Source organism: Zalophus californianus, chromosome 1 (assembly GCF_009762305.2).
Source record: "Zalophus californianus isolate mZalCal1 chromosome 1, mZalCal1.pri.v2, whole genome shotgun sequence".
Lineage (NCBI taxonomy): Eukaryota > Metazoa > Chordata > Mammalia > Carnivora > Otariidae > Zalophus > Zalophus californianus.
The window spans coordinates 56,875,250-56,927,866 of NC_045595.1; the positions used below are offsets into that span (position 1 = coordinate 56,875,250).

Sequence of the window (52,617 nt, forward strand, 5' to 3'; positions counted from 1 at the left end):
TCTGGGCTCCTCTCCCGGGGCCCTCTAGCAAGGGCTCTGTTTACTTCAGTTGCTAGAACCCCTCCACTTGTTCCCAAAGCACTGCTATACCCCAGGGGTTCCCCCACTTCAGTAGCCCCCCTCACACTCTCCACGGGCACGAGTTGTGCCATCTCTGCAAGCCCTGTTCTGACTGATTTGATATTTCATGAGTGCAATTTTCATAACTTATTAGAAAATGACTACATGAATGTTCTAATTTTATAATATACTTTTGTATAATATTTTACTGTTAGGCTTGATTTTTATTAATGTTTTTTTAATATAAAAAATAAATAAACTGAAAATCCATTTCTCTTTTAAAGGGAACTCTTTATCACTAACAGAAATGGAAAATTGATGTCACTCCCTTAGGTAAAATGTAGCTATAGAAGTAAATATAATGCAAATTAAAAAAACAATCTTAGGGGGCCTGGGTGGCTCAGTCATTGGGCGTCTGCCTTCGGCTCAGGTCATGATCCCAGGGTCCTAGAATCGAGCCCCGTATCGGGCTCCCTGCTCGGCGGGAAACCTGCTTCTCCCTCTTTCCCTGCCTGTGTTCCCTCTCTCGCTGTCTCTCTCTGTCAAATAAATAAATAAAGTCTTTAAAAAAAAATCTTAAATTCTAGCTAGAGACCAATGACTGATGGAGACCAAGCCACAGGCCCTCAGCCTCCTGTGAAAGGAAAGGATCAGGAGGTTTAGAAGGTGCTAAAGATGCAGTGGCACCGAAAAGGGACTTTCTCCTTGACCTATTCAGAAGAACCACAGAAATTTTAAAACGATGTCATTCTCCCCCCATAGGATTCTCAGCCCACAGGAGCCACCCCACCTACACCCTGCGTATGCAAGCAGGACAGGGATGATTGCTTCCATTTTACAGATGAGGAAGCCTCAGATTTGGAGGAACAACCAGCAGAGCCACTCAGCTCCAAGGCCTCCCCTTCCTGGAAGCCTTCCGCACCTCCTGGGACCTGGTGAGGGGCCGCCTTGGTTTTCCCACAGACCCCATACTGAGGCCCAGCGAGGCACTGGTGGTCCACGGGGATGCACTGTGGGACCCCCTTCTGTAAACAGAGGTTGACCCACCATTCAGGGCCCAAGTCCCCGGGACCCTGAGGGCCCGCTGCCTCCGGAGACGGCCCCCCAGGGCTGCACGTGGGGGATAAGCCCGGCTATTTTCATCATTTCCTTCCTCCCACTCAAGCAGCGGCCACCACCGACTGCCTCGCAGAGAGCTGCCACCTCAGCCTCAAGCAGGACAGTTCAGGCCACAGAAAGGGGTGCCGGCTGCAGGCCTCACAAGTAAGTGGCCCTCTTATTACCCAGCACCACCTCCCACAGCGCACCGCCACCCAGGGGGGACGGCCAGCCACCAGGCCTACCCCTGTCCCACCTTCAGCTTTCCCCTCCAGAAGATGGGGCTGGGTGGGGGCACTGGCTCTGAGACACTGGCTCCTTGGTTCATTCAACTAATATTCCCAGCCTGCCATGGGCCAGGCCCTGGCGGGGAGAGCCTGTGTTAGGAAGGGGAAGCAATCGTAGGAAAGTCGGCAAACCAGGCAAGAGCCTGGAGCTCATGAGGCCTGGGCTGGAGTCGGTTCTCTGACACAGACCGCTGGGTGACCCTGCACGAGTCACTCTCTGTCTCCGGGCCTCAATTTCCCCAACTCTGAGTATTGGCCTAGATGTGTGTCTTTCCAGAGGGAACCCCTTCTGGGCTGCCTCCTGGTCCCCACCTCAGCACCTTCATTCTGCTGTCTTCCACATCGAGTCTCACCTAAGGGTTCACGGGGCCGCAGGCGAGCTGTGGGAGTCGATGGGAAGAGGTGTGGTCTGTGAAGTCCACACCATTGGCCTGACCCCAGGCTTGGGTGTGGGGGCTGGGAGCAGCTTGGGGGCCAGGGGCCAGGACTAGGAAGCCTCTAGCCAGCATCTGCACCCCTCCCCCCCGAGAAGGGGCTGGACCTCCTGGCCCCTTCCTAAGAGCGTTCTGTGTCCAGGGAGGCTCAGCTAGGCCTGGGTTGGGCACACTTCACTTCCTGCCGTCTTCACTACCCCATTTCACAGAGGAGAAGGCTGAGGCCTGAGAAGGGAGGTGAGTTGTCCTTTGTCCCAGGTCAGTCCCACCGGCCATTGGCAGGGGGTGCGGACTGCCAGGCCCTCCCTCACCTCACGGCCACTCTCCCCACAGCCAGCCTGCCAATGCCTGCCTGGGGGGCCCTGTTGCTGCTCTGGGCTGCCGCAGAGGCCACCAAGGAGTGCCCTGCAGAGTGCACCTGCCAGGCCCTGGAAACCATGGGGCTGTGGGTAGACTGCCGGGGGCGGGGACTCACGGCCCTGCCCGCCCTGCCGGCCCACACCCGCCACCTCCTGCTGGCCAATAACAGCCTTAGCTCCGTGCCCCCTGGCGCCTTCGACCACCTGCCCCAGCTGCAGGTCCTCAACGTGACGCAGAACCCCTGGCACTGCGACTGCAGCCTCACCTACCTGCGTCTCTGGCTGGAGGACCGCATGCCCGAGGCCTTGCTGCACGTCCGCTGCGCCAGCCCCGAGCTCGCCACCGCCCGCCCGCTGGGCCAGCTGACAGGCTTCGAGCTGGGCAGCTGTGGCTGGCGGCTCCGGGCGTCCTGGACCTACCCGGGGCTCTGGTGGGATGTGCTGCTGGTTGTCGTGGCCACGCTGGGCCTGGCTCTCCTGGCTGGCCTGCTGTGCACTGCTACAGAGATCCTCGACTGAGGCCTGGGCTCAGGGCCTGGTCCTTACGGGCCAGGCCCTGAGCCCCTCCCCAGACCCCGCCAGGCCTGGGCACAGCCCGAGCCACCAGTAACTCAAAATAAACTGGCTGCTCAACCATTTTATCCAAGCTCAGATTTTTGGGTTTTTTCCTCTCAGCACCCACGTCTGGCTCTTTCTGCAAAACTGGGTCCGTTTTGTTATAACCAGATACCAACTGGGCCTTCTCTGTCCCCCCGGTTCCTAGTAAAATGGGCTGTCCCACCTCCTCCACACCAGCCTCCCCCAGTCCCCCAAGTCTGTGGACATCCCGAGCCCTTCCTCTTTGCCCGACAGGTCCCAAGACTCCGGGCTTCACGCTTTCCTCTGTCCTGGGCCCTTCTTCCTGCATGTGCCACTCCGGAGGGCCCAGGCAAACTTCACACTAGCGTTCAGCTCCCCTCCCAATTCCGCAGAAAGCGTGCTCTCCCAACACAGCAGTGGGCAGAGCAGGAGACACGGAATACCCTGGGTGGGGGGAGAAGAGCCCTTTCCGTCTCTCTGACAGACATACCTTGAGAGGCACACCACTGTTTCCAAAACGGCCTTTGGCCATGAAGACACCTGCTCACCTGGCCCCATCCTTTCTCATCTTCTCTTACAAGCTCTCTGTCCCTTTCCTCCTCTCTAGCCCTCTTCTTCCGAAACAAAACAACAAATTCTTCCCTTTCTCATGGAAACAACTCCGGGTGCTGACATGAGACACCTGCAAACTGGAGTCCCACTTCCACCCCCAGCAATGGCCACCAAATTCTTCCAACAAGACACTTCTCTCCCTCAGAGGAATTCTGGTGCCAGCTGTTAAACTAATAAACTGTCCTCCACCGCATGAGAGAATACTTCCAGATCTGTTCCTGGCCACCCCAAATCCAGATATAATTACACCGAGGTCCTTCCCTCGAGGAGGTCCGTGCGGTGGACCTGTGGCTCGGAGGGTGCCACAGGAAAGACCAGGTGGGCATAGAGCACCGCTGGAGGACACTGAGCCACAGAGGTGAGGCTGCAGCCGGGGGCCCAAACTCAGGGGAGGGGAGGGGCTGTAGGGAGAGGTGGAGCCTGCGGCAAACCGGAGAGCCCGTGTTCCACCTAATGCTGCCCTGTGGAGGTGGGGACCCAAGCACCCAGTCTTCCCATTCTTCCAGGGGGGTTGGAAATCTACATCTGTGTGTGAAATCTCTGACTCAAGTGTTGGCAACTAAATAAAAAAAAAAAATGTCGCGGAAATATCAACAGCACACATAAAGCGTAGTAATCGGCTGGATGGAGTCCACAGGCTGGGAATGTGTGACTTCTGCAGTCGGAGCCAGCGGCTACAGGGCTGCCTCGCGAGAATGGGAAGAGCTGGCATCTCCTCACTGGGCCCTTCGTATGTGCACGGCCCCGCGTGAAGCACCGGCCGTGGGTCATTCTTCTGTACCCCGTGAGGAAGGCACTGCTCCCCGACACTGGGCGGAGGACACAGGCCCAGGACCCCTGACAGTCACTTCGCAGGCATGATCCCAGACAGCTCCCCCTTCACACTTGGAAAGTGCCCCCTTGAAAGCTTCTGAAACTAGGGTCCTTCAGCCCACCAGTCTCCGTGTGGGGTGCCCCTATATTCTGCTCCTGCTCCTTCCTGAGGCCAACACATGCAGCCACAGGTCTGGGCCCAAGAGCGCTCATAAGCCTTGACTCTGCTGGCCGAGGGGCTGGTCCCGTGAGAAGCTGCCGGGAGCCACATCACTGGGGCGGAGGACGACAGCGCTGCGGGCAGAGGGGAGCGGAGGGACTGCCAGCGGCCGGGCAGGGATCGCCCCCGGTGGATGGCGGATTCAGACGGGAATCCCCAGGGAAACAGGTGCACTGGGAGATTCAATTAGCCTCCTCCATTGTCCCCACGGTCTTTGTCCCAGGCCAGCAAAGTGGCCACCACAGAGCCATGTACCCAGTCCCCACTGCGCCACAGCCACCAAACCAGCAACCACAGACCCCGCCGCCACCACCACCCACCATCCCCCGCTGGCCGCCGCTGTCCCCTGCAGGACCGCAGGTCCCCACCACCCCCGATGGCCAGGAGCACCACCCCCAGCACCGCCACCGTTGGCGCCCACGTGGCCTGCTCGCCGGCCTCACACTCGCCTCCCCTCATCCATCCTCTCCTCTGCAGCCACAGAACAGCAGTCCTGTGAGGCGACCCCGCCCCCCAGCCCCCTACCACCTCTGTCACCACTAGCACCAGACAACCACGGACCTTTGCCCCATTATAAGCAAAATGCCATCTCTGCCACCGCCGTCCCACGGTCTCCGTGACCTCATCCTCATGACCATCTCCTTCACGAGCATTTTCAAAATCAAGCTGCACGTGCAGAATTTGTCGAGGCGACTTGGACCGGTTGCTGTGACCTCCCCCACCTTCCCGGCAGCTGACCCCCTCCACTGGCTGCCGTGGCGGGCCATTCCCCAGCAGGCCTTCTGCCCCACTCCAGGCTCCTGCTGAGCCCAGCTCCCGGTGCCTGCTCGCGGCCCTCTGCTGGCCCTCTGCGCTCCTCTGGCCAGAGGAGCAGAGAGCAAGGTGGGGAAGCACGATGTTCACGGCCCGGCCTAGCAGTGGTAGCGATGGCTTTTGCAAGCAGCCGTCGTCTGGAACCAGGAGCCGGCCCTGCCCTGACCGCGGGGAGCCCTGGCACCCACCACAGCAAGCAGGGGGCCATCTGGCCACCATCGGCCCCGCAAGGTCTAGGTGAAGCTGATGGCGCTGGATTGGAAGGTGGACCCGCTGTCAAGAGGGCATTTGTAAAGGGTGGGCACTCTCGGGGGGCACACGCTGAGTCTTGGCCCTGAGCCACAGCCACACCCAGCCGCTAACACAGTGCCCGTCTCACGTGTTTTGCATATACACTCAGCCACACCTCCTGTGAGTGCATGTGTGCACGCAGTCTCCCAGCCAGGACCCTCACCATCTCCAGCCCCTGCGGATACACGTCAAACCAGATGAGAGCTAATTCCTTGTCAAGCGAAGAATGCACTCCATCTCTTGAAAAGGACCTGAGCCCGTCCTGTGTGTGTGTCCGAGATGGCAGAGAGCAGAACATGGAAGCCTCTGTCCTCACCCAGCTCTGCCCCAGCGAGGGAACAGTGAGTCCGTGGCCTGGGGAATCTTCAGAGAACAGCGTCTGACTCGACAGACACCCCCGGCCTCTGATTGGCAGCTTTCTAAACAGCTTTGGAGATGGAATCCTCATTTTCAATCACTACAGGTAATAAGCAGGGATGACTTATACCGTAAGTATAAGTTCGCTTTGCGAAGTGTCTCAAAATCTTGGGAAAGTCTTATTTTTTAGCTAGATCTCTAGGAAAGTGGGTTAAATTCAGAGAGGAAAGCTAAACTGTATTACCTTCTTAATTTAAAAAATTAAAATACCTCAGGGTTGTCAGGGCAACAACACAGAAGTATCCAGATGGAGTCCCTGATGGCCCCGGGGGTCCTGTTTTTGTTCAGACTGTTACAGGGAATGTAGATAAAATCCTATTCCTTTCTTTTAGGTCTGCGTATCCCTACTAAGCAGGAAACAAGTAAGGTTTACAAAGACATCATGAAATGACAAGTGAGGCTCTGAGGTTCAGCCAACCTGCTGGGTTCTTTATCGAATGCTTCAGGGGGTCGACTGGTGAGTAAAAGCAAAAGCAAGAATACGTGCATTTGATGCTTTCGGTTCTAAAAGAACTCCCTGCACCTGAATCACAACCTGAGTAACTAGTCCTTACTTTGAGTCCAGAAAGTGTGAATTATCTTATAGAGTTTTTTAACCAAGTCTTTGTATATTTATGTAGTATCCTTCAACAAACGCGGATCATTTTATTCTGTAACTGAAGCCACCCATTCATTTTGTCTTTAAAAAGTCTGGAGTGGAGACTCGAGGGAGGGGGGGAATGGGGAGCTTTTTGACAAGTGTCGAGTTTTAGTTTTGCAAGAACTAAGATGAAAAAGTTCTGGAGGTGGATGGTGGTGATGATTGCACAACCACTTAACACTATTCAACTGGACACTTAAAAATGCTTAAGATGGTAAATTTTATGTATATTTTATCACATTTTTTTTAAAAAGTCTAGAGTGATGGTTTTCAAACCTTTTTAGCAGTAAGACCTTTTTTCCCCCCACAAAGCCCTAGACAGTACTTGGTATATGAAATAAAGTGGCTCAATCTGGTTGGACGAGGGCTAACTGCCGCCCTTCCCTCCTTCTCCATCCCTGCCCTTTGTGGGCGATTGAAAAGCTTCAAGACTCTTAAAAAGCCCATTTATGACATACAGATCTAGAGTTTTAGTGGGGTATTAAAATTCAGTTTAAAAAAACAAGTATGACAAAGTGTCACTGAGAATATAAGGTCTGAAAAATGGAAAGAGGTACCCATTTGTGAACAGCAAGATTCAGTCTTCCCTTTATTCTCTAAATTCAGTTTCATCCCAATCAAAATGTTGGCTATAGAACCTAACAAATAAGGGATGAGACCGACACCACCTGAAACTCCTTATCAATCCTCATGAGGGATTTAAGCAGAAAGCCAGATAAAGCCAGGACAGCAGCTTGGAGAGGCGTCGGTGGTGCGTACAGAACCTTCCCCAGACTCTGCTTACACTGGGCATACTGCCCGAGTGGGATAGTCTCCTCTCCCTGCCCCAAGCCCCACTGAAATTACTAGGGGATTGTAAAAAAGGGATAAATCCACAAAGACCAGGTTAGTGGAGGAGACAACAGCAGGAAAGTGATGCCCACAAGCTTATATAAGACGGAGAGTTGGGCAAAGGATCCACAGCTGTCTGAGCAGCTGAGAGAAGCCACCCCCACCCCCCGCCAACCTGCAGAGGGAGCCCAAGGAGGGGCAGCCCCGTTGCCCCACAGAAGCCCCCAGAGGCTCCACGCTCCCTTTATGCAACTGGGATATGACTTTTATTCAGAAAGAAACAAGAATTTTTTAAGGTCTGCAAGATGATAACACTTTACATGATTTTCAATCACAATAACAAAATTCAAATATAACAAACTGCACAAATGAACCCAGCAACACTAATGACACAGTGCTCCTTCAAGCAGCAAGGGCATACTAAAGCCATCATATAGATCCTAAATATATTTCTATTATGCCTAGTTTACAAGCTCTTGTACAAAAGCAATCGGAATAGTTCACATCCAGAAAAAACACACAGAACCTTTAAAATAGAATTTATCCTTTTATTAAGCGACTTTGTAAAAAAAAAAACAGGATATTTAAAAAGTAAGACTTTTTCATAGCACCAACCACTTTGTATTTTAAAAAGTGAACACGCAAACAGGAATTTGCTTTCATTGCTAGGTTGTGCAGATTTTAACAAGATCAGATCATGGGGGAGGCTAGGGGCTGAGAACCAAGCACTGGCTGAAAATTGGGCTCAGAGCACTTGGAACCCACAGGTGTCCTCCCCAACTTCCATCTTGACATGACCACCACTTTGCCCCAACCCTGCAGGAGAGAGGAGATGTGCTTTCAGAGACACCGAGAAGAGAGACTCCAAGCCTGGGACAGTAGGGAGGGCAGTGAGGTTCTGCCATCACCACCCACCCCCAGAAGGAGACAGAAGATCCTTACTGCACAAACAGAAAGGCCTGAGAGAAAAGACCTTCAGGCACAGACATCTGAGGACCCTTCCCTAGTGGAAAGGCCAGATTGGCCCCAATTACCTTATAGGAAGAAGCCCACCCATCATAGGACCCATGCATCCAGCCAGGCTCCCCAGAAGCTTTCAAAATAGGAGACAGTCAGGGGTGACCAGGCTGAGAAAAGCTCCCAGCATGTTCAAAACAAACAACAGGAAAAAAGGAACACTGAGCAAAGAACAGGAGAAAACTTAAAAACTTGTTTTGGAAACAGCAAAACACCCACTGGCTCCTTGGAGTAATGAATGACTCTAGGTCTGGGGCAGAAAATGCACAATATATGCCAGAAAGCAAAGAAGCACTCAAGACCAATGGGTCATGGCAAAGAACTCAGGAGCCTGCTTGAAAGGAGTCTCAGTGTCCAGAGATGGAATAATTGGAGCATTAAAAAGAATGATGGGCTTCAATGGATTAACCCACTATGTTCCTTTGTAGAAGCACACACACACATATTCAGTATGTTTTTATCTTTTTTTAAGATTTTATTTATTTAGGGGCACGTGGGTGGCTCAGTCGTTAAGCGTCTGCCTTCGGCTCAGGTCATGGTCCCAGGGTCCTGGGATCGAGCCCCACATCAGGCTCCCTGCTCGGGGGGGGGAAGCCTGCTTCTCCCTCTCCCACTCCCCCTGCTTGTGGTCCCTCTTTCACTGTGTCTCTCTCTGTCAAGTAAACTTTATTTATTTACTTGACAGAGAGATAGAGAGAGAGCACAAGTAGGCAGAGAGGCAGGCAGAGGGAAGGGAGAAGCAGGCTCCCTGCTGAGCAGGGAGCCTGACGCGGGTCTCGAGCCCAGGACCCTGAGATCATGACCCAAGCCGAAGGCAGCTGCTTAACCGACTGAGCCACCCAGGTGCCCCACATATTCGATATGTTTTAATCCATCGAAGCCATTATACTTTTGTTGGCTCAAATAATCCCAGCTAGTGTATATGGGAGGGATGACTTTAACATGAAGGATGAGCAGAAGGGGTTAGAGGGTGCCATTTTTGCGACCCCCTGATGAAATGACTGATTCAGGCAGTGATGGTTAACAGATGGTAAAAGCATTAGGTGAAAGGCTGATGAAAAACCTTATAAGAAGGCCCAAGGTGGGCACCACCTGACCCCCTCAGATCAATCCCAACACATTAAAAGTGGGACGCCCTGCCACTATGTGCTTCCTGGCGTGAGCAAAAGGTAAAAATCACACCATCCCTATTCTTGCCAAGAATCCAATCGAACCACCAGTTTCTAGGAAGTACAGGGGAGAGAAAAACATGCTAAAGAACACCATCGGGGCATAATCAGCCAAACCCGAAACCTGAGAGGAGATGCTACAGGCAAATGACCCAGTTTCATCAACAAGTAAATGGCATGAAAAAAAATAAAAGAAGGGAATACTATTCTAGATTAAAAGAGACTTAAAGAGAGATACACACCCAAATCTGATAACCATGAACAACAACCAAAAACAAAATTAAAAGACTTTTTTTTTTTGAGCACTTGGTGAATTTGCACATGGACAGATCCAGGATGACTAGGAGGAATTATGATTACTTTTATTAGGTGGGATAATGGCATTAAGGTTCTGCTTGCCTGCTTGCTTTTAGATTCATAGTGACCAATTTGGACGAAATGCCTCCTGTCTGTGACTTGCATTAAAATACTCCAGTTGGAAAGGGGGGAGGGGTAGATGTGGCCAATGTGGCAAGACTATGAGGGTTGTTGAAGGTGGGCAGTGGGTACACAGGGCTGGGCTGCACTCTCTGCCTTTGTGGGTATTTGGAAACTCTCAGAATTAAAGCAAATATCATGTATCACATATGTGATTTTTAAGTAAAAAAAACAAACAAAAAACCCCCCACCAAATAAGTAAGAAAATCCATGACCAATTATCAATCCACCATGCCAAAGTTCTCCCTGAAACTGCTGAACGAGGTTATAAGTGATGAAAACTATGAGTAAAATAATTTCCAAAAACCCTTATCAGATGTATTACTTATTTCCCACATGAGCATGTATCTGTATGTATGTGTGGATGTCTATGGCTCGATAGAGATCTGTAGTTACACACGCTTATGTAATATATATCAACAGGATATATATAAAATATGCTATATATTACTCAAAAAGCAGCATAGTTCCATTTTTAAAGATTTGTAAAAGAGAGAAAAGAAGGAGGAAGTTCTTCATAGCTCCGTTTTAACACAATCACCCTTAACATTTTCATGTCCAGACCCTATTGATATTATGTTAATCATAACACTTCTTGACTTGGGTATTCTGAATCCTTCGATGAATATAGCATCACATTTTTTAATGTTATGTTGTTTTCATGACTCTTCTGAAGTGTACTGTGTCTTTCTATGACAAACGTAGTAGATGTTGATCATAGAAGACCAGAAGTGTAGAAAGGCAAAAGGAAGACCCAGCCCTTCACTGAGAGATTGTCCTTCACCTACAACGCTCAGACATACTGTCTAAAATACTCTGCAGCGAGGAATGGCTGCCTCCCAGTTTCCCCTTGTACAGAAATAAGGCTGTCATGGATATTCCTATGCATCGAGGTTTTATTATTCTTAAGATTCATTCCTTGAGCTAGATCACCATATGGTTTCTGTTATTTTCAGAAATGTCCACTTAGAACCGGGTCCCTTTTGTCGAATGTATACCTGAGTACATAGCAGGCTGTCAGTCCAGCCACAGTCCATCCCACTAAATCCAAAGGATTTCAGGGGGTTAAGGAACAACCGTGGAGCTCAACATCCAGGGCTCAAATCTTCTCTCTGCTGTTCACTGGATGTGCATTTGAGGCGAGGCCTTAAACTACATAGAAACCTTTCAATAAATTTCAGACTCTGCCATCTTAAGAGGCTGTAAACAGTATTCCAATAGAAGTTTCAAGATTCCAGATTCGGAAGGTGGGCAGCCTTCCCCTAACTGTCTACTCACCACCCCCCCCCCGGACAATGGGCCACATTTGGGTGCAGATGTGAATATAGATTTTTTTCTGACTAAAGGGTCTACAGCTTACAGTGGTCAGAGATCCAGAAAAGATCAAGAATCCCTGTCACACACGATAAGCTCAAATGTTACCAGATGGGGTTGGAGTTTGCTGGATGAATGTTGGGTGTTAGGTGGGCCCAGGTGACCCCCCGGGTTCTGACTCTGTCAGAGTCAGAGCCTTGCCAAGGAGCCAGCCACCAGCCCTTTGCCCTTGATGTCCACAGATCGAGTGGGTGCCTCTGCGGAGGATGGAAAACACACTTCAGGGGTAAATGGGCAAGAACCTTCAGGCCTTCTTTTTTAGGAAGAACCTAAAAACTTCTGAGACATGAAGGCCTGCCCAGGGGCCACCTGCGTGGAGTGGGCAGGCTGTGTAGACCAGTGTTCCTCAAACTGTAACATGCACCCAGATCCTTTGGGGATCTTACTCCAATCCAGATTTTGAATCAGGAGCTCTGGGGTGGACACTGAGATCCTGCATTTCTAACCAGCTCCTGGATGACGCTGGGCTGTGAGCAGAAGGCTGGAGCATGCCAGCCCCACTTACCAGCTTTCAGGAGCTAACTCGCCAGCCCCATGACTGCCCTCTCTCCTGGCCTCCTTTGCCAGGTCCATGTCTCCTGATGTCCCCTCAGCTTTGCACACAGACCCTGCAGCTCCCTCGTAGGTGCTGTTGACACGTGCTGATGAGTAAGCAGCTTTGAACTGGGAACCTCTATGTCTGCAGCGTGGTCCCTGGTAACCATACTGAGGCGACGGTCTCCTCGGGATGCCAGGTGCAGAGTCACCGCTGGGGACAGAGGCCCGAAGCACACAGCCCAGGTGTGGGAGGGATGGGACCCGTCCCAGGCTCCCTCTCAGAGCTGAGAGCTGAGGTGGGCGGGCAGCGCTGTCCTCACCAAAGCCCCGAGTGGCCTGGGTCAGAGCACACAGGGATGCCCAGGAAGCACCGGTCGGGGCCAAGCCTGAGCCGACAGCAGAGACGGGACACAGCAGTCTCTGGGGCTGTGTGTGTGTGGGGGGGCTCCACACACTCTGGAGGGCTCCTGGGAGCGTCTGGGGGTCAGCATCAGGACCCGGTGGTTGTCCTTTGGGGCCGGGCCCCAACTCGGACTGTATGTCAACAGGAGGCCCTGCTTGGAGAAGCCCAGGACACAGCGGGGAGCTGGGCTCTTCGGGTGGGTCTGGGGGTCTGCCTGTCAGGGGAGCAGCGGGTCAGGGAACGCAGAGCCCCGTGTGGCTGGGGGTGGCGAGTGTCAGGGGAGAGCGTGGCCAGGCCGTGGACGGCGCTGACGGGCCCCTTGAGGGAGCCTGAGGGCAGCAGGGAGCCGGGCAGAGCCAAGCAAGGGGGTGACCCGGTCAGCGTGTGACCTGCTTTAGGAAGCCGGTTAGCCGGTGTGGAGCCGGATGTGGAGACAGGAGGCAGGAGCAGTTGGAGGCTGGCTGGCGTGGGGAGTGGGGAGTGGCCGCATGGGAAAGGTGACAAGAGGGTGAGGAGAGGAGATGTGACTGGGGTGGGGCCACCCTGCATCCTGGCTTCCCTGAAGGAAGGGCTGGCGCGGTCCCTCCTCAGCCGAGCCCCTGGGTGAATGTGTGCAGGGAGCAGGGGGGAGGCGGGGTTGCAGCTTTGGGAGCCCCTAGGGGAGGGGCAGGGCCAGGCTCAGCTCTGGGACCTAGGCCCCTGGCCTCAGTTTCCCTGTTTTAAAGCCCAGGACTTCGTCCCAGGGTCTCTGGCAGTGCCACGGTGTGTGCAGAGGCAAGAGAGGACCCTCATCACAGCCTCTGTGGGGGCGTGTGCGGGCCCGGCTCAGACCACCCACTTAGGGGTTTTTCTTCCAAGGGGCACATGCAGGCTTGGGGGCTGCCCTGCATTCAAGGACAGCAGGAAATTCAAACCGCAGGCATTTCTTCTCCCTGGAAAAGGTGATTGGAAGGGCCTGGAGCGTGGCCCCTCTGGAAGGCCCAGGCTCCAGGCCTTCATCATTCAGTCAGTGGAATTACCAGGATTCTAACCTCTGGGACAGAGCCAGAAACAGGAGCCCCTGCTCCAGCCCTGCAGTGTACAAAGCCTCTCCCAGCTGGGATCTTGCAGTGGCTTGCCGAGACGGAGGCAGGACAGGAATTAGTGTCCCCTATCCAAGGAAGCCGAGGCTGGTGGAAAACCAAGACCGAGGGCCCAAGGTCACGCAACTAGTCATAGCAGACCTGGGATTTGGATGGAGGTTGGTCTGACCTCCACGATGTCAGTTCGTGTCAGAGCAGGGCGTGGCAGACAGAGTACAGCATGATCCGGCCATGGTAAGCAGCTGTGCCGTGCAATCCTCATCTGGCCCCCATGTCAGCAGAGGCCCCCTTCTGAGAATGACCAGGAACAGACCCCAGAGTACCTGGGTGGGCTACAGATTCGTGCACTTCCTGGTGCCAGGGGCCCAATCAGGCACTACTGCCTATTATGTGCCTAAAACCGTTCTCTGCCCTGGGAATACAGCAGTGAGCAGGACCAGTCTGGCCCTCGTGGGGGCTCTCCTGACTTGGAATAAAAGCTCTAACTTGTTATGGCTTCAAGGCTGGAGCAAGGAACTCCCAACCCCTGAGCCTATTGGCTCATCTGCAAAGAACAAGGATAGTAACACCTTCCCACAGGGTTATAGATGAGAGATCCCAGGCCGGGTGCCCCTGGTCATCAGTGAATCATACTCAACCTGCCTCAACTCAAACCCAACTGAAGGAAGCTAAGGCCCAGAGAAGTGCAGTAACTTGTCCAAGGTCACACGGGTATATCCCTGGCAGAGTGAGGACCCAATCCAAGTTCCTTCCTGCCCCTTAGGCACTGACTGCTTCTCAGATCCCACATTGGTCTGGGGCAGAGAAGTCTTAACAGGGCTCCTGGCAACAGAAGGGCAGTGGGCAGTGTGTAGGCCCACCCACCCACTCTGGGCCTCGAGACTAGTCGGGGAAGCCAGCTGGGCAGGTGGAACCGCCTGTGGAGACATGGCCACCTGGGCCAGCCCTGGGCTCAAAGGTGAGAGAACCAGTCTTGGGCACCATTGTCTCTTTGCAGAAATCTGTTTAATGGTTTAGGAATGTGTACACTCTGGCTCTGCTGTTTCCATAAAGGCAACTTTTCCATGTTTCAAAAAATAGATTTGCTATAAAGATTTATGTATCATAAATAGGTAATGTGAAAAATCCCCAAATGCAAATGGCATCACTGGACTTGGCTGAGGCCCTCCCCACAGCCAAACGGTCCAGGCCAGCAGGGTGCAGCGGGTCCCTGAGGCCCCACCCCTGGCAGCCCTCCTAGGAAAGAGTAACTGAATTCAATATGAATTAGGAGCTTCCTCTAGCTCCATGCCTGCTGCAGCCTGATGTCCTTGAACCCCACTTCCAGGACAGGAACCCACCTCTCCGGCTTGGGAATCACAATCCGTGTCCCTTGCCTGCCCCGCTGCTAAAACACCAGCCTTCTGGTTCTTTAGCCCGTGTCATACCGGCCCCACTCAGGCCACAGACAGTGCTCTCCCCGGGCCTGCTTGCTGCCAGGACACTTCCTGGCCCTGTCCCCCGCCTCCTCTCCCACACCCTGGCCCCTGACCCCACCTGTTCCTGCTCTTGGGTAATTTATAAACAGAGGAAGAGATTAAGCTCTCTGGCCCCAGAAGCCCTGGGCCTGCTGCGGGAGAAAACAGAGGTGGGTCGTGTTCTGTCTCAGCACTTCCCCATTTTCTCTTAACCCGAGTCTGGGTCCCCAAGTGACAGAAGACAGAGACTCAGGAGACAGTGAGGGCCCCGCCCGACCCGGCCCTACAGACAGGCAGCCCAGCTGGCATGCTGTCAACCCCACACCAGCGTCAGGCCCTGAGCACTAGCATTTGTATTTGGGGCCGAAGCTGGGAAATGGGTCTGTTTGAGCCTTGTAGGAAATGGCTCCCGCTGAGGAAGAGGGGGACAAAGAACTCATTCTTGCCAGGGGGTACTAGGAGCAAGGGGCTAGCTTGGGATGGGGCCAGTTCTCAGGGGTGTCCAGGTGGGTCATCTGTGGGACTCTAAACGACAGGAATAAAGGCTGGGTGAGTGCGGGGGAGGGTGGGAAGGGGGCAGCCTGGACAGAGGGTGCTCCTGGGGGACAAGGTGCTGGGGAGAAGCCAGGGCAGAGCTGTGGAGGCCTTGGACATCCAGACTGAGCGTGGACCGTACCCCGAGGACCCCAGGCACCCTGGAAGGTGAGGGGGCAGCATCAGTGTGACCTTTTGCCACTGCCACGCTGACTGCAGCGGGAGGGGGCCTCGGTCTGCACAGGCTAGAAGCCCAGGGGCTAAGGAGGCCCAGGAGGCGTCCAGGGGAGGCTGGGGCCTGTCCAGAGCAGAGGGGTGGAGGGGCAGCGTGGAGGTGGGATCCCAGCACTGTGGTAGGGTGGAAAGAGAGAGTGAGGAGCCTAAGACAACCCCTGGATTTCTAAGCTAAAATCCCTGGCTGCCGTGGTGCCTGGAGGATGGGGTGGCAGGAGACCACTCAGCCCAGTGTTCTGGACACCTTGGAACTGAGAAAGACAGGAAAGGGAAGTGTTTTCGTGGTTGCTGGGCGAGCCAAAGGCTGCCAGTGGGCAGAAACCTCCCTGGTTCTGGCTGGGCTGGCTGCTCCCTTCTCTTCTCTGCCAAGCCTCTGCAAGGTTTCAGGCCTCCAACCCCGGGGTCTGGAGGAGGAGGGGGATGGTTCGGAGTCCAAACCCCTGTCACCAGCCAGCTGCCTGTTGCTGTGCCTGCCCTGGATCCTCATGGCAGCCCAGGGCGTCCCTGTGAAGGAGATGGAGTGGAATGGCCTCCCGCATTCCCTAGCCATCCCAGCCCTAAGGCAGAGAAGGACAACAGGTAACAATGGGTAGGGCTCAGTGGGAACTGAGGCTGCAAGTCAATCACGGGGGGCGGGGGGGGCGGTTAGGCCCAGGCCTGTGCTCCAAGACCCCCTGCATCCCCGCCATCGCCCCCCAAAGCAGCAGATCTCTGCAAGGTCAGGCTTCATGAGGTTTCTCTTCCAGCTTGGGCCCAGGTTGAATGCCCAGCTCTGCCCAAACATCAGCCCCCAGCAGAGGTCATGGGGCTGGAGGACCTTTGCCCTTGGCCCGAATGTGCCTCAGTCATAGGCACGTTCTACTTTGCAGGTAGAGCCCAGGCACTGCAGTGGAGGGGCCCGGCAGACACCAGTTCTCCCTGCCAGCAGCTGGGCCCCAGGCCCCACTCACCCCATCCCACCGGCAAGGCCAGTGAGGAAGGAAGCCAAGTGGCCTTCTTGCTCCCAGGTCCCACCCCACCCGGCCACCAGTGGGCTGCTTCCCCTCAGTGCAGGCCCCTGCTCAGTAGCTCCTGGTCCAACCAGGTCAACATCCTTCCTCTCCAGAACCAGGCTCAGCTGTCCCAGGGCTGACTCCCTGCCCAAAACGGAGTCCCCAGCCCTGCCTGTCTCGGTCTCAGCCAGGGAAGCCCTCCGTGTCCGACCCTGCTTCACCAGACGCCAGAGATTCTAGAGCAGCTGGATAAAGTCCAGACCCACAGACCCCTGCTGTGGGTCTGGCTGCTGCAGAAGGTCTGGCTTCTGGCTCTGCAGACGGGCCTGCCTGGGCGAGGGTGTGACGCAGGCCAAAGGGTGGGAAGTGCAAGGCAAGGGAAGTCAGCTGGAGGCCTGTGGCCCACCGCTGGGGCCAGGGCTGGGCCAGGGGCGCTCTCTGGGCTCCACCTTCATGGTGTGGCCTTGCCCATGGCTCTGACAGCAGTGTATTTCCTGGGGCCCCACACGGAGGGGGGCCTAAGGAGCTAGACTGGGCTGACACGGAAGGCCTGGGTGGTACAGGAAGATCACCGGCCTCCCCCAGCTCCATCCCTGTGATCCCCTGAACTACCCCCAGAGGACGGTGTGCTTCCAAGAGCCCCGGTGATGCCAGCCCCCACCTGCCTTCTAACCTCAGCACGCAGCACATGCCGAGGCCGTTAAGGGCAGGTGGGCCCAGGAGGATGAAACGGCCAGACCCAGGACTGCTGGGGCCTTGCCTTCTTCTTTCGGGAAACCATAAGCTAGACTGGAAGCAGTGGGGGAGCTGCTGCTCTGAAGGTGGCAGGAGGGGCTTCTGCACAGGTCAGACCAGGTGTCCTGAGGGTCCCTTTCAGGACCTTACCCTCAGGGACACCAGCTTTTACTTTTCCCTTAAATGTCCACATTCCTATCTCATTCCCCCAAGCCCCCCAAATTCTGAGAGTAGATGCTGAAGAATCAGCTGGTTTTGCAACCTGAGTGGCAAAACTTTGGGCCCCAGGCCAGCAGACAGTCCCTGCTTGGCTGTGGGCCATGACCCCATACCTGTGCTGATGAAAACAAGAAGCTACACGGGAAACCAGAAAACTTGAGAGGTCTTGCTAAGGCAGCAAGCCAAGCCCCAAGCTATCTGCGAGCTTAGAGCTGGCAGTGAAGAAAAGAAGAAGGCTCCTCGCCAGGAAGGAGTTAGGGCTTCCCCGGGGCTGTGCTCAGGAACCGAGTCTGTCGGGCTAGTTGCTCTCACTCTCTGGGGCTATGCACAGAGGCCCTGGAATGACCCGGAAGAACCCAAGGCACCAGCCACATCCCTGGAGAGCAGCAACCTGCCGCCACAGCCACAGCAAGACGCAAGGTGTGAAATGGTCAGAACCAGTACTTGCGGCGCAGGGGAGGCACATCCCGGCCCCTCTCCCGCTGTGGTCCACCCGGGCAGGCCCGGGCCAGTCCTGGACCGTGAACGACGCAGAGGGGACAGCCACCGGCTGGCAGGATGGGCCCCACACTCTACACCCTGTATGACACCAGGTCTCCCTCAGAAGGTACCCCGCTTCTTCCTTCCTCGAAGGCAGCTTTCCCATCAAGTACCCAGGCCACGGAATGGATAATTCCAGGACTTTATCCAGCTGCTCTAGAATCGCTGGCGCCATGGATGGCCAGCTCTGGAGGGGTGGGCCCGAAAGGCCAGAGAGAGAGAGAGAGAGGAGGTGGGGCGGCCCCTGCCTGCCTGCCCTGCACCCCGGTCAGCAGCCACAACCCCAGCTCTCTCCGATGTCCTTGCTATCCAGCTGGATGTGGTCAGTGCCCTTCTCACTGAGCAGAGGGCCGCCGTGCCTGACCACCAGCTCCGTGGCCACCCTCACGAAGGCCTCCTCCACGTTGCTCGAGTCCTTGGCAGACGTCTCGATGGCGCACAGGATATCGTAGCGCTCCGCCAGGCTCTGTGCCTCGGCCAGGGGGACCTCGCGGAGCTCGCCCAGGTCCGACTTGTTCCCTGCAGGGAAAGGCCGGGTGCGGCTTGGTGAGGCCCGCAGGCGCCAGGCAAGCCCTGGCCTACCTGGCAGGGCCAAGCTGAGAGATGCCCTGCCCGCCACCAACGAACACCATTTGGCATGGCTAGCTCTCTTTTTAAGGAAAAAAAAATAAAAAGACCTTTTAAAATTTTAAAGTGCTTATTCTAACCTTTCGTCCCTGCTTTTTTTTTTTTTCCTCTTTATTCTCTATGCCAGAGGCTCGTTTATTTTATTGCTTCTTCCCAACAAGTGGGAGCAGTAGAGTTTGGCCAAGAGTACTTTAGAGCTGCAAGCAACTTCAGCTCCCTTTCACTTGCTGTGTGACCCTCGGTAAGTCACTTCACCCCTGAGTCTCGCTCCCCCATCTCTGATGCCACCTTCGGCATAGGGGGGCTGGATGGGCAGGAAAACAGCTGGCCCGCGGTGGCGTGAACAGGGAGAACTAGCGTGGCGAGGTCTGTTCTTTACTAACATCTTGTTATGCTTATTATTTATTCTCTCCTATTTTCCTCTGGAATTCTCTTATTCACTGTGAGATCATGGTTTTCGATTATTTTGCTCTTCTGCGCAGAAGAGCACAGACTACCAGCTGACCTGAGAGCACACTTCTGGCTTCTTCTACAAGGTGTCAGACGTTTCATTATGTTCCCAAAAAATCTGGTCAACGGCTCCTTGACCTAATTTCTAGAAGAATTCTTCTAAGTCTCTAAATGGTTGACTTTTGTAGTGTGACTATAATAGGGAGGACAGAAAAAAAGATAACCGTCTAGAAAGATCTAAACTGTCTTTGGTAGTCTTAAATGATGCAGTAACCAATTGCAACGTGGGGAGCTTATTTGGATCCTGCTTTCAACAAACTGAAAAAAAAAGTATGTGTGATATTTAGGAGCAATGATAAATCTGAACGCTGATCAGCTACTTGATTATATTAAGAATTTTCAGATGCGAAAATGGTCTTGTTAGGTACTTTTTAAGTGTCTGTATCTTTTATAGATTCATGCTGGAATATTTACAGATGAAATAGTTACGGTGCTGGGATTCGCCCCAAAGCAAGACAAGGGAGGGGAAGAGATGAGGCTAGAGAAACTGGCCAGGAGTGGCTCAGAGCTGAAGCTGGGGCATGAAGATCCAGGGTTCACTGCACTATTCTATTTTTTGTATTTGTATAAAATGCTCTATGGCAGAATGTTTTACTCTAAATGTCCTGGATAAAAGGGAAGTGTAAGGCCGGGTAAGGTGAACTCCACTCCTGCCTGGGGAGTCCAGCTTCGCTAAGCACTTCCCCATCCTGGGCCAGGCAGGCTGGGTAGAACCAAGCACCACCCTTTCCCCAGCTGGAGCTATGTCCAGGCCCCATCTGTACAATCTCGTCCTGGAAGAATCAGCCTGAGGGCTGGAATGAGGACTCCAGGGACCACACAAATGGTCCAAAGCGTCTTAGGCCCAGGTCTGGGAAGTTGATTTAGGAGGAAAAGGGAAAATGGAGGTAAGAGCAACAATGGTTCTCAAAGTGGGGTCTCTGGGCCACAAACATGGTGCCTCCTGGGAACCTGTGAGAAATGCACATTCACGGGCCCCACCCAGCCCTCCTGAATCAGACATGGTGCCTGGCATCTGTGCTTTCACAAACTTCAGAGTGATGGGGAAGCACACAGATGGTTGAGAAGCCCTGCTCTGCAGTGTGGTGTGACAGCAAGTCACCGAATGACAATCGGCAGGGCTCAAGTTTCCTATTTATATGCTCACAGGCTGTGTGGACTGGGATAAATTACTTTTCTGAGCCTGAGCTCCAGCCCCTGACAAACAAGGAGTAGCCAGGGTTATGGGAACTAAATCCAACGACACCAGTGAAGGTTTAACCAGTGTTACCACTGTGGGGATACACGGTAACTACAAAGCGAATGTTAAGCTCCCTTTCTTCCTCCCTCTAATTCCAATTTTGAATATAATGTGTAAGTGATTGGCGGGATCATATTTGGAAGATCACAGTTCAAGTTCTGGCTCCCTTCCTGCCTGGCCAAGTTCAGCCTCTCTCTGTGCTCCACTTGCCTTCTGTTTAAAAAGGAGAGAGACTAGGACAGACAGAGAGACAGACCGGGGCCCTAAGGAACCCTGCTGGGCCTGCCCCATCCCCCCCAGCTCACCGATCAGCAGCTGCACGATGTTAGAGCCTGCGTACTTCCTCACGTCCTCGATCCAGTGAGGCACTGACAGAAAGGAGCTCCTCTTCGTGATGTCGTACGCGAGGATGGCCCCGTTGGCACTGCGGTAGTAGCTCTGGGTGATGGTGCGGAATCGCTCCTGGCCAGCCGTGTCCCAGATCTGCAGCTAAAGAAACAGGGGGCCTCCCGTGAACCTGGTGGTGTGACCAAGCACAGGGGATAGGCAGGGCAATCCCACAGACCCACGGCCAAAGTGCTGGTTCCACTGCGCAGGCCACCAGCCTGCACCTTGGCAGGAATCACGCAAGAGGGGCTAGAAGGTGGACAGAGAGAGAAGTACTTCTGCACCCTTAGGAAAAAACTCAGTGACCCAACTTTGAGGGGGACAGGAGGATGCAGAGGGAAGGTGGGGAGCCCTCATCTCTGCTCGCTAGAGTCCCCAGGGAAAGGTGGCAAGGGGACATTCTGCACTGCAGCAGGACGTACACTTGACCCAGGGTCCTCCTTGTGCCCTCTCTCCCCTACACACTGGGCTCACTGCTGGGAACAGTGAACCAGAAGAGCTCCAGCAGCTCACAGTTCCAGGTGTGCTATGATGCTGGCTGTGTGTACATGTCCTGCGCCTTCCCCTCTCTGGGCCTGTAAATGCACCGCTATACCCAGCTGTGTGGAAGGTTCCTCCAGCATTCGGGTTCTCTACTCCTGCCTCAGTGATGCCTGGGAAGATGCTCACAACCTGGTGATGAGGGGGCCTGGGTTGTGGCAGTGAGGGCCCGGGGGAGGCAGTGGATAGGGTCCTCCCGTAGGGCCTTTACCACCAGCTGGCCCAGCTTGGCCAAAGGCAAGAAACCTGGGGTTTTTCCTTGACATGTCTTCACTTAGCAAACACCCATTGGTGCCCACTGCCAAGCCCTTCTGGACACTGGACATGGAAGAGAGATGCCCATGTGTAGCAGGAGCTCCCCTGGTTTCTGTAGAAGCAGCAGTCTGCCGTGACAGATGCCAGATAGGGCAGGGGGAGGAGCTGCACCCGGAGAAGACCTGGACCTTCACTGTGCCCAGGCTGGGTGGAGGTCACCAGCTCTGGGCCTGGGAGAGATGGGCTGTCGGGGGCCATCAGAGTGGGCAGATACCAGGGCTCTTAGGGGCTCAGGGTTTGTCTTCTCTGCTCCACAAATCACAGGTTCTTGGGGCTCTCTGAAGATGAACATGAGCCTTCAATCTCCATCAAGCTGTGGGTCCATCCATCCTCCTTCACTGGCACAAGCACACTGGGCGCCTCTTTTATCTACTTCACAAGGTGTGGGAGACCCCCTGGTCTGTTCAGGATAGGGAAAAACCCCAGAGGCCTCAGACAGTTCCTGAGGGCAGGGCTGTGGAGGTGACCACCTCTTCCCTAGGCCCCACCGACAGAAGTCTAAGAGTTAACAAACTCTGGGACATGCCAAATGGAACCCTCCAGTCCTGAGACCTCCTATTTACTCCTTAACCATAAAAGGCTCCAAGGAAACTGGGTGTCTGCTAGTTCATGCATGGGGTGAAGCAAAAGGCATGAACTCTGGCAATACACAAACCTGGAATCCAGATAACCAAGAAACTCATCTCCATACCCCAGAGGAGGGCACATAAGACAGAGGCCAAATGAACATAGAAAAAAAGTGACTTGAATGAAACAAAAACTATGCAGAGGCAAATTTTTGTTTACCAAAAACAAACATCAGTATTTTCAGAGATAGGAAAAGATCTGTAAAACAATAACAGAATACTATTTCTTAAAAAAAAAAAAAAAAGTTGAGGGAGTATTCAAGAAAAGAAAATAGAGGGGCGCAACTCTTGATCTTAGGGTTGTGGGTTCAAGTCCCATACTGGGTGTAGAGATTACTTAAAAATAAAATCTTAAAAAAAAAAAAAAAGAGCTTTTTGAGGAATTCTTAATCTCAGGAAAGAAACTGAGTGTTACTGGAGTGGTTGGGGGTGGGAGGGATGGGGTGGCTGGGTGATAGTCATTGGGGAGGGTATGTGCTACGGTGAGCGCTGTGAATTGTGCAAGACTGTTGAATCACAGTTCTGTACTTCTGAAACAAATAACACAACATATTTTAAGAAAAAAGAAAAAGAAGAAGATAACAGGAGAGGAAGAAAAGGGGAGTATGTCAGAGGGGGAGACGAACCATGAGAGATGATGGACTCTGAAAAACAAACTGAGGGTTCTAGAGGGGAGGGGGTAGGGGGATAGGTTAGCCTGGTGATGGGTATTGAGGAGGGCACGTTCTGCATGGAGCACTGGGTGTTATGAACAAACAATGAATCATGGAACACTGCACCAAAAACTAATGATGTAATATATGGTGATTAACAAAACAATAAAAAAAATTTTAAAAAAAGAGCTTTTGATAATTAAAAATATAACATCAATGAAAAATGCAACCTAAGGGTTGAAGAAATCCCTCCAAAATAAAGAAATACAAAGAGATGGAATAGAGAGGGGAAAAAAAATTGTAGAGCCAGCCTAGGAGGTCCAATATGGGGATAGCAAGCATTTCAGAAGAAAAATAACAGTAAAATCAAGGGGTGGAAATCAAAGAAAAACTTCAAGAACACTCCCTCTGCGTTGAAAGAGCCCACTAAGTAGCCACACAATGGAGCAAAACAGATCCCCACAAAACACACCACATGGGAATTCCACAACAATGGGGAAGAAAAAAGGTCCTAAAAGCTTCCAGGGAGGAAAAGAAAAAGAAAAAACAGGTTTTAACATTATAGTTTTACAAAATCCACATGGCATTAGATAGTCAATGAAAAAAATGCCTAACATAATAGGATAGAAAATTATTTCCAACTTAGAATTTTCTACCCAATTAACCATCAGTCAAGTGTGATGGTTTAATAAACATTTTCAGATATACAGGCCTCAAAAAATTTATCTTCCTGTCACCCTTTCTCAGGAAGCTACTGGCGGTTCCTCTAACTAAAGCAATCAACCAAAAATAAGATGTGGGATCCCGAAAACAGAGAAGTCCACTCAAAAGAGAGGCAAAGGGAACCTCAAGATGGTGGTCGAGGGAGATCCCAAGGCAACAGCTGAGCAGCGAGCCTGGACATCAACCCATCTGCAGCAGGTCACGGGGCTCCAGGAGCAGCTTCCAGCTCTGATAGAGTAATTCTGGCAGATGAGCCCTCCCTCCACAAACAAGGCTGAGAAAAATAAGGGAGGTTGCTGTTTTCAAGATGTAAACAACAAGCAGCACAAGAAATAATCCTGAAAGACGCAAAACTTGTAAGATGCGCCTCCTGATCACCACAACTCTCTCTACCCGGGGATGGCTTCCTGACTGCCAGACTAGAATCCAAGCAAAGCACGGTGGTCCCACACGGCCGGGAGGCACATATCAGAGTCTGGAGCAGCTGATGGGACTGGAATGAGGAGCGATGCAGGGGTGGGAAAGCCTAACGTCTGGGTATGCTGTGGGAGTCTTTGGAGACTCCTTCCCTGGGGGCTCCATGCATAGGGTGGGACTACCAGAATTTTACCAGACAGTGACTCCTACAGGGTTGAGAAAAGACCAGAGATAGAGGCTGAGCAGTGCTAGGGGGATGCTCCATGCATAGGGTGGGACTAGACAAAGGCCTCCAAAAACCTGCCCTAACAAAGCCTAAAACCAAGCTGCAACACGAGTCTCAGGTTTGGTGGCTGACTTCTGTCAAGTCAGAGAGGATAGAGAAACATCCTTGGACTTCCACCTATCTGCCCTAACAAAACATAAAAGCAAGCCTACACAGGTTCAAGGTGATCGGCCAGCAAACTGAATTGACTATTAGGACATGAATCAATGGGGGTGCCTGGGTGGCTCAGTCCGTTAAGCATCTGCCTTCGGCTCAGGTCATGATCTCCAGGTCCTGGGATGGAGCCCCGCATCAGGCTTCCTGCTCAGTAGGAAGTCTGCTTCTTTCTCTCTCACCCTCTGCCTCTCCCCACTGTTTGTTCTCTCTCTCTCTCTCAAATAAATAAATAAAATCTTAAAAAAAAAAGGACATGAATGAATGCTCTTCAAAAGAAGAGAACAGAATCCAGAGTCTCAATAAGGTATCAACCACTATTTCCAGTATACAATCAAAAATTCCTAAACATGCAGAAAACCAAAAAAACAAAAAACCCTAAGAAAATTTGATCCACAAAGAAAAAAAGCCAATAGAAAATGATGCCAAAATGATCCAAATACTGGATTTTAGTAGGCAAAAATATTAAAGCAGTTATTTTAAGTATGATCAGAGAATTAAAGGAAAATATGATCACAATGAGTAGGCAAATAAGGAATTTCAGCACAGAAATGGAAATTATTTTTTTAAAACACACAAAAAAAGTCAAAACTCTAGAACTTAAAAGTACAAGTGACGTTCTATGAGCTGAGCTGCAAAACGGAGATGGCACACACACACACAAATCTGAACCTGAAGAAAAATCAGTAGAAAGTATTCCCTCTGAAGAACAAAGAGAAAAAAAAAATATTGAAAAGCAAGAGAGGTACAGTTACATGCAGGACAACATCATACAGTTCCATATTGACATAATTACAGTCCCAGAAGGAGAAAATGGTGAGAATGTGGCAGAACTAATGACCAAAAATTGCAAATTTAATGAAAATATCAATTTAATGATCCAAATAACTCAGCAAAACCCAAGCAGAAGAAATACAAAATATACCATGGGAGACTATAGCCAAACTGATGAAAACAACGGTAAAAGAGAAAAATTTTAAAGGAGTCAGAGAAAAAGACATATACAGGGTAACAGTAACAAATGACAAGTGACTTCTCACCAGAAATAATGGATGTCAAAAGACAATGCTGAAAAGAAAAGAAAAGAAGAGAAAAGAAAAGAAAAGGAAAGAAAAAAAAAGTACTGAAAGAAAAACCTTTCAACACCAAAGTCCCTAACCAGGAAAAAATCTCTCTCAAAAATGAGAGTGAAATAAAGATAATTTCAGACAAATGAAAGTAGAATCTCCCTGGAAGACCTGCACAACAAGAAATGCTAAAAGATGTTCTCCAGGCTGAAGAGGAATGATACTAAATGGAAACGCTGATGTACACAAGGAATGAGAAGCACCAGAAATGGTAAATAGGTAGGTATATCTAAAATATGATTTTTGTTTCTTGTTAATTGCCATATAAGACAACTGACTGGAGGGCGCCTGGGTGGCTCAGTTGGTTAAGTGACTGCCTTCGGGTCAGGTCATGATCCTGGAGTCCTGGGATTGAGTCCTACATCAGGCTCCCGGCTCAGCAGGGAGCCTGCTTCTCCCTCTGACCCTTTCCCTTCTCATGCTGTTTTTCTCTCTCTCTCTCTCTCAAATAAATAAAATCTTTAAAAAAAAAAAAAAGACAACTGACTGGAAAACTATAAATAATGATTGTAAGGTGGGATTTATAATGTATTAGAAATAAAAAGTATGACAATAATAGCGCACCAAAAAAGGAGGGCAGTTAAATAAAATTATACTGTTGTAAGGTGACTACACTTATGAGGTTTCAGATGTAAAGTGAGAAATGAGAAGTGTTAAGTGTCAGTTGTAACACATGAAGTGATACAAAACTAACTCTAAAGAGACTTTATAAGTTAAGGATGCATAGTTAGCCCTTCACCTGGTAAGAGAAATAAGCAGGTCAATAGAGGAAATAAAGTGGTATTCTTAAAAAAATTTTTCAATGAAACCAAAAGAAAGTAGGAAAGGAACAAAGGAATAAAAAACGGAAGAGGCAAATAGAAAACAAGGAGCAAATGGTAGATTTAAACTCAAACAGATCAATAATTACATTAAATATAAATGGACCAAACATTCCAAGTAAAAGCCATAGCTTGTCAGACTGGAAAAAAGGCAAGACTATATGCTATCTACCTGAGATGCACCTTAAATATAAAGACACAAATAGGTAGCCCATAAAAAAAAAAAAAATGAAATACAGGGGCGCCTGGGTGGCTCAGTCGTTAAGTGTCTGCCTTCGGCTCAGGTCATGGTCCCAGGGTCCTGGGATCAAGCCCCGCATCGGGGCTCCCTGCTCCGCGGGAAGCCTGCTTCTCCCTCTCCCACTCCCCCTGCTTGTGTTCCCTCTCTCGCTGTGTCTCTCTCTGTCAAATAAATAAATAAAATTAAAAAAAAGATAAACCATTAATTTAAAAAAAAATGAAATACATAAAGTACATGTAAAGAGTAAGCATAAGAAAGTATGACAGTTATAGGAATATGAAAGTAGGCTTCTAAACAAAGAATTACAAGAGATAAAGAGACATTTCATAATGATAAGAGGCAATTATCAGAAAGACATAATGATACTAAATATGTATCCACTTAATTACAGAGTTTTAAATTTCATTTAGTTAAAACTGACATAACTAAAAGGAGAAACAAATCCACAATCGTAGTTGGAGATTTTACCACCTCTTTCTCAGTAATTGATACAATAAGTAGACAAAAAAAAAAAAAATCAGTGTGGATAAAGAATATCTAAACAACACTACTGATCAAATTGACATTTCTAAGAACACTACACCCAACATTGCAGAACAGCACTTTTTTTTTCAAGTGGACCCAGACTATTCACCAAGGTAAACCAGACATATGCTGGGCCTCAAATAAGTCTCAATAAATTTCAAAAGGCTGAATTCTTGTAGATTATTACTCTAACTACACACACACACACACACACACACACACACACACACACACACACACACAAACTAAAATAGAAATCAAGAAAGCTCTGAGAGAAATTTCTTCAAGAAGACAGAACTGAGAGGTGCCTGGGTGGCTCAGTCAGTTAAGCATCAGACTTCGGCTCAGGTCATGATCTCCTGATCCTGGGATCAGGCTGTGTCAGGCTCCCCACTCAGTGGAGAGCCTACTTCTCTTTCTTCCTCTCCCTCTGCCCCTCCCCGCCACTCATGGTCTCTCTCGTGCTCTCTCTCTCGCTCGCAAATAAATAAATAAAATAAAATAAAATAAGACAGGGCTTAGAGAAGGCCATATATTGAGAGGCAAGGTATACAATATGTTGGACAGATGGGGAGGAAAGCTCTAACAATTGGGATCTTCTCTAACTGGGGAGATGAATTAATGGTAAATACATAAGACACCTAAGCAAGACAAAAACGATTACTACTTCCAGGAAAAACTGTAGATTGGTGGAGCGTGTGAGTCTTGATCTCGGGGTTGTAGATTCAAGCCCCAGGCTGTGTGTAGAAATTACTTAAAAATAAAATCTTTTAAAAAAATAAATATACAGGGGCGCCTGGCTGGCTCTGTCAGAAGAATGTGCAACTCTCGATCTCGGGGTGGTGAGATCAAGCCCCATGCTCGGTATAGAGATTACTAAAAAATAAAAGAAATTCTCTTTTATTTATTTATTTATTTATTTATTTTTAAGATTTTATTTGTTTATTTGACAGAGAGAGACACAGCAAGAGAGGGAACACAAGCAGGGGGCAGTGGGAGAGGGAGAAGCAGGCTTCCCGCGGAGCAGGAAGCCCGATGCGGGGCTCGATCCCAGGACCCTGGGATCATGACCTGAGCCGAAGGCAGACGCTTAATGACTGAACCACCCAGGAGCCCCAAGAAATTCTCTTTAAAAAAAAAATAAATAATAAAGATGTGGAGAAAGTTAGCTAACTATGCAAATGTCTGGGAGACAAGCATTCCAGGAATAGAGAAGAGCAAGTGCAAGGGCCCTGAGGCAGAGACAAAGCAAGCAAGAATATTGGGGTGTTTGGAGCAGAGTACAAAGGGAAAGCGTAACAAGGAATGACAGAGAAGTATCAAGGGGCCCAGGTCACACAGTGCCTTCTAGATCACAGTAAGAACTCTGGACTTCATTCTGAGTCAAAGTGGGAAGCCACGGGAGTTTTGAGCCAATCAGGCTTAATTGTTAACAGGCTCTCCCTGGTTGCTGTACTGAGAAGAGATCAAAAGAGGTCAAAGACAGAAACAGGGAGACAAGTTAGGAGGCAATGGCCATAACCCAGGTAAAAGACAGTGGTTGGACCAGGGTGGTAACAGTGGAGGAAGGGAGAAGTGAGCAAATTCAGAATACATTCTGGGAAGAGGGCTGAAAGGAATGTAATCCTGATCTAATCACTATTGCCACACAACTCTACTGGGAGGATGCAAAGTGTGTACGTGTATGATGGGGGCTGGGGGAGCACTGAGAGTTAGTTAACCATCACCTTCCAAAGTCAGAAGTCAACAAACTATGCCTATAACTGGGGGGGAAGGGGGATGGGTTACGATATAAGCAAAAGAAACAGAAAAATCCCATCAGCTGAAAAAGAGCTGGAAGTGATTACCCCTGCAGGCTGGAGGTGAGGGTATCAGGAGACCTTTTTGTAACAAGCCTTGTTGAACCTAATGACTCTTTAAACCATACACATGTGTAACTCTGATAAAAATAAAAACTAAATTAAAAACCAACAAAATAGCTCCAGATTAAGGTATCTAGGTCAACCAATTGGTGAAATTTGGGCAGCAATGGAGGAGGTATTTCTGGAAAGTAGGTCCTTCCCATGACTAGTAATATTCTCATCCTACTCTCCCACATTAGAGGAAGGGAATGAAAAGAGCAGTGTCAGTGCTCTGGGGTCCAACAGGCCTGAGATTGTAAACCAGTTCCATCAATTTCCAGCATAGTGTCTCTGAGCTACAACTTAATTCAGTTTCCCATCTGTTTAAAAAAAAAAAAGGTACAGTAAGGGCCAAATGATAGATTCAGTGTGTACGGTGCCTAACACAGAGAAGGTGCTTGGATAAATGCATCCATTAAGGGGCGCCTGGGTGGCTCAGTCAGTTAAGCAGCTGCCTTCAGCTCAGGTCATGATCTCGGGGTCCTGGGATGGAGCCCTGCATCGGACTCCCTGCTTGGCAGGCAGCCTGCTTCTCTTTCTCTCTCTGCCTGCCTCTCCCCCTGCTTGTGCTCTCTATCAAATAAATAAATAAAGTCTTTAAAAAAAAAAGCATCCATTTAACAATATTTACTGCGCTAGTACAATTTTTGGCTAGTGTTTTAAATATAAGAAAGGAGCTTTAATGCGAGGTAGAAGATATAAAATGCCCAAAGAAAACTCTATCAGGCTGTGTGTATGGGTCATTGATTTCTTCGTCTACTATGTATTACGTTTCCGCCATGGGCCAGCCTTTGTTCAAGAGCTGGGGAGACTGCAGGGAATAAAACAAAAACAGAGCTCACATCCCAGCAAAAGAAGACAGACAAGAAGAATGCAAACGGGACCCTTGCAGAGAAGGATAATGAGCACTCTGCAGAAAATAAGGATAATGGGGAGAGACTCCCTGGGATAGGGGCCTCCTGGGGTGGTCCCAGAAGGTGACACTCAAGCTGAGGCCTGATGATGAGAAGCCAGGCATGGGGACAGTGTTCAGGCAGAGGGAACAGTGCCACAGTGTCCAGAAAGACAAAGCTCGCCGTGTTGGAGATACAGAAAGGGCAGTGTGGCCAGATGGCAGTGAAGAAGGCACATGGAAGGAGATGCGGTCAGTGGCAGCTGAAGCCAGAACATGCAGGATCTTACAGGCCGACGTCGAGTGCGGATTTTATTTTTATGGCAATGGGAAGCCACTGAAGACTGTCTGAAGCAAGGAAATTTGTATTAGACATCTCTTTTATCCCACCTCACATTTCTTATCTTAGCAGCACCCCCTGAACTTATCTTAGCAGCACCCCCTGAACTCCAGCCCACTGCAGCAGCAACCAGCCCACACAGTGTAACAGCCTAAAGAGCCTCGCTGCCTGCCTTGGATCCTCTCCGATTCCAGCCTGGGAGGCCTGTGGGAAACCACCAAGCATTCATGCATTCATGACCCAGAAGTGAGAGGGCCTTACCATGCTACGGATCAACCCTTGGCCAACAGGGAGCAAGGGATGCCCGGCCAGATCAAGCCCTACTTGCCCGTGGCAGGGACCAACTTGAGGATGCAGCCTTGTAGCATTTCCTTCCTCCTGTTTACTCTCTCCGGTCACCAAAACAAATGAGCTGCATGTAAGCCTGTGTCTCAGGCTCTTATTTTCCAGAGGGAGCCCAGGCTGAGACGAGTGGCACTTTGACTGATGTTTGCCAAGTATCACCTGGGTTGCTGAGTGGAGCGGGGGTCCTACTGTGGGATCGCAGGGAAGGTTTCATAGAGGAGGCTCAATCTCTTGGCCCAAATGCTCTCTGTGTTCCAAAACAGGTGGGAGAAGCCAAGCCAGGTGAGGGCCTACTTTCCCAGCAGCCAAGCAAAGCTCCTTTGTTGGAGCCCCACGCCTGCTGTAAGGCAGTGCCCCGAGGGGGTCTGGGTGAAAGTTTAATAAGTGTGATCAGCCACCTTAGCTACTCCAGAGACAGGCAGGTGAGGAGGCAGGCAAGCACACTGGGGCCATCCAGAGTCATCCATCGGAGAGGACAGCTGCAGGCTCTATTTCTCAGAAGCCAGAGCAGAATCCCCCGCATGGATGCTGTGGGGTCCTGAGGCAGGTCCCGTCAGAGCCTGCAGGCAGAGACCACCAGCCCAGTGCACAGAGCAGAAAGGCAGGCTCCCACAGGGCCATGACTGGCCAAGGCATCAGAGCGTGATGTTGGGCCCACGCCCATCTGTCTGTCTGTCTGTCTGTCTACTTCCCTGCTCCCTGTCCTCAGCAGGGCCCATGGGCGCTGAGTCCTTTGCTGCTCCCTCCCTTCCACACTGGTTGTCACCAAGCCTCACACCACAGCCACGGCAGCCAGCCTCAACCCTGCCCCGGGCTTCCGCCTGCACTGCAGTCCATTCTCCACACAGCAGCCGATGTGGAGCCCCTAAAACAGTGTTAAGTAGGATCTTGTCCCTCCTCGGCTCTCCACCCCGGAAAGGCCTCAAGGACCTGCAGCCTGGACTTTATCTGCCTTCGTGTAACTTCACTTCAGCTGTGTTTGCTCCTGGCCGGTCCCTGAGCACTCAAAGGTCTCTATACCAAGAACCCTGCCCTTGACATTCCCCTTCCTGAAGTGTTCTTCTCCCAGACCCGCACATGGACTGCCACCTTCCTTCACTCCAGGCCACTTTCAAGTATCAATTGCGCTCACGGGTCTTTCACGATCCCCCTTTCTTAAAAGAGCAGCCCATCCTGTCCCCTCACCCTGATTTACTTTTCTCCAAAGGCAGCACGCACACACATGCACTTTTTAAATGTTTCCTGTTCTCTTTCATAGGAGTTTCACGAGGGCAGAGCCTGGCTGGCTGGCTTTCCACATATGCCCAGAACCCAGCATACTGCCTGGCATGTCGAGGGTGCTTGATTAATACATGCTAGATGGATGAGTACCCTTCCTGCCCTTAGAGCCTGTGGGGTCCTGAGATCCCGTCGGATCTCCATCTAGCAGCTCAGGCTCCAGGCCCTGGCTTAGGAAAGCGAACCATTGGGTCTTCGCATCCTAATGAGACTGTGAGTATCCGACATCAGCCTGAAACTACCGAGAGCATCTACCAAGTTGAAAACACCACCCCACCCGTTGGAAGTCCTCTGCCCGAACACTCACTTGACAAATAGGCAGGGACTTTGTACTGTGGGTTATGCCCCAGCCCGCCCTCCCTAACTCTCCCACTTCCTGCCTGGCATGCTGCCTGCCTCCCCTACCTTCCCCAAGCCAGGCCTTCTTATCTTACATCGGACTTTGGGGAAATTTTTAGAGCTACTGACATCTGGAGTGAAGTTCAGAAGCATCTGTTGGGCACGGAGAGTAGGAGTGAGGCCCAGTTAGGATGGAGAAGGGCTCCCAGAGCATTTACACTCAGAAGAGGGGAGCTGCCCCCACTCCCACTCAGCAGAGGTCAGTCAGCTAAGTTTCAAATGGATGCGGGTGGGGGTGGCTCCCCTCTTCTGAGTGTGGGGGTGGGCATTTCCAGGCTGCAAGGGTTCTGGGTCACGTTCAGGTCCTTCTTCTGTCTTGGTGACAGGAGAGCTCGGGCCCATGGATCGCTGCCTCAATCTGGGAAGCACAGTCTCAGGGTAAGAGATGAAGCTTATTTTCTCTTCTAAGCTTCACAGTTAATGACTCCTTGTTTACACCGTCCCTCTGAGTCCCTACACCCGTGACGGCATATTCTTGTCTTTATCTTCTTTTCCTAGGATAGATTGCATTCATCTTCATCTTTTGGTGAACTCCTACCTAACCTTCAAGACCCTGTTCAAAAGTCACCTGGTCAGGAGCCTTCCCTGACACACAGGACCAAGCCCCAGCCCAGAGCAGAATTCATTTCTTGCCTTCCTGTTCCCTAGCATCTGTGTTCTTGCCTCTGTAACAGCACACACTGCAGAGTATGTTCAACATTTAATTCAAATGCCCCAAACTAAGGTGCATTTGGGGGCAGGCAAGGAACATGAAATGGAGCAAGACAACAGAAAAGATTATGCAGCCTAAAGGAAATCCAATTAAAAACAAAGCAGCACATCACCATTCTGTAGGCACCAAAAAACAGGTTTCTTAGTGGGAACTGGCCTAGGGCTGTCTGTGAGGGGCTCTTGGTTTGTAAGTCTCTCTCTTGCTATCGAGAATGGGCTCTTGAGGGGAGAGACCCCATCTTACTCCTTTGTGCCACCAGCAACAGGGCACAGAGCCAGGTACTCAACAATAAAGGAACCCTTCTGAAGGCAGGGCCTGGTAGTCAGGCCAGTGAGAGGGAACAAGAGGAGGACAAGAGATACGGGGGGGGGGGGTGCGCCTGGGTGGCTCAGTTGGTTAAGCGACTGCCTTCGGCTCAGGTCATGATCCTGGAGTCCCGGGATCGAGTCCCGCATCGGGCTCCCTGCTCAGCGGGGAGTCTGCTTCTCCCTCTGACCCTCCCCCCTCTCATGCTCTCTCTCGCTCTCATTCTCTCTCTCGAATAAATAAATAAATAAAATCTTAAAAAAAAAAAAAGAGGTACGGTGGGGCTAAAGCTGCTTTCCAGGGATTTGTGCCTGCTGTCCCTAAGGAGTGGCTTCCTATGTGCCCCAGTGGAAAATCAAGTCTGCTCATTAGGTTAAAAGCGCCATTAGTGGGGTGACTGCGTGGCTCAGTTGGTTGAGCGTCCAACTCTTGATTTCAGCTCAGGTCATGATCCCAGAGTCATGAGATCAAGCCCCGTGTTGGGCTCTGTGCTCAGTGGGGAGTCTGCTTGAGATTCCGTCCCTCTCCCTCTGCCCCTCCCACTCGTGCTCTCTTTCTCTCTCTCAAATAGATAAATAAATCTTTAAAAAAAAAAAACAAAAACACCATTAGTGGTTCAGTTCCCAAAACCTATGTCCAGCACTGTCTCCACCAGTGGAAATAGAAGAGGATTTTATGTGAACAGTCTTTCTCCTGCATGACGAAACAAACAGTGGAAAGTTCCTTGTTTCTTCATAGTAGAAAAAGACCTTGGAAAAATTAGTTCTCAGGACAAAACTCTGAAAACTGGTCAGACTGACCCAAATACGAGTTCTTGAGCTATTTTTCATCATGTCCTGGGATGTGGTGAGCTGAACCAGGAGCTGGAGTCTGCAGGCCACTCCTCTGGCCAGCCGCTGTCACTTCTCCTGCTTCAGTCCTCCAGGGAAGAGCACAACCTGGGGCTTCCCAACAAGCCAGAACCGAGACACGGGTTACTCTTAGGAGCAATAGTGAGAAGCTGCCAAACGCCCAGGATGTTAGCTGGCAGGGGGGCAGAGGCCAAGGGAGGGAGAGCAGGGCAAGAACACGCTGGGCTAGTGACCCAGGGAGGGGCAAACAACACGGTCCTGAACGCAGACGGCTTCTCTGCGGCAGGCAGGAGGGCTGCGGGTGTACTCCTGAGCTCAAGACTCCTCCTGCCCCCTAAACACAGCTGCCCAAGGTCCCAGTGTCACAGATCTCTCTGTGTCCCTTGTTACAAGGCAGCCCTCCTTGGCAGGTTATCTGTAGCTGGAAGTGAACGAGTGATCAGGAATCTCAGGTTCCCATTCTACTCCATCAGCAGAGGGGTCAAGGATGGTTCCAGTAGTTGCCAGGAGTCGGCATTTCCTCACCAGGAACTTGGGAACAGCGGTGACCAGTCCCACTCTGCAGGGCTGGCGGGAGCACAGGGCGCAGGAGGGGTTCTAACGTGCTTCGAGAACCTCTGGGTGCCATCTGTGTTAGTGTTCACCTCTGCTAGCCCGTTTCATCCTCACAACCCTAGAAGGTAAGTCTTACTACTTTCTACATGAGGGGTCACAGGGAAGCCGTGGCAGAAGAGCTTTGTCTGACTCTAAAAGGCCATGCCCTTTACTGTGTGCAAGCCTCCTCCAGAAACCTTAAATGCTTTGTTTTGTTTTGTTTCTTCTGAGAAACCTCAGTAATGATTCATACCTCCTGCAGGAATCAGTCAAACCCCTTCCTGAACAGTCTTGGTGGGGAAAAGACGAGATGTTGAAAAGAGACCAAAGCCTCTGACCAAGGAGTCTTGCCTCGGTCGCTCGCCAAGGGCCACCGGCTCCCCAGGGATGCCCCTCCTCCTTCTCACAGGGAAGCCGAGATCATCTAGCACAACCCAAGTCCTTCCTCCGTGGCCTCCTTCCCTGCTGCCACCAAACCACACTCACAGGCCCCCTTAAGCACTATGGGGCAACAGAGAGTGACCCGACCGAAGCAGGGTGCCAGGAGCCCCCCTCCCGGATTCAGTGGTCAGGCAGGCCCACCAGGCTGGGAAGAGCCCATAACTAACAGGTGGACTGCCGGCTCCTCGTGGCAACAACCTATGCCTACCAGGAGAAGCCAAGAGCAAGTGATGACAGCATTCCTAAAGCCACAGCCATGAGCTCCGACTTCCTGGGTAAATGGTGTCATGGAGCCCTCGCTGCCTCCACACTAATTCCCTTATGCCCATCTGCTTCTCTTTTTCCAAAAGTCCTCTGCAGCAAGGACCCAGCCTAGAGAGGGATCAGATGCGCTAAGTCCCAAAATGAAATCTGCCTTCCCTCACACTGTCCCTCCTGCACCCTGCCACCAGGGTTAATGGAGAGTGCGCCAAGTTGGGAGCCCCGCTCAACCATGACCCCTTGGCCGCCCCTCCGCTCAGTCATGGCTGGTGGTGCCTCCAGCCGGCATCAAGCCTCAGGGACAAACAGTGGGTCTCCCGCACAAAGGGCTACCACAGCCCTCAGGACACAGGTGACGCACCTTCCACGATCAGAAGTCTGGCACTGAGCCCCTTGCATCGTCTCATCCCCCCTGACACTCCAGCTACGCTCGACTTGGACAAACACCCACACTTCCTCTTCCACACCTCCCTGACTTTACACATATATGGCTTTGGTAGCTAAAGCCCCTTCTATCTTTCCTCACTGGGAAATTCACGTTATCTTTCAGGGCCTACGTAACGTGAAACTCACTGCCTCCGTGACCCTGGGGAGAGCGGATTGCTGCCCCCTCTGTGCCCCCTCCGGCATTCAGCAGACATCCCCATGATGGCCATGGCAACCACAGGGCCCTGCTTTGCAAGGACGGTCCTAATTTTCAATATTCGGTCTTGCTGTCCCTAAAATAAACACACACATATTGTCAGGCCATGTGTTCCAATTCCTGGTTCAGAAACTGGGCAACGACATTAATAGCACCGCACGCTAGCTATCTGTTTACCTATCTGTGCCCCCGACCAGTTACGAGCTCCTGAAGAACAGGGACTGTCTCTTACTCACCTTTTTTTCTCTTGAGCTTAGAATGGTGCCTGGGAAAGAGAAGGTAGTTACAGAACGGACAGACAAACCATCAACTAGTCGCCATCTAATGATCTCCCCAATATGCAGTTTATGTCTCAGGGTGTCAGATGGTCACATCTACCAACAACTGTAATTAAGCTGGACAGAATACTTTCGAAGTTCCAGGCATTTTCCCCTTGGAATCCCATTTCATCCTGTCTACTGTTCCAGGCAGAAAAGGCCAGCTTAAGGCCACAACTCTTAAGTGATATCCCAGGAAACAAAGTTAACAGAGCAAAAAGGAATCTTTTAACAATAAATGTGAATAGAGAAATCTGGTAGACATGACCCCAACCAAGTGATCAAACCAAGGCATTAGTACCAATGTGGGCACCTGGCTTCCTGTGCCACCTGCCATGTCCCACCCAAGTCGAAGTGAGCTCTAACTCAACCTCCAGCTTACAGGAAATACAGGAGACAAAGGAACAAGTGCAAAGACACCACAAGGGAACCATAAGACAAATCCAGGAAGTGAATCAGTATCCAAAATCAGTATCATTAACAACAACGACAACAAAAAGTCATTAAAAAAAAAAAAAGCAAGGTGTTGTTCTGGACCAAACTTTACTGGACTCTGGTTCAAAGAGGAAAAACACTGCGGCGCCTTGGGTAGTTCAGTCAGTTAAGCGTCTGCCTTCAGTTCAGATCATGATCTCAGGGTCCTGGGATCGAGCTCCACATCGGGCTCCTTGCTCAGCTGGGAGTGTCCTTCTCCCTCTCCCTCTGGCCCTCTCCCCGCTCGTGCTCACTCTCAAATAAAGTCTTTCAAAAAAAGAACAAAAAACAAAGAGGAAAAACACTATAAAAAACTTGAGGGAGAAAGTTGGAAAAACTTAAAAATCGACTAGACAGTAGATGCTATTTTATAGAAATACCAGTTGACCCTTGAACAACATGGGGTCAGGGGCACCAACCCCCTGGGCAGTCAAAAATCTGTGTATACTTTTGACTCCCCAAAAACTTTACAATAGGCTACTATTGATGCGAAGACTTGTAGATAACATAGTCGATTAACACATATTTTTGTATATTATATGTATTATATGCCATGTTCTTACAATAAAATAAGCTAGAGAAAATGTTATTAAGTCATAAGGAAGAGAGAATACATTTACAGAACTGTACTATAAAAAATCTGCATAGAAGTGTACCCAGTTGTTCGAGGGTCAACTGTACTGATTTACTTAGGTGTGTTAAAAGTATTGTGCTTATTCTTATCAGGGAAATAAAAATCAAAACCACAGTGAGATGTCACCACCTGTCACCTGTCAGAATGACTAAAATCAAAAAGACAAGAAATAGGAAGTATTGGGGCACCGGGGTGGCTCAGTTGGTTAAGCATCTGCCTTTGGCTTGGGTCACGATCCCAGCGTCCTGGGATCAAACCCCACATCAGGCTGTCTACTCAGAGGGGAGTCTGCTTCTCCCTCTCCCTCTGTCTCTCCCCACTGCTCACTTCTTTTTTTTTAAGATTTTATTTATTTGACAGAGAGACACAGTGAAGAGAGGGAACACAAACAGGGGAAGTGGGAGAGGGAGAAGCAGGCTTTCCCACCGAGCTGGGAGCCCGATGTGGGGCTCCATCCCAGAACCCTGGGATCATGACCTGAGCCGCAGGCAGACGCCTAATAACTGAGCCACCCCAGGCACACCCCCGCCCCACTCATTCTTTCTCTCTCTCTCAAATAAATAAATAAAATCTTAGAAAGAAAGAAATAGGAAGTGTTAGCGAGGATGTGGAGAAAAAGAAAGCCTTGCACACACCACTGGTGGGAATGCAAACTGGTGCAGCCACCGTGGGAAAAAGTATGGAGGCACCTCAAAAAATTACAAATAGAACTACCCTATGATCCAATAATTCCACTCCTCGGTTTTACCCAAAGAAAATGAAAACACTAATTCTGAAAGATATATACACCCCTATGTTTACTGAAGCATTATTTACAATAGCTAAGACATGGAAGTAACCCAATCACCCAACCACAGATGAATGGATAAAGATGATGTGGTAAATATATTCAATGGAATATTACTCAGCCATAAAAAAGAATGAGACCTTTGCAACAACATGGACAGACCTAGAGGGTACAATGCTAAATAAAATAAGTCAGACAGAGAAAGAAAAATACCATATGGTTTCACTCATATGTGGAATTGAAGAAACAAAACAAATGAAAAAAAAAGAAAACAAATGAGCAAACAAACGAAAAGAGACAAACAAACAAACAACCTTAAATACAGAGAATAAACTAGTGGCTGCCAGAGATAGGAGTGGGGATGGGTGAAATAGATAAAGGGCGTTAAGAGTACACTTATCATGAAGAGCACTGAACAATGTATAGAACTGTTGAATCATTATACTGTATACCTGAAACTAGTAACACTGTATGTTAACTACACTGGAGTTTAAAAAATAAAAAAAAAAAATCATGCCTATTCTTAAAAGTTGTATGTTGAGCTATGGGGTGATATATCATGTTATCTGCAACTTATTTTCAAATTAAAAAAAAAGGTATATTACATATACAGAAAGATGAAGCAGAGTAAAACAGAACAACTGCTGAATCTAGGTGGAGGATAGGTTTCGGGTTTATTGTGCTCTTCTTTCAGCTTTTCTATATGCTTGACAGTTTTCATAATAAAAAGTTGGGAAAAATAAGAGTATTAATATCTGCAGAATGAAAATATTACTGATATGAAAAAGAACCAACTGGAGATCGTGGAAACTAAAACTGTAATTATCAAAATCAAACAAGAGATGGAATGAATGGTCAGAACAGATTCAGCTGGGTGCCTGGGTGGCTCGGATGGTTAGGCGTCTGCCTTCGGCTCAGGTCATGATCCCAGGGTCCTGGGATCAAGTCCCACATCGGGCTCCCTGCTCGGCGGGGAGCCTGCTTCTCCCTCTGCCTCTGCCTCTCTCTCTCTGACTCTCATGAATAAATAAATAAAACATTAAAAAAAAAAAAAGAACAGATACAGCTGAGGGACGCCTGGGTGGCGCATTTGGTTAAAGCGTCTGACTCTCAATTTTGGCTCAGGTCATGATCTTGGGATGGAGCCCTGGGTTGGGCTCTGCGCTCAGCACTGCGCTCAGAGTCTGCTTAAGAATCTCTCTCCCTGGGGCGCCTGGGTGGCTCAGTTGGTTAAGCGACTGCCTTCGGCTCAGGTCATGATCCTGGAGTCCCGGGATCAAGTCCCGCGTTGGGCTCCCTGCTCAGCAGGGAGTCTGCTTCTCCCTCTGACCCTCTTCCCTCTTGTGCTCTCTCTCATTCTCTCTCTCTCAAATAAATAAATAAAATCTTAAAAAAAAAAAAATCTCTCTCCTCTCCCTCTGCCCCTCCCACTCATGCTCTCTCTCTCTCTAAAATAAATAAATCTTTAAAAAAAAAAAAAAAAGAACAGACACAGCTGAAAAGGAAATCAGTGTGCTGGAAGGTGAAGCCCAGGGTTTGTCCAGAACACAGCACAGTAGAGCACCATGCTGTTGAGATGGAGAAGATATGAGATGTGAAGAACAGACCCTAAATTCCAGCTCCTGTACCATGCAAGCTCCAGAGGGGAGAAGAGGAGCTAATCAAATGCATTTTTAAAAATTCCTTAGACCTTTAGGGGTGCCTGGGTGATGTAGTAGGTTAAGCATCCAACTCTTGGTTTTGGCTCAGGTCATGATCCCAGGGTCCTGAGATCGAGCCCCACATCTGCTCCACGCTCAGCGTAGAGTCTGCCTGGGTTTCTCTCGCCCTCTCCCTTTGTTCCTCCCCCCACCATGCTTGCTTGCTCTCTCTCTCTCTCTAAAATAAAGAAATAAATCCTAAAAAAAAAAAATCCTTAGACCTTTAGAAATACAGGAATTTTCACTCTGGTTATACCTACTGAGTTCAGAGCAAGGTGAATGAAAAAATATCCCACAACCTAGGTACACTATGGTAAGATTTCAGAACATAAGAAATCAAGGGTCACTTGATTTCAAGAGTCACTTACAGATTCTTTCTGAAAGAATCACTTGAGGAACAATTCAGGCAAAATGCAAATGAACTAAAATAAAGTAATAAAAAACAGTAAGCCAAAAATAAATAAATAAAACTTGGAATTAAATAAATTAAAGGAATTAAAATAACTGTTGATGCAAAATGTCAAAAAAAAACCATAAATAATGATCTGGCCCTTGAATCCCAGATGATTTCAATGTGGAAACTGGGGGTGGGGAGGCAATGAGGAGGGAGGGAAAGTGTGCCAGCGTTCTTGTCCTCTTAGGGTCAAAGAAATAAATACTAATTCTAGACCACGGGTAGGAAAATGTAAATTTGAATATGTATTTAACATTTAACAAGATGAATAGAGACAGGACATATGTATTTCCAAATTACTAAGAGGACGGCATGGGAGAGAGATCCAACAGTGGCCAAGACATACTTTGTGATGCAGAAAGTCAGCACTGAAAAGTGAGGGCAGAAGGCTTCATGTAGTTCCTTCAACAACAGCAGAGAGGGTGCAGTGCTAAGTGCTGGTACACAGCAGAGCTCACATGCCCTCCCGGGCCTGGGAGCAAACAAGTGAGCAAGACATGGGGTGGTAGTAAGTGCTAGGAAGGAAAAAACAAAGCAAGGGATATAAAGTAACTCAGACCTCAAAAACGTTATGCTTGGTGAAGGAAGCTGGACACAGGAAAACCCACAATACTGTAGGTTTCCATTTATCTGGAATGTCTAGAACAGGCAGCCCTGTAGAGACAGAAAGTAGACAAGTGGTTGCCAGGGGCTATAGGGAGGTAGGAACGGGAATGACTGCTCAGGGGTAGCAGGTTTCTTTTGGGGGCAGTGAAAATATCTGAAAATTGATTGTGGTGATGGATATACAACTCTGAGTATACAACACCACAGTGAACTGAACACTTTAAATGGGGGAGTTCTACGGTATATGGATTATATCTCAATAAAGATTTTTTTTTAAGGAACTTGGCAGAGTGCTACTTTAGACAAAATTGTCAAGTAAGGGGGCACCTGGGCGATTCAGTCAGTTGAGCATCCGTCCGACTCTTAATTTCAGCTCAGGTCACGATCTCGGGGTTGTGGGATCGAGCCCCACCTCGGGTTCTGCACTCAGAGCAGAGTCCGCTTGGGACTCTATTCCCCCTCTGCCTTTCTCCCCAGTCACATTCTCACTCTCTCTAAAATAAATTTTAAAAATCTTTTAAAAAATGACAGTCAAGGGGCGCCTGGGCGGCTCAGTCATTAAGCGTCTGCCTTCGGCTCAGATCATGACCCCAGGGTCCTGGGATCGAGCCCCGCATTGGGCTCCCTGCTCGGCAGGAAGCCTGCTTCTCCCTCTCCCACTCCCCCTGCTTGTGTTCCCTCTCTCGCTGTGTCTCTCTCTGTCAAATAAATAAATAAAATCTTTAAAAAACAAATAATGACAGTCAAGTAAGGCCAACTCATGTAAAGCAAAATAATAATCTCTTGATGTATACATACATGTACACACGCAGAGCAAACTGCCCCAAAACATCTTAACACACCACGGCCTTCCATCCATTATCACGCTCCTGCTCAGAGGCAGGGGAACCCCTGAGTGGCAAAAAGAAGAAGCTAGCTGGAATTCTATAGCTTGGAGTCCTTTTAATACTTAATGAGTTTTTCACACTAGGCTTGAAAATACCAACCATGACTGTTTCACATCAAATTAGCCGAACTTTGCCAGTTACATTTTAAGAGATTAGGCTTTTCAGGAAACCAGTCTACAAAAACTTTGCCCATCAACTTGCGCTATGGTGACACTATTTCTCAAGTCATAAAATCAAAACAAAACAAAACACCGAGTTCCTATAAGGTCTCCCATTTTCACCTGACAATTATCTCCCCTCCCTGACCAGGAGCCCTTAAGCTCCTGCATGAACCCAACCCTTCAAGCAGAGGTTCACTGATACCCTTTCCTGCTTAGAAGGCTCTCCCTTCTCCCTCTTTCTCTCTCTCCCTCCCTCTCTGTCTCTCTCTCACTACTTGCTAGTTCATTCAGCCAACACTTACCAAGGGCTTATTCTGGGGAAAAGAACCCAAAGAAAACCCTAGAGTCAGAGTTTACACTGAGGTATTTACCTTGTGATCTCAATAATAAAACAGACTTTTTTTTCTCTGTATTTCAAAGAATGTTCATGTATTTTATAAAACTGATCTTTATGTAATTATCTATAATGTCAACAGGGAAGATATTAACAATTCATAGCTAGCAAACTGAAGTTTATTCTGACAGCTAAGATCTACTTTTTTCATCACGAAATCATATTTGTGTACCCATGAGAGTTAAAACCCAAGAATAAAAAAACAAGTTAAACAAACAAAAAAATCAAAGCTTTTCATTGGAAAATGTGAACGGAACATTTTTCATTTTTTTTAGATTATTTCTTTACTTATTTATTTGAGAGACAGCACAAGTTGGGGAGAGGGGCAAAGGAAGAGAGAATCTCAAGCAGACTCCCCACTGAGCATGGAGCCTGACCTGGGGCTCGATCTCACGACCCTGAGATCATGACCTGAGCCAAAATCAGGAGTTGAATGGTGGGGCACCTGGGTGGCTCAGTCAGTTAGGCGTCTGCCTTTGGTCATGAACCTGGGGTCCTGGGATCGAGTCCCACATCAGGCTCCCTGGTCCACAGGGAGTCTGCTTCTCCCTCTGCCTCTGCCTCTTTCTCTGTCTCTCATAAATAAATAAAATATTAAAAAAAAAAAAAAGAGTTGGATGCTTAACCAACTGAGCCACCCAGGTGCCCCAGAATATTTTTCATTTTAAAAATATCTAATTTTTATCTTTCTTTGGCATCAAAATGGCAGGAGTTGGGATTCCCTGGCTGGAAATTATAGGATTTTTTTTTTTTCAGTGAGTGATGGGATCCTTCAGTGAGGAAATGGTCCAACACCATCCACATCAGCTATCCTAACCCACTAACCATGAGCTGTGAGCTGGTAGCCAACCTTTCGGGCCTCTCGCATTAAGATGAACAGCATCCCCTTAAAAAGCAGTCGCCTCAAGAGATGACACACTCCAATGACCTGTCGCTGCCCAACACACACTGCAATTGCTGTCAGGGCCCTTGGGCAAGCCCCCTGGACTGACATGCACCAGAATTGTGACTTTATGCTTAGACTTCACTTTGGACCAAAGAACGCTACCACTATGGAACACTCTCAAATATACCCCTGAAGGACCTGCCAGAAGGAAGAGCCGCAGGCTCTGAAGAATGTGAATAAGGATCGTCACAGCTGATCAAACATTTGGGAAATAACGCACACAATTTCTCAAGGAGACGATTTTGAAAGGGGCAGCACCCATGCACACATCAGGTTCTAGGTTGCTATTTTTTTTTTTTTTTACAAATTAGTCGCATTACTCCTTAGTCACACTCCAAATTCGGGATGGTGTCACCTCAAACACTAACGAACAGGTGCAAAAACCTCGAAGAACTCACAATGTTTACACACCTCATGTAGGACTAAGTTCCTGTTTTTCCAGTCCAAGAAAGGGAGGTTTACAAGGCAAAGGAGTACAAGTAAGATCAGAGGAATCCATGTATGTCATGGTATAGATATAGAAGTTATTAATGAGCAATGGTCCTTGCTTATCAATTTATCACAGCAGGTTGGAGAGATTCTCTCTCTAACAGCACTAGCTCAGGTTCTGCTGCTCTATGTTCAACAGCACAGCATTTTGTAAGCCATTCTAGAAGATGGGCTTTTTCGTTTGCTCACACTAGCCATATGTACCAATTCACCCAATTCATCTGAATGAATAAGGATTTGTTTGTTTAACCAGCACCTGGCATTAGGATGCTGATACAGTACTGCTAATCAAAACACACAAAAAATGTAAAATGTAAGTGATATATGACGGCCCAGATATTAGACTCATCCCAAACCTTTCCGCGCGTGTGTGGTGTTTGTGCACGTACTACCAGTGGGAGAGGGCACAGCACAGCAGTGAGAATAAGCACCAGACCAGGAGCCAGAAGGCTAGGTTCTGTTCCGATCTGCCACATACAGGCCTTCATGTCCTGCTCTGTAAGATGGTGGTCCTTCTCACAGGGTGACCTCAAGCAAACCCTGTGTGGGTAGGTGAGACAGGGATTCTTTCTGCAGCTCACTGATGGGAGTAACAGATCCGTGAAGTGACTTGCACAAGGTCAGCTGGGCACCCAAGCTGAGAAGCCCCACGCCACTCTCTCTCCCAGGTGATTTCCACACCAATGTCAGTCCCCATTTCCTAACGATCCGCAATGGGCCAGGTTCCTAAAGCTAAGAGGTTTGCAGAGAAGCAGATTAGAAGCAGTGATGTCACATGCCCAAAGAGCTACATGGCAAAGTCAAGATTTTAAGATGGTGCCTCATGGGTCCAACACTGGCCCTCCTTCCACTGTCTTTCCACAACCCGCGCTACTTCAGGACTTTTAGAAACCTCAGGAGGCAAGGTTTATTTTGCAACGGATGGCTGTCATTGGCCTCAAGAACAGATTTCTCCAGACAATCAGCATGACCCAGAACTTCTTTCTAATCTAACAGTCCTTTAGCTATTTCTGATCAAAACTGAAAAAGTCAAACCAGTAAGATCCAAATCAGAAAAGCACCTGATCCAAACAGCAAAAGCAGACCCCTGATTGGAAGGACCAAAGATGCAAACTTTAAAAAGAAGGCGGTTCCTATTTCCCTGCCTGCCCCCTCTTTGGGAAGTGCCAGGAGCAGCTACAAAAACAAAGGTGACTTGTAGGGCCTAGGGAAGCTTGAGAGCCAAGGCCCAAGGGCATACACTTTACCTCAGCAAAGGAGAGATCTGGCAACATCCTCAAAAAGGGGAGAGTGAACCCGACAGAGAGCTGAATAAAGGGGGTACAATTCGACAAGGCTAACCTCTGTGTGTGGACTTGAGGCCTGTGTCCCCAGTGATCTGCAAAACGAGTTTACATAACAGGCCTTTGTGTTGTCCCAGATAAGAGAGAGTAGAGGAGCAGTAAGAATGTTTTAAGGATTTAGAACTGGCTGAGATTTCCTGGGGGATAGTGAGGTTGGGGGGCAGCGGGGGCGGGGAGCAAAGAGTGGGGGAAGGGGGAGTTAAGAAATCATCTGTCTGAGATAAGGAGGAAAAGGGTAACAACGGCCATAATAATTTAAGTCCTCATATTTGTAATTCCTTGGTTTTATTCGCAATAGCACTCTCAGGATAGAAAAGAAACCAGTAACACCAATTGATTCTCCTTAGAGGGCACTGCGGGGTTGGAGGACGAAGGTGAAAGGGAGATTTTTTTTTTTACTGTCTGCCTTTTTATACCTTTGAAATTTTGAAATTCTGGACCGTGTAGACGGATTATCTATTCAAATATATATAAAGGGAATTTTTTATACTAGTTTAAGCATGTCCATAGTTTTCCAACAACCCTAAGAAGTGGGCAGAGCAAAGATCATTAGTCCCAACTCACAAATGCGGAAGCTGTGGGGTCTAAGAAGGGAAAAGGAATTGGCCACGGTTGTGGTGAGGCCGGAAGTAAGACTCAGACCTTCAGACTCCTAAGCCAGTGTTCTCTTTCAGAGACTTCACAGTTTGGAAGATGCAGCCCCCCACCCTCCCAGATTCGCTCTTAAAGTTCAACCTGCATAGCTAGACCTATGTGAATCCAAATGGGGTGGGCACAGGAACCCATCACCCTATATGGAGCCTTACTAACCAGCACAGCAGGCTAGGTGAGCTGTTCAGAGCTGGCTAGACGTTCTGGTAGCAGACAAACATCCTGAAACTTGCTAGGGCTTCAACCCTTATTACTGAAAAATCTATAAAATGCCCAAGTCCACGTTGTTTCTCAAAGTACGGTGGCTGCAACTGCATTTTTACTAGATTCATTAACTTGTAGATTCCCAGGGTCATCATTCTGAACTCAGAGGGACTCAGACGGGTGGCAAGTGTAAAAATGAGCCCTGGGCTTAGGACCCAGGCAGACCCTGGGTTCAAGTCCTGGTTTTGCCCCTGATTTGTGTGTGGCCTTAGGCATGCTGGTCACACTTCACTTATTTTGACCTCAGCTTCCCCTCTATTTTTTTTTTAAGATTTTATTTATTTATTTGAGAGAGAGAGAATGAGAGACAGAGAGCACGAGAGGGAAGAGGGTCAGAGGGAGAAGCAGACTCCCCGCTGAGCAGGGAGCCCGATGCGGGACTCGATCCCGGAACTCCGGGATCATGACCTGAGCCAAAGGCAGTTGCTTAACCAACTGAGCCACCCAGGCGCCCCAGCTTCCCCTCTATTAATAAAAATCAATTCCCAGACATGTTCTGTGCGCCATATGTCTAACACTGTTGTAGGTGTGGGGGGACTCACAGGCCCACAAAGCAGACTAAATCCCTGCACTTTCAAGGAGTAGACAGACCTTGTACAGGAGACCAACACATGAGGTCATTTCAAGTCCTGGTAAGTGCTATGAACTTACCCCTGAACTCACCCTGTAATGGGACAGAGGGTCCAGAAGGTCAGGGAAGGCCTCTCTCTGAGGAGGAGGCATTTGCAGTGGGAGCCAAATGATGAAGCAGCAGGGGGATGTAGGGACATGCTATGACGGGGGCGGGGAGGACAGGTACAAAGAGCCCAAGGCAGGCGTGTCTGAAGGACAGAAAGGGCTCTCGAGGCTAGAGGGCGGTGAGTGAGGGGCAGAGGGAAGGAGATACACCGGCCAAGGGAGACAGGGGCCCACCTCTTCAGGTGAGGAGTCTGGATGTCATTCTGGTTGCAACAGGAAGTGACTATAGAAATAAAGGGGTTTAATTAGATCTGTGATGTTGCAAACTTTTTTATTTTTTTACCAGCAGAACTTTTCAGCCAAATAAAAACAAGTGGAACCTCAATATAGAACTGGATAAAAGTGGTTCTGCTCTGGCTGGGTGAGAAGTTAGTTAAGGCCCTTCTGAACTTGTGGCCTCCTGGCCTTCCCCCTTGACCCCCACGGCACCCCCAAGCACTGGAGCTCAGAGGAGCTGGAAAAACACCAGGTGATCTATCTCTGGGCTCGTCAAGCTCTAACAAAAGCCGCAGAACAAGGAGAGGAGTTTTGGGGGATCATGCTGGAGCCTTGCTCGGCCCCAGATAGCCCCTGGAAAGGTTTTAAACAAAATCCCTGATGTGGTCACACTTTCTGCAGGAACAATAACAATAAAATCTGGCTCGTCAAAGGTTCCAGTTAAAATCACATTGCTGAGGGCGCCTGGGTGGTTCAGTCATTAGGCGTCTGCCTTCTGCTCAGGTCATGGTCCCAGGGTCCTGGGATCGAGCCCCGCATCGGGTTCCCTGCTTGGCGGGAAGCCTGCTTCTCCCTCTCCCACTCCCCCCCTTGTGTTCCCTCTCTTGCTGTGTCTCCGACAAATAAATAAACAAAATCTTAAAAAAAAAAAAATCACACTGCTGAAACTATAGGGACAGAAAACAGATCGGTGATTGACAGGGGCTGGGGTGAAGGGAGGACACTGACAAAAAAGGACACAAGGGAACTTTGTGGGTTGCTGGAAATATTCTATACTGTGACTGTGGTGGTGACTATGGGACTGTATACATTTCGTCAGAATTCACAGAACGGGGGCGCCTGGGTGGCTCAGTCGTTGGGTGTCTGCCTTCGGCTCAGGTCATGATCCCAGGGTCCTGGGATCGAGCCCCACATCGGGCTCCCTGCTCTGCGGGAAGCCTGCTTCTCCCTCTCCCACGCCCCCTGCTTGTGTTCCCTCTCTCGCTGTGTCTCCCTCTGCCAAATAAATAAAATCTTAAAAAAAAAAAAGAATTCACAGAACGGTACACCTAAAATGGGTGAAGCTTAAGGAGTATCAATTTAACTCTAACAAACCTGAAGTTTTTTTTAAAAAAACCAAGACACCTCCGAGGCATTTTATGGATGAGGAAACAGACTTGGAAAGCAAAAATGACTTGCTCCTGCTGAGTCAGTAGAGCCCCAAAACTGCTGTTGATGGACTGTTCCCCACCCACTGCTGCTCAGTTTCAATCCAAAGCCTCTTTAGCACTCTGGGCCCCAGGTTTCCCTGACTGCAAAATGAGGAGGTAGATAAATGCCAAAGACTTTCCCACTCCGAACAATCAGATTCTAAGAAGCAGTCTGGCATAGGGGAAAGCCCTCAATGCTATGGAGTCAGAAACACTGGAAGAAAAATGCCCACTTCAGTCAGTGACTGGCTGTGCCCTGGGGCCAGCCTGTCCTATGCCAGTACAGGGTTAATAAGAACACATCTGCACATCAGCTGGCACACAACGGCCTCTCAAGAGGCGCAGCCATTCTAACTACCGAGGGGTTTTACCATCCCTACCCCGTGCTGATCACAATCACACACGGCGGCCTCCTGAGAACGTGGAGGTGACCATAAGGTACAGAAATCACGAACTGCCTGCCCCGCATTGCATAACCTGCGCTCGGGTACACAGCACACCCTAGGCTCCACTGGGGCACAGGCTGTTATCTCGCCAGGTCAACAGGAACACCCTGCCCCCTCCTTGACCACCGTCAGCACCCAGCCACCACAAACACTCGGGTGCAGGAGAAGGCCGACAGCTTGCAGGAACACCACTGCTATTTTTTTTTTTTTTTACACCACTGCTATTTATGCCTGTATTTTAGGCACTCCGCTTTCCCTGTGGCTGCTGGCATCATCACAGGGCACAAACTCATCCATAGACACACTCCACCCATCCTACAGCCCTTCCCTCGCCACCTGTTCCAAAGGGGTGGTCCCAAAAAATGACTCAAAGCTGCCTGCCACACCTTGCTCTTTTTTTTTTTTCTAAGCTAAGGAAACCAAAAACACAGAGAAACCCAAAAGATTCTTTAAAACAAAACAAAACAAAACAAAACCCTTCAGGCAGGGAGTCTCTGTTTCCTGTGGCACATGAACTCTAGAGGCACTGTGGTCATGTAAAGTTTGTTGGCTTACTACTTCTCCACGGAGGGACAGGAGGTAGGCAACACCCAGAAATTATCCCAATTTTACAGAAACAAAGAGCTAAGTACCCTGGCAAAAGGCAAACATGAGCAGGGCTACAGCAGCCCAGGGACGCAAAGCACCAGAGCATTCGGTCTCAAGGGACTCCAATACCCTGGCTCAGCTTCTAGAAAACACAGAGATAACAGGAGATAACACTTGCCCTGTGCTGCCCCTGCCCAGTGCTCTTAAGAGCTGTCCTGAAGATCATGTGAACTGAAAACCATGAAAGAATGGAAAAGATTTCTGCACAGCTCAGTTAAGTTACTGAGCAAAAACAATGCTCTGCCCTGGCCACGGTCTCCTAACTCTATTAGGTAGGGCTGGTAGCCAGGTTAAAGAAACTCTGATTCATTAATCACAAATATTATTTATCAAACCATTGCCAGGACATTGTGGCAACTACATCCTGCTGTTTCTATTCAGAGTCATTGCCAAAGTTTGGTCCTCTCCCCCACCTTCCGGTATCTGTGAACTTTTCAGTTTCTATCAAACTCCAGCTGGGGGAGGGGACCCAGTGCTGGCCCTCGTCGAGTAAAGTTCCACCACCAGGTCCACAAAGAGACTGCAGGGAGGCGTGGCCAGGCCGGAAATTCTGACAAAAAGTTTTGGCCCTCCGGTCCTAGAAACAACTACTTCCTGATCCCTCCTAGTCGTGGGGGGGGTGTAGTTTTCTGGCCGGGTTCCCCCCACCAGGGCCGAGCTGGGGGCTTCGATCGCGGTGGGGAAGGGTCAGGCCAGCCAGGCGGCCTTCTGTCCCCCGCACTCCGAGGCGCTCTGCTGCCTTCCACTGGCGAAGTTATTTTGGAGAAGTGCCCCCAGGGTGTGAGCTCCGGCGGGCAGGGCCTCCTCCCCCCGCATTACCCCCAAGACAGACAGACAGACAGACACACACACACACACACACACACACACACACACCCCAAGGCCAGCGCTCTGAGGACTGAACCTGACTCAGACACCAAGGCCCAGGCCTGCTCCGACAGGAGGAAGGGAAAGGGAATCGAAAGAGATTTGCCAGAAACCTCAAGACAATCCGGGGCGCTCGCTGCGGCCTGAGGCCGCCCCCGCTGAGGGAGCGTCTTCTAGGGGTCCCGGTCGACACCCGGTGCCCGTCGGAGCCCGGGCTGCGCGGCAGCCAGAGGGCCAGGCCACCCCCGCGCGGCGACCCCAGGCCGGGCCTCCCACCTTGACCCGCTTGCCCTGGATCTCCAGCGTCTTCATGGTGAAGTCGACGCCGATGGTGCTGCCCTGGCGCTCCGAGAAAGCGCCCGTCTTGAAGCGCTGCACCACGCACGTCTTGCCCACGCTAGCGTCGCCCACCAGCACCAGCTTGAACAGGAAATCGTACTGCTCGTCCGGGTCTCCCGCGCCCGGGCCCGGCCCCGCCATGGCCGCGCGGGAGCCGAAGGGCCGGCGCTCCGGACACTGAGGGAAGCCTGAGCTCACGGAAGCAGCGGACCGCCTGGCGACGTGGAACCGCCGCAACACCTGAAGTAGGGGCGCCGCCGACAGCCGGCCCCGGCCCGGCTCCGCCCCGGCCCCGCCCCGGCAGCCCCCCCGCCCCCTCCGCCCCCTCCGCCCCCCCGACCCCGGCCAGCCCGGAGCCCCGCGGGCCTCCGCTCAGCCCGGGACTCGCCTAGTCCCGCCTCCGCAAAGCTCCGCGGCCGGCCCTCTGCTCGTTCCGGGCCAGTCCGGCCCTCGCGCCCGGCCTCAGCCCCGCCCCAGCCCGACTCTACCCTCAGCACCTTGGGCCCGCCCCATCCCCACTCTAACCTCAGCACTTCGCGGGACAGACCCCGCCCTCAGCCACACCCCCGATCAGACTCCACCCTCAGAGCCGCCCCCAGCACCGCCCCGGCCAGACTCCGCCCCCAGCACCGCTCTCGGCCCCGCCCCCAGACCGACTTGCGGCCCTCGGCCCGGGGACTGTCCGCTTCTCAGCCCCGCCCCTAAGCCCGCCCACAACCCAACTCCGCCCTCGGCACCGCCCCCAGCCCTCGCCACGCCCCCCACCGCCGCGGGCCAGGCTGCCTCAAGGGTGGAATGAGGAGCCGACTCAAGGGTACGGTGGAGTCTCTGGGTGGGCCTGCAGGCCTGGGGCCATTAACGCAGCCCTTGCACCCAGAACGGCCTCCTCTAGAATGGATCACTGGGAAGGGGACAGCCACAGCAGAATTCCTCCAATAGGGGATGGGAGAGGTGGTAGCATCTTCCCACACAGAAGGCAAAGGCATAGCGGCCCACTACAAGGAACGATGAGGCTTCAGTGAGGTCGGAAATTAAGTCACCTACAAAACTGGGGTGAAGACCAGAATCCCAATGGGGAGAGGGACCTGAAGGCTGTGTCCTCAAGGTGACCCCCCTTTCAGGACTCTCAGGAGAAGGGATCTAGAGAGCGCATTTGGTGGAGGGCAAGGCCAGAAGGAGGAGTTGGGAAATCACAACCCCCAAAGGCAGCCCAGCAGTGGTTGAAGCAGCTGTCCAAATGGCTCAGGGTGGACTGGCTCAGCTGGGGTTATGGGTCTACTTGGGAGAACTGACCCAGCCAAACAGCACCGATGATTGGCCTGCGCAAAGGAACATGAAAGGTCTGTGGGAATTCTGTGGAAGGTCAGACCAGCTTCTGCCAAGATAATCCATAAATCAAGGGTCCTTGAAGAAATGCAACCCAAATAAGCTTGAAATAGATCAAATGGAACCTCTCCCCACAAAGGGCTTCCCAACTACCCGGCTGGGAGGGAATTGAGAACATTCCTGCCCTCTGCAGACTCCAGTTATACTTGGTTCAATAAATTTTATTAATGCCCACTATGGTTCAGGTACTGTTCTAGGCCCTTGGAACACATCAGTGAACAAAGCAGACAAAAATCCATACCCTCCCCAGCAGAAAAGGGGAGAGGGCTTTCCCATAGTTTAAGGAGACCATAGAGGGCAAG

The 52,617-nt window shown here is 50.2% G+C and overlaps 2 protein-coding genes across 3 annotated transcripts; one reads left to right on the plus strand and one right to left on the minus strand.

Moving 5' to 3' along the window:
- Positions 1-2,223: 2,223 nt before the first annotated feature.
- Positions 2,224-2,757, plus strand: GP9 (glycoprotein IX platelet). The gene has a single exon (XM_027582217.1). The coding sequence runs from the start codon at positions 2,224-2,226 to the stop codon at positions 2,755-2,757; it is 534 nt and encodes a 177-aa protein (XP_027438018.1).
- A 15,593-nt stretch (positions 2,758-18,350) lies between these two features.
- RAB43 (RAB43, member RAS oncogene family) lies at positions 18,351-51,221 on the minus strand. Of its 2 annotated transcripts, none has more exons than XM_027582216.2 (3): positions 50,867-51,221; positions 20,907-21,084; positions 18,351-18,743 (listed from the first exon to the last, which is right to left on the minus strand). In XM_027582216.2, the coding sequence occupies exons 1-3, from the start codon at positions 51,068-51,070 to the stop codon at positions 18,493-18,495; spliced, it is 633 nt and encodes a 210-aa protein (XP_027438017.1). In that variant the 5' UTR covers positions 51,071-51,221; the 3' UTR covers positions 18,351-18,492. The 2 variants fall into 2 exon arrangements, with proteins under 2 accessions (XP_027438017.1, XP_027438016.1); XM_027582215.1 differs by having other exon boundaries at positions 20,907-21,090; positions 50,867-51,217.
- Between the last annotated feature and the right edge of the window lie 1,396 nt (positions 51,222-52,617).

Bases quoted from the DNA above. Each gene is read 5' to 3' on its own strand.
- RAB43 (XM_027582215.1), bottom strand. From the start codon at position 51,070: ATGGCGGGGCCGGGCCCGGGCGCGGGAGACCCGGACGAGCAGTACGAT. The intron at 21,091-50,866 runs GTGGGAGGCCCG...CTGTTTCTTTAG, and splicing joins TCCAGGGCAAGCGGGTCAAG to CTGCAGATCTGGGACACGGC. The intron at 18,744-20,906 runs GTGAGCTGGGGG...CTTTCCCTGCAG, and splicing joins CATCGTGCAGCTGCTGATCG to GGAACAAGTCGGACCTGGGC.
- GP9 (XM_027582217.1), top strand. From the start codon at position 2,224: ATGCCTGCCTGGGGGGCCCTGTTGCTGCTCTGGGCTGCCGCAGAGGCC.